At 45.6% G+C, this 68,409-nt stretch overlaps 5 protein-coding genes, 1 long non-coding RNA gene and 1 other non-coding gene across 41 annotated transcripts in view; 4 read left to right on the forward strand and 3 right to left on the reverse strand.

Moving 5' to 3' along the window:
* Positions 1–4,515, forward strand: part of CHD3 (chromodomain helicase DNA binding protein 3) — a 35,641-nt gene extending 31,126 nt beyond the window's left edge. For 10 of the 19 annotated variants that reach the window (XM_060204331.1, XM_060204333.1, XM_060204337.1 and 7 more), the window contains 5 exons: positions 1–129; positions 725–966; positions 2,014–2,177; positions 2,427–2,553; positions 3,284–4,515. The exon at positions 1–129 is cut by the window's left edge and continues 4 nt beyond it. In XM_060204331.1, the coding sequence (XP_060060314.1) occupies positions 1–129; positions 725–966; positions 2,014–2,177; positions 2,427–2,553; positions 3,284–3,524 (903 nt within the window). In that variant the 3' untranslated portion in view covers positions 3,525–4,515. The remainder of the gene's footprint in view (positions 130–724; positions 967–2,013; positions 2,178–2,426; positions 2,554–3,283) is intronic. The other 9 variants (XM_060204340.1, XM_060204341.1, XM_060204343.1 and 6 more) reach the window with 2 other exon arrangements.
* The window catches only part of RNF227 (ring finger protein 227), a 53,822-nt gene extending 46,571 nt beyond the window's left edge, over positions 1–7,251 (reverse strand). For 5 of the 6 annotated variants that reach the window (XR_009553207.1, XR_009553206.1, XR_009553204.1 and 2 more), the window contains exons 1-2: positions 6,636–7,251; positions 6,443–6,528 (exon numbers count right to left, since the gene is read on the reverse strand). Coding sequence is in view for 1 of the 6 variants with exons in the window: in XM_007522331.3 (XP_007522393.1) it covers positions 6,473–6,528; positions 6,636–7,143 (564 nt within the window). In the remaining 5 variants the exon portion in view is untranslated. Of the gene's footprint in view, positions 1–4,984; positions 6,529–6,635 lie in introns of those variants that run through there. The other variant, XM_007522331.3, reaches the window with a different exon arrangement.
* Positions 7,252–16,871: 9,620 nt separating this feature from the next.
* KCNAB3 (potassium voltage-gated channel subfamily A regulatory beta subunit 3) lies at positions 16,872–23,893 on the reverse strand. Of its 2 annotated transcripts, XM_007522340.3 has the most exons (14): positions 23,242–23,893; positions 21,905–21,948; positions 21,783–21,820; positions 21,460–21,539; positions 19,913–19,957; positions 19,782–19,826; positions 19,559–19,602; positions 19,279–19,365; positions 18,928–19,013; positions 18,678–18,798; positions 18,499–18,593; positions 18,284–18,404; positions 18,039–18,127; positions 16,872–17,801 (listed from the first exon to the last, which is right to left on the reverse strand). In XM_007522340.3, the coding sequence occupies exons 1-14, from the start codon at positions 23,481–23,483 to the stop codon at positions 17,724–17,726; spliced, it is 1,215 nt and encodes a 404-aa protein (XP_007522402.1). In that variant the 5' UTR covers positions 23,484–23,893; the 3' UTR covers positions 16,872–17,723. The 2 variants fall into 2 exon arrangements, with proteins under 2 accessions (XP_007522402.1, XP_060060336.1); XM_060204353.1 differs by lacking the exons at positions 19,782–19,826; positions 19,913–19,957.
* A 449-nt stretch (positions 23,894–24,342) lies between these two features.
* On the reverse strand, positions 24,343–26,246 carry TRAPPC1 (trafficking protein particle complex subunit 1). Its single transcript, XM_007522347.3, has 5 exons — positions 26,169–26,246; positions 25,960–26,058; positions 25,719–25,789; positions 25,281–25,419; positions 24,343–24,723 (listed from the first exon to the last, which is right to left on the reverse strand). The coding sequence occupies exons 2-5, from the start codon at positions 26,056–26,058 to the stop codon at positions 24,595–24,597; spliced, it is 438 nt and encodes a 145-aa protein (XP_007522409.1). The 5' UTR covers positions 26,169–26,246; the 3' UTR covers positions 24,343–24,594.
* Positions 26,247–26,437: 191 nt separating this feature from the next.
* On the forward strand, positions 26,438–56,660 carry CNTROB (centrobin, centriole duplication and spindle assembly protein). Of its 10 annotated transcripts, none has more exons than XM_060204355.1 (21): positions 26,438–26,610; positions 27,017–27,503; positions 28,667–28,751; positions 28,970–29,051; positions 29,520–29,676; positions 31,386–31,502; positions 31,719–31,835; positions 32,808–32,906; positions 33,589–33,825; positions 34,683–34,829; positions 42,415–42,548; positions 43,315–43,440; positions 43,662–43,824; positions 47,319–47,577; positions 49,321–49,475; positions 50,242–50,305; positions 50,479–50,649; positions 50,807–50,939; positions 51,680–51,752; positions 52,872–55,558; positions 55,640–56,660. In XM_060204355.1, the coding sequence occupies exons 2-20, from the start codon at positions 27,237–27,239 to the stop codon at positions 52,995–52,997; spliced, it is 2,712 nt and encodes a 903-aa protein (XP_060060338.1). In that variant the 5' UTR covers positions 26,438–26,610; positions 27,017–27,236; the 3' UTR covers positions 52,998–55,558; positions 55,640–56,660. The 10 variants fall into 10 exon arrangements, with proteins under 10 accessions (XP_060060338.1, XP_060060340.1, XP_060060337.1 ...); XM_060204357.1 differs by having other exon boundaries at positions 27,188–27,503; XM_060204356.1 differs by having other exon boundaries at positions 26,471–26,533.
* On the forward strand, positions 48,902–49,060 carry LOC132542149 (U1 spliceosomal RNA). Its single transcript, XR_009553276.1, has one exon. It is a non-coding gene; the product is annotated as a U1 spliceosomal RNA (small nuclear RNA).
* Positions 56,661–67,185: 10,525 nt separating the features above from the next.
* The window catches only part of LOC132541750 (uncharacterized), a 9,762-nt gene continuing 8,538 nt past the window's right edge, over positions 67,186–68,409 (forward strand). Inside the window, exon 1 of one of the 2 annotated variants that reach the window (XR_009552846.1) lies at positions 67,186–68,100. This is a non-coding gene — a long non-coding RNA (uncharacterized LOC132541750). The remainder of the gene's footprint in view (positions 68,101–68,409) is intronic. The other variant, XR_009552848.1, reaches the window with a different exon arrangement.

Consider the following 68,409-nt stretch of genomic DNA (forward strand, 5'->3'; position numbering starts at 1 on the left):
GGCTATGCACGGTGGCAGGACATCCAGAATGATGCTCAGTTTGCCATTATCAACGAGCCATTTAAAACTGAAGCCAATAAAGGGAACTTTTTGGAGATGAAAAATAAATTCCTGGCCCGGAGATTCAAGGTAAGGATGAGGGAAAGAAGGAACAAAGCTGAAGAGGGGGTTAGGTCAAAAGTGGAACCAAACCCAGTTGGAATGAATGTTGGTAAGGTTAACACCTGGTTGAGTCAAGACCAGAATGCACCTGGGTAAGCACACATAGTGTGAAAAGCAAGGACAGGCACAACATCCTGTTTCGAGTCCCTGGCTCCTCACCTGCAGAGAGGTCACTTCACTAGCAGTGAAGCAGGTCGTCAGGTGTCTCTCTTTTCCCCTCTCTGTCTTAACCTCCCCTCCCAATTTCTCTCTGTCCTATCCAACAACAATAGCAATGGGGGAAAAAAATGGCCGCCAGGAGCAGTGGATTTGTAGTGTAGTGCAGGCACCAAGCTCTGTCAATAATCCTGGGGGCAAAAAACAAACAACAAAAACCCAGAGTGTAACCTCGTGTTTTAAACTGGCCTACTTAGGGGTGTGATGCTGGGGTTGTGGCAGTATTGGTGTGGAAATGGGCGTCTGCAAGCCAGCAGTGAGGGCAGTGTGGGGCTCCAGTATTGTCTAGGCCTCCACCCCTGGACTACTGCTGGCATCTCGCTGCATTCACTGCTCCTGCCCTTAGCTCCTGGAGCAGGCGCTGGTGATTGAGGAGCAGCTTCGGCGGGCGGCCTACCTGAACCTATCACAGGAACCGGCGCACCCCGCCATGGCCCTCCACGCCCGCTTTGCCGAGGCCGAGTGCCTGGCCGAGAGCCACCAGCACCTCTCCAAGGAGTCGCTGGCGGGGAACAAGCCGGCCAACGCTGTCCTGCACAAGGGTAAGGGCCGCGGCGGCCCCGCGCGGGGGAGGGCCCACAACGCTGCGTAAGTCTTCACCCCGCACCCCTCAAAATCTTCCCATCCCTGTGACCCCTTTACCCTGTGAACCACCCCCCTCTGACCTCAAACCCATGTCTAACCCAGCTGGCTAGCTGTAGCCTCTAGGACTTGTGCAGCCAACCCTTATCCATGCTTGGTAGTTTTCACATCAGTGCCCAACAGAGGAACCTTCCCCTCCAAACTCCACAAGACTGTGTACACGTACAGTGGAACTTCGTCACTGACCAACATGCCTGCCATATTGCCAAAAGTGCCTTCTCCAGGGCTCTGGCCTATGTACAGTCCACAAAGGTCCTTACCTTGAGCCACACCGATCATATCCACTCACATTTCATTCACTTCTTGAGGCAGAAACTATCGGCACCCCACCCTCTGAACCTACCCCGTGAAACTTTCCTTTCACCTTCGACCCTTCCTCCCAACTCCTCCCATTCCTCCTACCTTGACGATAACAGATTCAATTCAAAGCCCTCTAACCAGCTAATCCTACTGATGTAGAGACTAATACCTGGCCCCGCTGATTCCTGTTCTAATTCCTTGAATTTATAAATGTTGACCCTCTAATCTCCCTCTCCCTTCCCCTTAGAATTTAAAACCGTAATTCCTTAAATCTTTGACACCACTTACCCACCACCTCCCATGCCTCCTGACAGTATCCTCCCCATCACCCCAGCCTGAAAAACCACTCTTCCAGTATGGGATGTTCTGACAACTCCCCACCCCCATGTCTTCCAATGTCCTCCCCACTGCCCTTCTCTCCATACCCCCTTTCCTTTCTCTTTTCCCTCCATCTGTCCTCTGTGGTAATGTGGTCTCTTTGCCTCATTGTCTGACACATCCCTTTTTTGTCCCTGAGTCACTCTCCTTTTTCTACTTCTGTCATTTTCTTGGTCTCTGGTTCTTTGATGCCTGTGTCCTTCTCTTTTTTTCTGACTATATCTGTCCGTGTGACTATTCATCTCCGTTCCTGGCTCCATCTCGCCCTTTCCCTGTCTTTCTCTTGCCTTTCTTTATCCGTGGCCCGGGCCCCAGTTCTGAACCAGCTGGAGGAGTTGCTGAGCGACATGAAGGCGGATGTGACCCGCCTGCCAGCCACGCTGTCCCGAATACCCCCCATCGCAGCCCGCCTTCAGATGTCCGAGCGCAGCATCCTCAGCCGGCTGGCCAGCAAGGGCACGGAGCCTCACCCCACACCGGTAACCCTCTTTCCCCTCCCAACTCCAGTTCTCCCTGTCAGAACTCCTGCACACATAGAGACATTGCCATCAGAATCCCTACAGTGTGAAATACAGCTTGCTGGAACATATTCATCACCCTTGAATTTCCTTGCCTGTATGTTAGACCCCTTTAACCCCGGAGTCTGACCCATAATGTTTCTTCTGCAGCTTCTTCCCTCTTAGAGATAATGGCCCACCCATCTAATTTCCACCTACTCTCTGTTCCAGGCCTTCCCCCCGGGTCCCTACGCCACGCCTCCGGGGTACGGGGTAGCCTTCAGCACCGCACCCATAGGGGCCCTGGCCGCCGCAGGTGCCAATTACAGCCAGATGCCTGCAGGGTCCTTCATCACAGGTCAGCTGGTGACTTTCTGCTCCCTACTTTCCCAATTTGCCTTTTCCAAGCTGCATCCATGTTCAGCTACCCTTTCATTGCTCCAGTCTAGTTCACCTTCTTGGAAGTATCCAGTGTTTTATGGGGGAAGTTATTCTTGGCTTTGCTTTTACAGTCCCTTTCTTAATTCCTCTCCCATTCCCGTCAAAACCTCATCCAAGGTTTCAGTGGCTCTTACTTTGTCTATCTGTTACACCAGGAAAAGAGAATATGAAATCTGGAAGGGAGGGTGGGATAGTGAGACATATGACATCTTGTGCCACAGGGGGAATTTTTATTTTATTTTATTTTATTCTTACCAGAGCATACTCAGTTCTGGTTTGTGGTGGTGTTGGGGGGACTGAACCTGGAACTTTGAAGCCTCAGGCCTGAGTCTCTTTGCATAACCATTATACTATCTCCCTCACTATTTTATTTTATTCTTACCAGAGCACTGCTCAGTTCTCGTTTATGGTGGTGCTGGGGTTTGAACCTGGGGCTTCAGAGCCTCAGGAATGAATCTTTCTGCATAATAACCACTATGGTACTTCTTGGCCCACTTGGGGGAATCTTAGGGAGAGGAATTGATTCTGATCTTCCACCCCTACCCTGGAAAATTGGAAGTAGCATAAAGTTAGAGTATTTTATTGTTCAGGAGCAATGAAGGGGATTGAAATAGGGATTAATCCTTCCTTACCCCTTCCCCACACAGCCGCCACCAACGGCCCTCCAGTGCTGGTGAAGAAGGAGAAGGAAATGGTGGGGGCATTGGTGTCAGACGGGCTGGATCGGAAGGAACCCCGAGCCGGGGAGGTGATCTGTATAGACGACTGACCGGATCCCAGACCTGCCCTTCTCCCAGGGTCCGTCCCCGAGGCCGACCCTCAGCTCAGGCTGTGGCCCCTGCTGCCAGCCCTCCACCTTCCCCACCCCTGGGGTCGCCACTGGGCTAGGAGCCCTTTGTCCCTCAACAGCTCCTCTCTTCAAGAAAGGCCCCTTGTCTTTCTCCATTCCCATGCACTTTTCCCACCACACTGTGAAAACTGCTGGATGGGTAGGTGGTTAGCAGGGTCTTCCAAGTACCTTTATCCCCGACTGCCACACATAACACAGCTTCACAGTAAGTGGTTGTGGGGAGGAGACAGGTGGACCCTCCCCAGTCTTTATTCCTGCAATATAAGCTCCATCGCCTGCAGAAGTGGGGTGTTAGCTTTGTTTGATCTGTAGAAACTCTGGTGGGGAAAAGCTTTGAAGAGAAGAGGGAGACTTTAGAGAGGGGTGACAATGAACCCCGGGCTCCTGGGAGGGAGGGAGGGGCGACTGCATGTTTCCTTCCCTTAACTCTCCCCAAATGAAGGGTTGGAGCAGTTAGAAGGGAGGGAGTCAGTTGCCACTCACTGACTGGGTCACTTCCTGTGTACCAGCATCTTGTTTTGGGAATCATGCCCCTCCCTAAGGTCCAAGGACCACCCCAACAAAGAGTATGGTTCAGTGATACTCCCTGAAGCCAAAGAGGAGCTCCCTCCCCTAATCTATCCTTGGGACCCAGGTAACTTAGAAAGGATGGGGGAGAGCACAACAGGCCAGATGGGGAAACCCTCGCTCTGGGGTGCAGGTTCTTGACGGACTTCTATACTCCTTCCTAAAGGCCTTGATATGGACTAAATTTGAGTGGGTTGGGCAGGAGGCCTGTTCAGGGGACTACCTTGCCTTTGGGGCAAGACTAAACAGTAGAGGGTAGGCTGAGGAAATTGGGCACATCTTCCTTCAGAGGGGCCGGGGAGAGTGGCAGTTTGCATGGCGAACCCCCCACTTATCTTCGCTGCCCCTTCACTTTCTTGCTGCCCCCTTCCCAGTCTCTTTTCATACCCACTCCTAATCTGTTCCAGTCCCTTCTTCTGTATCAGGTTTATTGGTTGTACATATAAATTATACTTTCCTTTCTCTGTGTTGTTGTTTTTGAGTGGGGAGTCCTGTAGGGGGGAGGAGTGTTGCTTTGTACCATTTCATATTATCCATCTTTTTCTCTTTTAAAAAATGTTGTAACTTTTTTCTCATTTTTTTATTTCTTGGATCATCAACCAAAACTCCAGGGCTTTTTTTCCAACCCCGGTGTGATCAAGCAGAAGCAGTGCCGTGTCTGACAAGATTCAGAACTGCTTTCTATTCACCCAGTCCATTTTGATTATTAGCCTTTTCACCCTCGAGTTGCTTAGTTCCCCTAAGAGTCAATAGAAGTCACTGCAGCAACACCGCAGGGGGAAGGAGTTAACGCAGGAATCATACCTGCATAGTCTGCCAAAAATCTGAACTGCCAGACACTTCCTTGACATGCATTGTCCACTAGCGGAGCTGCTCAGCAGTTGAGAGAAACCAGACACTTGGTTCTTGAGGCTATCATAGTAAAAGTATATATAAGTCCAAAAAACATTTATTGAACACTGTATGTTAACATTGTTAACCTTGGAGATACAACAGTGATATGTCAAGTCATTGTTCTCATGGAATTTATCTAGTAAAGGACACACACATCAGGAAAAAAAAAAAAAAAAGCCAAACACAAAACACTGCAGCAGAGCACTATAAAGGGAGGGACTACACTAAGTATAATGCTGAGAAATGCCTCCACAAGAGGAAGTAGTTAAGTCAACATTGAAGGACAGGAAGATGTTAAACTATGCTTACAAAAATTGAACTTTTTACTCTAAGTTTCATGTTTTCAACTCAGGAAAATGCAACATAATATTTACTGAGCAACAATTCACTTTAGAACCTTCAGTAAACGTGTATCATTTATACCAATAGTTTTAATATTCACTCAAAGATGGTGATGTCCTACAGTGTAGGATCTGGAACAATGCACATATCATCTGGAATTCTTGTTAAAATGAAGACTTTAATTCAGTTATCCTGAAGTCATGAAATTCTACACTTCCAACAAGCTCCCAGCAATGCTGTCCTTGACTATAGTAACTGTATTGTCATAAATTATAAGATCGTCCCTTTAATCTTATTTTCTTTATAGGTAACTTGTATAAATAACACAAAATATTAAAAAATTAAATAGAGCCCCTATCAGACATATAAGTGATGTCCAATCAGGGGATACAAGTATAAAATTGTGCGATTATCTATTTCAACAGTGACTGCTTCCTTGTGGCTATAAAAAGCACAGATAGTATAAAAAGGTAACTATGATGCCTTTATCAAATGGCTTCCTTCTATCCATGATCACATCTCGTGATGAATACACCTTGGACTTTCTGACACCTGCCCTATCAGGTTGAAGGGTGGTTCTAAAATGCAGCTGGAATCCTAACTTCCTGCAGAGAGGCATCTCAATAATTTCAAGCACACAATACTGGGAGTGGGAAAACAGTCAATGTACCAACACTGAAGGGATTAAAAAAAAAACAGCTCCTTTACATGCTGGAAAGTGGTATTAACATGTCACAAGAAACCAGCCTCTTCTCTCCCATCAGTTTACAAAATATATATATATATATATTTTTCAAGCCATTGAACACAGAATTGCTATAACTGGGACCTGTTGCTCCCACACAGCCGAGCTGTCCTGGACAAAAGCCAAAGTCACAGCAAAGGAAACCGTCTGTCGTCTTCCCACGGGAATGTACACTGTGCTGTCAATCACCCCCGGGCTCCTCCATCCTGAACTCGCAAGGCTGGCACAGTCGGCAGTCGCCGGGGGCGAGTTCGTCTAGAAGCCTCCCCACCTCGGCATCCACAACCTCCCCGGGCGCCCCCTCGGGCCCTCGGCGCCTCGCCCTCCGCAGGGCCTCTGCGGGACCTACGGGGGCAGTTCGGGCGTCACCCCAGGTACTCAAGCACTCCCCGAGAATGCAGCTCCCACCTTCCTTCTGCCGCAGCTTCGCAATTCCTGTTACAGCGTACAGCGAGTCATGTGGGCAAAGTCCTTGATCTCCGGGCAGTACAGCACTGGTGGAAAGAAGCAGGGTTAGTGGCAACGGCAGGGAGCAACCCGGCGCCCGCGTTCCGGGGAGGCCCCCACCCGTCCGCGGAACCTCCAGGGGGCGGGCCCTCACCGTTGCTAGGCAGCGGGCGCCGCCAGCGGCGCGCGGGCGCCAGAACCCTGAACCAGAGCCGCCGGAGCGCGCGCCAGCCAGCGCTCCTAGGCCCCGCCCCCTCCTCGCTCTCCTCTTCCTCGTCGTCAGCACGGCCGGTTCCCCTGGTCCGGCTACTCGCCTCGTCCGGGTCGCAGTCGGCCAACTTCTTTTTCTCCAACCGCGACCACAAGTCCGGATCGACAGCGACCTCCGTGACCCCGCCGCGCGGGAGAGGGGTGGGCGCGCGGCAGAACGGGCACGTGACGATGCGACGCAGGCGCACCACGCGGGCAGCCGCTCCACCGCCGTCGCCGCGCGCCGCCAGCTCGCGCAGGCAGGCGGTGCAGAGCGTGTGGCCGCAGCGGGCGCGCGCCGTCCCGGGCAGGCGGCGGGGTGCTCGGCCCTCAAGGTTGAAGGGCCGGTAGCAGATGTTGCAGTCCAGCTCCCCCAGCTCGGGGACAGACGGCACCCTCGTCAGGAGCTGCATGGTGCCTAGTGCAGTTGGCTCAGTGAACAGAATCTTCTGACCCTCCTCCCAATAGCGAGGGCCTGGTCCTGGGGCCGGCGCCGCCGCCTCTTGCCCCTTTTAATACTGAGGCCTGCCCCTAGCAGCGTCACGCCGAGCTCGGGCCTCTCCCTTGGGCGGTATGCGTGGGGGCGGTGGAGGCATGGGAGCCGGGAATGCTGGCGATGACAACGAGGGGGAAGCAGCCCCTGTGTGCTGTGTGCTGTGTGCTGGGGCTGGGGCTGGGGCTGGGGCTGGGGCTGGGGCTGGGGCTGGGGCTGGGGCCCGTGAATGGCACACCACCCCATGTGATCTCCCTGCTAGCCTTCAGCCCCTACCCCAAGCGCACTTGCCTTTAATTCTGTGTGCAAATCCTCAGCCTCAGGCAGGCCAGGCAGGCGAGAGAGAGTTGCACTCTCCTGCGCCTGCTAATTCAGTTGTACACACTTGCACAACTACATCCAGATTTTCCGGACCGGTGACATTGCCCGGTTGTGCCCGATCTTTAGTAGCTAGCCTCGATATTTGGATGGGTGGATGGATATCCCTCAGTTCCTCCTGTGGTCTTGTCACGCTAGCCCCCCAATTTTCATTCTCCCCAGACTCCATTGTCGATGACATCCCAACCTAGATGTCTAAGGAGAGACCTAGATTCCAGGTCTATGACCTGAGGAATGCTGGGAATCCTTCCCTTCCGGAGTAGTTAGGTCGGGACACCCACACAGCGTGATGGTCCCAGCAAAACAGTCAAGCACGAATTCTGACTCAGGGGGCTGACTCCCCCCCACAGGTAAACAGGACATGGTACTCACAGCTCACATTCCCTCGTGCTGCCACACCTGCTGCCCAGATGCCTCCTCACCATCCTCTTCTGGGCCCGTGGTCCAGGTTTTTGTTGTGCAGGGTCATAGCACAGACTCTAGCTAGAGCCAGCTGGCTGGAGTTCAAATCTTAGCCTCCACCACTTACTAGTTGTGACACTTTGAGCAGGTTTACTGCACTTCTCAGGGCCTTAGTTTGCTCATCTATTAAATGTGGATAATAGAACTGAGTGAGTTTACAAATGCAAGAAGTTTGGAAGGATGTCTAGCACACTATAAATACCAAGTAAGTAACAGCTATTTTTATTGGCCTGAGCACTTAGCCTATATATTATGTTTACTTAAACTTCTCAGTGCCCAATATTTCCAACACTTATCTCTCTTGGTCAGTCAAGATTGGCTTCTCTACATCCACGTTGTAACAGATACTAATTGTTCGGCTTTTTTTATTTATTTTTTTTTGTCTCCTTTTTCACTAAGTTGTTAAGAACGAGGGTAATCTTTTCTGATTTAAAAAAAAAATCATTCCCTTTATTCCCTTTTGTTGCCCTTGTTGTTTTATTGTTGTAGTTGTTGTTGTTGTTATTGATGCCATCGTTGGATAGGACAGAGAAATGGAGAGAGGAGGGGGAGAGAAAGATAGACACCTGCAGACCTGCTTCACTGTCCTGCAGGTGGGGATCTGGGGACTCAATCGGGATCCTTACGCCAATCCTTGCGCTGATTTTTTTTTTAAAGATAAAATTGTTGTTTTTTAAAAGATATCTTCATTGTCACTTGATGATAAGCTACCTGCTTACCCCAAGGATGCTTCCATAATTCAGAATTTTTTCTTTTTAAAATTTTTTTATATTTATTTATTTATTTCCCCTTTTGTTGCCCTTGTTTTTTTTATTGTTGTTGTAGTTATTATTGTTGTTATTGATATCATCGTTGTTGGATAGGACAGAGAGAAATGGAGAGAGAAGGGGAAGACAGAAAGGGAGAGAGAAAGAGAAATGGAGAGAGAAGGGGAAGACAGAGAGGAGGAGAGAAAGATAGACACCTGCAGACCTGCTTCACCACTGCAGGTGGGGAGCTGGGGCCTCTAACCGGGATCTTTATGCCGGTCCTTGCGCTTTGGGCCACATGCGCTTAACCCGCTGGGCTACCGTCAGACTCTCAATTCAGAATTTTCTTTGGGGGCTTAGAAGAACCTTAACTGGGAGGGCACTTGCTTTGCCTTGCATTGGCAACCTAAGTTCAAGCCCTAGTGTGTCATGTATGTGAGTGCAGCAAACAGCACTGGGGAAAACTGGTGTGGTGTCTCTCCCTCCCCTATATGAAAAAGTCAGCCCAGAGCTGTGAAACCTTGGCAGTGACCCCTAGAAAAATTTTGGAACTTCTCACTATCTTTAGTTGGTGACAAATCTTTTTTCTTTAAGATTAAAAAAATATTTTATTTATTTTAGTGGAAGATAAAGAGAGAAAAATACACAGAAGCCAGAGTACTGCTCAGCTCTGGTTATGGTAGTAGTGAGAACTGAACCTAAGACTTCAGAGCCTAAGGCATGAAACTCTTGCATATCATTATGCAGTCTCCCCTGCCCTTGTTTTTTTTTTTTTTTTTTTCACTTATTTATTAATGAGGAAGATAGGAGGAGAGAGAAAGAACCAGACATCACTCTGGCACATGTGCTGCCGGGGATCAAACTCAGGACCTCATGCTTGAGAGCCCAAAGCTTTATCACTGCGCCACCTCCCGGATCACCTGCCCTTGTTTTTAATATTTATTCATTTATTTTTGATAGAGACAGAAGTCAAGAGGAGAGGGGGAGATAAAGAGGAAGAGAAAAAGAGAGACAACTGCAGCACTCTTCCAATCATTTGTACAACTTTCCTCATGCAGGTGGGGGTCAGGGGTTTGAACCCAGGCCCTTGCACATGGTTATAGGTGCACTCAACCAGGTACGCCACCACCCAGCCCCTCTTTATTTTTTTACTTATTAATGAAAGGAAGGGGGAGACAATTAGAGCATCACCCTGACATATGTGATACCAGGGATAGAACTCAGGACTTTATGATTTCAAATCCCATGCTTTATCCACTGTACCACCTCCTGGCTGCCTGATAAATCTTATTATATTTTATTATTATTTAAATATTCATTTATTTAGTTATGGGGGAGGAGGAGGGAAAGAGAAAACCAGAGCAACAGTCTGCTGCTATGCTTGGGCTTGAACTCAGCACCTCATGCTCCAGAGTCCAATGCTTTATCCATTGTGCCACTGCCTAGGCAGTGAAAAAAAAAAATCACATGGCCTGGGAGTTGGCGAAGTAGATAAAGCATTGGACTCTCAAGAATGAAGTCCTGAGTTCCATCCCTGGTAGCACATGTACCAGAGTGATACCTGTTTTTTTTTTTTTTTCTCTTTCTCCTTTCTCATAAATAAGTATTAAAAATATATTTAAAAAAAGAAAAAAATCACTGGTTTATTTTATGGGAGAGACAGAGAGAGAGAACCAAAAACTGCTCTGGTATATGCAGTTCTTGGGCTCAAACCCAGGGCCTCAAAAAGGCAAGCTCTGTACTATATGACTGAGCCGTCTCCCTGGCCAGTGGTCACTCTTTTAGTTTCTTTCCTTTCCTTTGCTCCTCCTCCTCTTCCTCCTTCTTTTTTTGTCACCAAGGTTATTGTTGAGGCTTGGTGCCTATACAATGAGTCCGCTGATCCTGGAGGCTATTTATTTCTTTTTGTTTTACTATTGTTTGAGAGGACAGATAGTGCAAGGAGAGAGTGAGTTGGGGAGGAGAGAGAGGAGCACCTGTAGCATTGATTCATTGCTCATGAAGCTTCCACCCTTCAGGTGAGGACTGGGGCTTGAACTTGGGTCCTTGTACATAGTAATATGTGCTCTCAACCAGGTACACCACCACCTTCCCCCTCAATATTCAATATTTTAAGATAAATTGGATTATTATAAAAGTCTTTCAAACTGTTTGCCAACCAAAGAGTCTACACGCCAGACCTGCGTATCCAGTTGCTTGCTTGACTTTCTTTTTTGCTTATCCTCAAGAACCCAAACTGATGATCTCCCTGTCCAAAGTTACCATCTGTCCCAGTGTTTGAAGTTTATTTACCCAACGCCATATAGGCGTCATCTACCCTAGGTCCCTCCCTTGTTTACTGACTTGTCATCAACCCCAGTTCATCTTACTTCCTAGACACAATTCTAATCCACCTACTTAGTTGTCCACAGTCAGTACACCACTCTAGGCCAGGCTGCCGTCACTGCTAGCTCTGACACTGGTAGGAACTTCTTCTACCACATCCTCAGTCATTCTGACGAGGCATTCCGCAGGCTTCTCTCCACACTGCTTACAGCGGTCTTTCCAAATTTCAAATGCATCAGTGTAGAGGTTTCCCAGGGGTAGAAAAAACAGATTCAGATCTGTGAGTCTCCAAATTCATTCCCTGGCTCTGGATATACTGGAGTGAGGCTCTGCTCTCTTTTTGCTGTAGCTCATAAAAATAAATTTAAAGGGAAGGGTGGTGATGTATCCTGTAGAGTGCATTTGCTGCCATGTGCCAAGCACCAGGGTGCGCGATCCCCAGTTGCAGGACACTTCCTGAGCAGTGATGCAGTGCTTTACGTATCTCTCTTTCTCCCATCCTCTTCTTTCTCACTTTCTCTCTTTTTTCTTCAAAAAGAAAGAAGTAAAGGAAGGAGAAGCAGAAGATCACATGGAGTGGTGGGTTCATTGTATAAGCACTGAACCTCAGTATAATCCTGGTTGATATATATAGTTTAAAAAAAGGGGGGTGGGGGGAGTCAGGTGGGTTAAGCGCAGGTGGTGCAGCAGGTTAAGCGCAGCGGGTTAAGTGCAGGTGGTGCAAAGCACAAGGACCAGCGTAAGGATCGCAGTTCGAGCCCTGGCTACCCACTTGCAGGGGAGTCGCTTCACAAGTGGTGAATGAAGTGGGTCTGCAGGTGTCTGTCTTTCTCTCCCCCTCTCTGTCTTCCCCTCCTCTCTCCATTTCTCTCTGTCCTATCCAACAATGACAATAATAACTACAACATAAAAAAACAAGGGCAACAAAAGGGAATAAATAGATTTAAAAATTAATATTTAAAAAAGGTGGGGTAGATAGCAAAATAGTTATGCAAAGAAAATCTTATGCATGAGGCTCCAGAGGCCCAAGTTCAATCCCCCACACCACCATAAGCTAGAGCTGAGCTGTGATCAGGTAAAAAAAAAAAAAAAAAAATCAAACCTAATCGTATCCTGCCTTCCACTTCTGTTTTAAACCTTTTAATGTGATGATGATAGATAGCCCCAAATTTCTATGCACTTGTGACTTTGCTACTTCTCCCATAAAGAACTGGGAGTCTGGGTGGAGGGGGGGGCTCGGTTACATAGTGGTCACGCAAACAGACTCTCATGCCTGAGGCTTCAAAGTCCCTGATTCTATCCCCTGCACCGTCATAAACTAGAGTTGAACAGTGCTCTGGTACAAAGAAGGAGAAGAATAAGAAGGGGGAAAAAAAGAGAGTAGAAGAGAAAAGAAAAGAAGTGGTCCAGAAGGTGGCACAGTAGATAAAGCATTGGACTCTCAAGCAGGAGGTCCCAAGTTCAGTCCCTGGCAGCAGATATACCAGAGTGATGTCTGGTTCTTTTTCTCTCTCATTCTATCTTTATCATTAATAAATAAATAAAATCTTTTTAAGAAAAGAAAAAGAAGAATTGTAAGTCTAAAGGCTGGGTGGTGGCACACTTGGTTGAGACCACCCGTTACAATACACAAGGACCTGGGTTCAAGTCCTCAGTTCCCACCTGCAGGAGGAAAGTTTCAAAAGCAGTAACACAAAGCTGCAGGTGTCTTTCTCTTTCTATCTTCCCTTTTGCTATCAATCTATCTCTGTTTCTATCTAATAAATGAATAAAATAGTAAAAAAAAAAAACAACTGGCGCATCTAGTGACATGATACAGTGGACAAAAGTTGGGGTCTCCAACATGAGGTCCTGGCTTCAATCTCTGGCATCACATCTGCCAGAGTGATGCTCTGGTTCTCTCCTTCTATCTCTCATAGATAAGTAAGTAAGTTTTGGGGGCCAGCAGTGGTGTACCCAGTTAGCACACATATTACCACGCACAAGAATTGGGATTCAAGGCCCTACTCCCCACCTGTGTGTGTGTGTGTGGGGTGTCACAAGCAGTGAAGCAGGTGTTTATCTTTCTCCCTCTTTTTAAAATTTATTTTCAAAAAACTTTTAAAAACATTTTTATTATTATTAGATAGACAGAGAGAAATTGAGAGGGGAGGGGAGATAGAGAGGGAGAGAGACTGACACCTGCAGCCCTATTTCACCATTCGTGAAGCTTTCCTCCTGCAGCTGGGGACTAGGGGCTTGAACCAAGGTCCTTGCTCACTGTGACGTGTACACATAACCAGGTGCACCACAACCTGGCCCCTCTTTCTCCCTCTCTGTCTTCCCTCCCCCTCAATTTCTTTCTGTCTTATCAAATAAAATAGAAGGAAGAATAAAAAAAAGGAAGAGTAAAGGAAAACAGATCACAGGGAGCGGTAGACTTATAATGCCGACACCAAGCCCCAGCGAGAACCCTGGTGAATAATAATCAAATGAATATTTATTTTTAAATCCAGCTTTATCTTTTTTAAATTCATTTTTAATGTTTTATTTATTTTATTTTTGAGAGAGATGCAGAGAGAGAGAGAGACACCAGAGCACTGCTTAGCTCTGGCTTATGGTGGTACAAGGGGATTGAACTAGGATCTTTTGGAGCCTCAGTCATGAGAGTCTGTTTGCATAGCCATTATGCTATCTCCTCTTGCCCATAAATAAGACTTTAAAAACTGTATCTATTTAAAAGTATTTTATTTATTTGATAGAAATATTTGACAGTATTTAATAGAAATAGAAATTGATAGGGAGAGAGACATCTGCAGGACTGCTTCGTCACTTGTGAAACTTCCTCCCTGCAGGTGGGGAATGGGGGCTTGAAGCTGGATCCTTACATGTTGTAACATGCATGCTCTACCAGGCGCTCCACTGCCCAGCCCCCAGCAAATACTTTTTTAAATTAAAAAATAGGGTAAGTGGTATTTGAGGTATGATAGTGAAGGAAGGTTTCTCATAAGGCATTTCTAAACTGTCTCCGAAGCTCATTGAATGTATGTATGCATTAGATACAGAGAGAAATCAATAGGGAAGAGGGAAATAAAGAGGAAGAGAGAAAACAAGACACCTGCACCCGTGCTTCACTGCTCGAGAAGTTCCCCCTTGCAGGTGGGGACCAGGACTCCAGGTCCTTGTGCATGATGACATGTGAGCTCAACTGGGTGTGTCATGGCCTGGCCCCTGAAGGTAATGTTAGGGGGAGTGTTTTGATTCTTCGTTTTGTTTTGAGCAGTTAGAGGAGGCACCAAAGTAAGAGCATTTAACAAATAGCACGTTAGATTATTTTTGCACTTATTTGAGGAAAGGACTATTTTGAACTTATAGATTAATGTATGTTTGCTACAGAATAGTTCATCATCGTCTAGTCATATATTTGACCTCTTAGCTTCCTCCACAATCTCCCAAAGTGAATGAGAGCAAGAGGAGTAGATGTTAAGTATTCATTAGTTGATCTGATTGGCTGCTAATCCAGTAAATGGCAAACTGCTGACTTTGCTGTTTTGGAAATAGCTTTTATTCTGTTCTCCCAGCTTCAGGATCAAAGAAGGGCGGGAATGGGGAGAAGGGAGATGATGCGGCTATATTTTAAGAAAAGCGCAGCTCATCCTTCTCTGCCTTCTGTGTGTTCTTTAATGGCTGTATCTTTACACCCACATGTGTCCCAGGGAAATTAGTATTTTGGAGAAGAATAAGAGACAATATTTGACACACCTCTATTTAAATTTCCACTTCTGTCATCCTCATTCCTTCTACATGGCTTTCTTTTAAAATTATAACTCCTGGGAGTCGGGCGGTAGCACAGCGGGTTAAGCATATGTGGAGCAAAGTGCAAGGACCGGTGAGGATCCCGGTTTGAGCCTCTGGCTTCCCACCTGCAGGGGAGTCACTTCACAAACGGTGAAGCAGGTCTTCAGGTGTCTATCTTTCTCTCCCCCTCTCTGTCTTCCCCTCCTCTCTCTATTTCTCTCTGTCCTATCCAACAATGATGACATCAATAACAACAGCAGTAATAACTACAACAACAACAACAAAAAAAACAAGGGCAACAAAAGGTAATAAATATTAAAAAATTATAACTCCTTTAAAATTACAGCTGGTGTAGTGGATCAGCAATAGAGCATAGGACTTGCAGGCATGAGGTGTCAAGTTTGATTCCCAGCACCAAATATATCAGAGTAATGCTCTGGTTCATTTTCTGTCTCACAATTGTTTTTTTGCCACCATATTATCACTGAGGCCAGGTGTTTGCATGACAAACCCAGCATGATGAACCCCCCCACTTCCAGTAGACTTAAAAATTTTTTTTAATATTTATTCATTTTCCCTTTTTGTTGGCCTTGTTGTTTTATATTGTTGTACTTATTATTGTTATTGTTATTGATGTCTTCATTGTTGGATAGGACAGAGAAATGGAGAGAGGAGGGGAAGACAGAGAGGGGGACAGAAAGACACCTGCAGACCTGCTTCACCGCCTGTGAAGTGACTCCCCTACAGGTGGGGAGCCGGGAGCTTGAACCAGTATCCTTACAAGGGTCCTTGTGCTTTGTGCCACCTGTGCTTAACCGCTGCGCTACAGCCCGACTCCCGACTTTTTTTTTTCAGAGAAATTAAAAGGGGAGGGGAAGAGAGAAGGAGAGACACATGACACATGTTTAACTCCATCACTGCTCACGAAGCTTCTCCCCATCTCTCCTATAAATGGGGACGGGGGTGGGGGGCCTAAGCCCAGGCTCTTGTGGATGATAACGTGCGCTCAGCTAGATACACCACCACTTAGCCTCTAAATTTTTTGTTATAGCCTTTAAATTAACTTTAATGATAATATTAATAATAACAACTCCTTGCCTTCTCTCTGTTCACTTTTTTTTCCTTTTTTTTTCTTTCTTTTTTTGTATTTATTTATTTATTTATTTATTTTAACCAAAGCACTGCTCAGCTCTGGCTTCTGGTAGTGCAGGGGATTGAACATGGGACTTTGGAACTATCTACCCCTGCCCTGTTTTCTTTATCTTATGTTATTTTATTTTTGTCACCAGGGTTATCACTGGGACTTGGTGCCTGCATGCGAATGTACCCCTTCCGTTGGTCATTTTTTCCTTTTCCTTTGATAAGACAGAGAAAATTGAGAGGGGTGGGGAAATAGAGATAGAGATAAAGAGAGATACCTGCCGTACTTGCTTCACGTCACGTGAAGCTTCCCTCCTGCAGATGAGAACCAGAGACTTGAACCAAGGTCTTTGTGCATAGCAACATGCGTGCTCAATTGGCTGCACTACCTCCGGGCCCCCTCTCTGTTATCATTTTAACTATAAACCAGTTTTCACTTTAGCTGTCCATCACCATATCCCAAAGCCTCAACCTCAAAGCAGTCCCTTCCATTCAGTCACAAGAAAACCTCCCAGGTAGTTTCTTGGTATATGTGTGGGTATCACACAAAAGGGAAATGAGAAGGCAAGATGTGGCTGCTGTGACTTTAAAAGCAAAACTAGGGCAAGCGTATCAGATGAGCAACTCAACTATGAAGGCACAGGAACATGGCGAATGAAGGAAGAACACTTGGGGTTTCTCACACCTGCTGGTTGAGAGCGGGGTCACTAAGGTACTTGAGTACTGGCACCTTCTAGTGGCTGGGAGCGAGGGACCATGATATTCCAGAATGAGATGAGACCCTGGGTCCCAACCCCAAGACTTCAGACACAGTGAGTGAGGATCAAGCTGAGATTTTATTTACAGTTCCCTTGGAAGTCTTACAGAATAGGGCCCATCATTATTGCTTTAAGATTATTGCCGGGAGGAAGAATGCAGTCCTCCACTGCCAGATAGGAAGTTGTGTTCAAGGCTCAAAAGTCCGTTCTAGACCTTTTTATGCCACTCCTTTATCGCTGTCAGGATCCAATGGCTGTTACTAAGTCCTGCAAAGCTTAATCAACTTCGTTGTCCAAGGACCACTTTGCCAGGTCATGTTATATATCTACATCAGAGTTTCCTCTAGCAGTAGCAAAATAATTGACTATTAATTCTAGGCCTACATTTAAGCCCTTCTCCAACTTCCTGGCTGGGAGGCAGGGTACTGGTTTTCCAAATATTATTTACTTCTGGCCAGGACCAGCCTGGCTTTGACAACTGAGAAGTCCATTTCCTTGTCCCAGATAACACTGGGCTGTTATAACCTGATGACATTTTAAGGTACTCAGCATGTTTCATCATCTTTTTTAATCCTGGGTCTTAGCGATTGAGGGAGGAGAGAATCGGGGCGATCAAGTGGCAAAGTGAGGACGGCCCAGTAGCTCATGCCCTGGATTAGCAAGAAGGCCTGGGAGGATCGCAACAGGGGCTGCGGACTACTTTCCCTCTCAAGCCCCACTGCAGGAGAATATGGCTTTGTTCATGCTTATCGCTACTCCAAGCCCGGACTCGTTAGTGGGCGGGGCCTCCCAGGCTCTGGACTTTTCGGAAGGATCCGGGCTCGGTGGGAGGGAGGCTGTTGCAGGAAAGCGGCTGTTGGTTTACCATGGGCTTCGGCGGCTATGAGTTTGGCTCCCTGCGCCCTGACGGACTATTTCTTGGAATGCGGTTTGTTCCCCAGGAGCCCATCTATCTCCATTACCGTCTGTGGGGTCAACTGGCTCAGCACCTGGAGGACAAGAGGGGGTAGAAATGCAGTGCAGGCTGGGTTACTGAAGAACTTGGGGCTCCAGGATGGGGGACCCCCACAGTGGTGCCAAGTGTCTGAGTTGTGTCCCTTTCTCTTTGTTACTATAGGACCGGACCTTGTTGTAGATGACCTGGTAGGTCCATTCTGGGTTGGACCCAGAGGACTAAGCTGGCCAAGGGCACAGAGATGGCTTCACCCTCTGAGTCTCCAGCTCACCTGTAGGGCGCCCAAATGTTCTACCAGTTGCTCTGTGCTCGACACTCCGAGCAAGACTGAGCTGACACCATCACTGCGGAGACACCAGGCTGGAGACAGTAAAAGAGAGAACTGACTGAGAGAACAGTGAGCACAGAGACTTCGGAAATGTGTGTCTGTGGGGAAGAAGATCCTCCCAGGGAGTTGAGTCTTAGGTTTGGAAGCATCTTGGGAGGAGGCAGGTTCCAGAACTGGCAGTGTCTCACCAATAGCAAGCTGGGCTACAGTGCAGCCCAGCCGGTGAGCCATGGGGAGAAGGTCCATGACTTTGGCTTGCTGCTTCTTGCTGTCCTCACTCTGCACTTTGTCCTTGAGCCACTGGTAGCCCTGGATGCCAAGGAGAATCAACAAAAGTCTCAATTTCCAGACCTCCAGCACTTCAGACTGCCCAGTCCTGCCACACCAATCCCCCAGATCTCACCTTCATGGCGGCCCTGCAGGTTTCTGGGGTTCGCCCATCATACTTGCTAGTGATCAGGCCACAAGCCACAGGGGACCAGGTGACTGAGCCAACACCTAAGAGGAAGAGGATTGGCTGTGGGGAAGAGGTCTAGGTGAGGGTGAGGCAGAGGGAAAGGTAGGGGTGAGCAGGCTTCAAACCAATCTTGTGGTAGAGCTCTGGCAGCTGCATCTCCACCTTCTCTCTCTGAAACAGATGGTGCTCAGCTTGTTCACAGACTGGAGGAATCAGATTGAACTGCCTGGCCATGGAGTAGGCCTCCTGGGTTGGGGTGGGGAAGAGATGGGGTCACACAACACTCCCTCTATGTTCTTCTGTTCCCTTCCCCCAGCAGAGCATTCAAAGTGGCCATGTGAAAAATGGCAGGAGGAAGTAGAGTGGCAGACTCACCATGATTTCTGCAGCTCCCCATTGGGATGTTCCCCAGTATAGGGCCAGGCCCTGGTTGATGACATAGGTCATGGCTCGCACAATCTCTAGGTACATGGGAGACAGACAGCCTGTTAGATCCCTGGAGTCCAGATCTGCTGACTTCTGCCCGCCCCACAAAGATCCCAGGCATCTATCTCTGGAATCAGCAGGGTTGGGATCTGTCTTTAGCCTCCCTCCCTGTCCAAGTCCTGGGATCTGAGCCTTCACCATGTAGCCTGGGAGGCTTTCTGAGCGGGGGCTGACTTCCTCTTGAGGGCTGGAGGAAGGACTCATTTTAAAGGACTGTCAGAGCTGAGGAGCTGCTTTTACCTTCCATAGGACTGTTTGGGTCTGAGCGATTTGCAAAGACGATGTCCACATATCCCAGCTGGAGGCGTTCCAGGGATCCTCGCAAACCTGGAACAAGGATGGAAAGAGGACAGAGAGCACTCCAGCTTCAGTTTTCTAAGAATTCAGTCCTTACCTCCTTGCCAGGCCACCGAAATCCCAGCGACCCTATTCTAAGCCTCCAACTCGGAACTTTAGAGAAGGTTCCCAACTCCTCTGGTTTCCATAGCAGCCACTCAGGCTCAGGACCCCTTTTGCTCACCCTCAATGATATGTTTGCGGCTCAAGCCTCGTTCAGTTTCTGCCCTGTAAGGAAAGTAAGAAATGAGGTGTTACAAAGATCTGAGACCAGAGCTGGCCTGCTGCCATGAGAAATGGGCACAGGTCTCACAGGCAGGCCGCAGGCCTGAGGTGTAAGGGTAGTTGTGCCCACCCCATGTGCTTTCACACATTCTCTGGAGATCTATAGTGGGGCTGCTACTTACTGTCCTCCCCAAAAAATCTTGGTGGTGATGACATAGCTTGATCTCCTGGAAAAAGAGGGATGGGGTAACCAGCAAGAAGGATTTTAGATGACTATGTCCCCATTCCCTCCACCCCCCCAAAACAAACTTACCTCCAACCTTTGTTTTTTAGGATGTTGCCTAGGGTTCTTTCAGCACTGAAAGAAATACAATGCAGAAACTCTGACAACAGCCTATGTGGATCAGTTTCTTCCCATCTTTACCTTCCACTAATATACTTTTGTTTTTTTAAAGATATCTTTTTCTTAAATATTTATTTATTTATTTATTTTCTCTTTTGTTGCCCTTGTTGTTTTTCATTGTTGTTGTAGTTATTGTTGTTATTGATGTTGTTGCTGTTAGGACAGAGAGAAATGGAGAGAAGGGGAAGACATAGAGGGGGAGAGAAAGACAGACACCTTCAGACCTGCTTCACCGCCTGTGAAGGGACTCCCCTGCAGGAGGGGAGCCGGGGGCTTGAACCAGGATCCTTACTCAGGTCTTTGCGTTTTGCACCACGTGCGCTTAACCCGCTGTGCTACCGCCCGACTCCGTAATTTACTTTCTTTTAGAGTAGAGCATAAATCAGTCCTCCACTGGGCTGGCAGTCTCATTCAAATAAGGAGGGGGCAGTCTTCCCAGAACTAGGGGTATAGTTGTATAGTTTAATTATCAGTTGTGCAACAACTATTCCTGATGCTAAAGGTATAGAATGGGATGAGAGGAGAGGACAGACCAGCCTTGTCTGGTCATATATATTGTCTTCTCCTACCTGCCCCCCCCACCCCGCTTTGAATTTATACAATATTCCAGTACTCAACTTGAATTCTACCTAATTTTATGGAATATATTTTCTGGCTGTCACAGTTTATAATCAGTCCTCATCAGTTTCTTTTTAGCTTTTACTGCCAATGTAATTCTCTGGCACTTAATTATGAGCTTATGTGTGACAGATTTAAATTGTTGTGGATGGTGGACTGTTACTAAAATATTTTCCTGTTAATCTTTTATATCTCCCCCCACTTTTTTTTATCTGTTTAGCCACTTAAACTATGAACTCTTTAAAGGCATGTTAATGTCATCTCACAAGCAGGGACTGTTCCGTGGTAGGCTCTGTGTAGCTAACACGAGGAAGAGCAAGGCAAGTTTCACGGGAGAAAGAACTTTCCAGTAAACCAGCTATTGACGCACTGTGTGTCAGAGAGCAGCATCGCATGCTTTGGAAACTGGGAGGGATTGTGACTAACTTTAGTGAGCTGGCTAAAAGCTCCTTGGAGGAGCTGAATTTTAAGGCCAAGTCTTGAGAGACAAGGAACAGAAGAGTTTACCAGATGTAGAAGAGGTGGGGTTAGGCCATCATAGGCTTTGGCTAATTCCAGTGTGAAGCCATGGGTGTAAGACTGTGTGATATAGTTGAAAATCCTCACATAGTTCCACATAGCTGACACCCAAGATATATCTGTTGGATTTAATTTATTTTGAATTCACCATATGCTAAGCTATTACTGAGACTACCATCCCCACAATGCTTTGGGCCCCACTGACTGAAAGGTCAGAACATAGTGTTCACAGGATTCCCAGGATTCTCTGGAGGAAAAACAAGAAACCCTGTTCTCTCAGCCTTCCAAATATAACTCAGCTCTTCCTCCCCAGTCCTTACTTTCCTGCTGCATACACTTCAGCTGTGTCGAACAGGTTTACGCCATGCTCATAAGCTACTGTCAGCACATCTTCTGCTGTCTAGGGAGGTGAGAGAAAAAGTTGAAGGTCAGCCACTGGCCCCTCAGTTACCTCCCCTCACTGCCTGCTAGCCCACTTAGTCTGGGTTTCCATATTCTTTCCCCTTCTCCACCCTCCAGCCATAAATCCACCACGCTCTGTGCTTGTTGTCTAAATCTCTATTCAACTCCATTCCCCCGTCACCCCCCCCACTCCTGGTTCCCTTGGACCCCATCATCCTGTTTGTAGATCCATCACTTATACCTCATCCGAGATTTGAGAACCAAATGTGACCCAGGTACCTGCAAGAGAAAAGCCAGGCAAGCCATGGAAGGCAAATCATGAAAGAGCACCCACTCCCTTAATTTCTATCCTTTCTAACTCACCCAGGCCAAGACAGGATACCCGAAGACCAGACTTTCCTAGGTTCCTTCAGGATACAGGAGCAGCAGGAAGGGGTGAAGCTTCCATTAGGGACATATATGACCAGCCCCAGGCTCCTCTCCTTCAAGACTGAGAAGCTCTCAGGGTGTCTCAGACCAAAGAAAATAGATCCAGTGGGTCTAGAGAAATGGGCAGTGCTATGCCCATACCTTAGGTGAGTACATAAATTACTTCCTCTGGAGTCACTGTCTAGTGTCTTTGTTCCCTCCTATCATTGAAGATGTGCTGCCTGCTTTGTGTTTCTTCTGGGTAGGGTCTTGTCTGTGTTTGAGTCACCTCTGGAATGTGTGGAGTCGAGAGTAATGTGACTGGCCAATTCTGGTAAGTTTGGGAGAGGAGACGCTCAAAGTATTATGCTAAAGGGCAGACACCAGGGTCACAGGGGTAAAACAATTCAAGCTCAGGCACTCGGGCAGGTACAGCTTCTTGGACAGGATAGGGAGATAGGTCTTCAACAAAGACAGGTAGGAAGCCTGGGTGCAGGCTATGACAGGAAACGCCAATGCCCCTCTTCCCTTCTCCACTGCCACTGCCCCTCTGGTTTATGAAGTCTGTTTCTGACTCAGAGCCCCTCCTCCCCAGGGCTTTCACCTAGGTAGTCAAACTTGGCTTCCCAATCAAGGCTGCCACATAAAGGGGACTGACTTCCTTGGGTGGCAAAGCTAGGTCTGAACAGACACCCGTGCCCAGTTCCTAGTAGCCCCTTCCTACTCAGCTACTCTGAACTCTGAGAATCCAGTGACTGTCTGAGATAAAGTCGATTATATTTCATTCCACCTATTCCACTGGGCCCTGTCCCTCAGCATGGGGTTGAGATTTTTGGTACATCTTTCTAAGGGTCCAACTTCCTATCCCACTACAAAAGAGATGATGAGACTTGGCCCTTGGGGCAGGTGAGGGCAGTATCTGGGTCAGGCACCCTGAGCCACCAGAGTGAGAAACCATTTCCTTCCTAGGACACCATTCCAAGGGCACTCCATTTGGGGGGGTGGGGGGGTGGAGGGAAGGTTGCAGCCCTCGGATCCATGCATCCCTGTCCTTCTTAGAGGTAAGGAGGGGAGCTTGGGCATATCTCCAGTCAACCTTGGTAGAATTAATTCAGTTATAGTCAGAGATATCAAGAAGAGAACCAAGTCAGGGAGTGTGAGGGAAACAAGATGTGGAATGAGCTGGAACCTTCTTTGTCAAGTTTGAGGGGGGTCCTGGCCACATCCCAGGAAGCCTCAGAGGTCAAGAAAGGGAGCAGTAGGTGGGGTGGGCTACCCAGCCACCCCCATACCTGTATTTCATGCCAGTGCCTCGGCCGGTGCTCTCTCGGAGGGCCCCAGCAGGTGCTGGGGGTCGGGGTACCAGGGCGGCCCGGGTCTTGGGACCGGACCCTCCTCCCCCCGGTGGGTTCCCATGTCCCCCGCCGACCGGCCCGCCGTTACCGCCCCCGGGGCCCGGCCGGGGTCCACACAGACGGTCCTCACTGCTCCGGCTGCGAAGGTTCTGCTCTGTACACGCGATAGACACCTGCATGCCAGGCGGCCGGGGAAGAGGAGGGGGCTTCGAGGGGGCGGGAGGCGGAGGGAGGGAAGCCCGAGGACCGGCTCCGGGGGGCGTAGTGGCGGGAGCCCGGGGAGAGCGGGGAGGGCGCACGGGCTGCGGCGGGAGCCGCCAGGCAGGATCGGCCCGCGGGGGCGAACTGCTGGAGGTCGCGGGGTTTGCGGCGGGAGGGGAGAAACGAGTGGGGCGCGGGGAGTGGAGGTATTCGGATGCCCGGGCACTGGCGCGGGGAGGAAGAGGGGGGTGTGGGTGAAGGTAAAGGTCGAGGGCGACCCTCGGAGGGTCGGGACCCAGGGCCGAGGGGGCGGCAGAGAGATGCCACTTCTGCCCGAACCGCAGCGGGACCGCTAGGCTCCCAGCCGCGTCGGCAGCGGCCCAGCTCATCTACATACAGGCGCCGCCCCCTCATCTGCATCAGGCCGCCCGCCTCCCAGCCAGACCCGCCGTCATCTGCAGAAGCCAAGTTGCCTGCGAGCTGGGGAACCCAGCCCAGAGGCTGAAGGTTGAGATGGGGGGCGGGCGGTATTTCGCACCTTCACCCATCTAGGTTGGTAGATGACTGTCCTCCAGCCCAGTGGTTCTCAATGGGGGACGACTTTCCAAAAACGTTTTTTGTTTATAGAGATTGGGAAGGAGGTGAGACTAGCATCTAGTGTGTGTAGGTAGTCCTGGACAAGCAGCCCAGTACAGAGCCCCCAGACATGGAACCATCTAGCCTCAAATGTCAATAGCAGTGCTGTTTTGAGAAGCCTCTTTGCAGGCTCCGGATGTGGCCACCTTGCCTTGAGGGAGGCTGGACCCTGACCCACCACTCGAACCAAAACACTCAGGCTGCAGAAGGTGACAAAAAGTTTATTTTGTATTTCTTGCAGTTAGGTAGGGGATAAAACTGGAGAGAGGGTCTGGTTTGGAGGTGTAGGGACTCCTGTTGGCTTCTTGTGACAGAGCACCTGGGTTGGTTTAGGGTTGTGGCTCTGAAAGGGCTCCTGGGGGCGTTAGGGGGCTGGCAGTGGAGTCCTACAGTGGTTTAGGCAGGCCCCCAGGCAGACAGGAGTTCCTTGAGGGGTGAGGTAAGGTGCTTCCGTCAGCCAGCCCGGGCAGAGAAGAAAGGCAGAGAGCGGATGTAGGAGTCCAGCCGGGAGCGGAAGAGCTCACTTTGCACAGTTTGGCCCAGTGGACACAGTGGGTTCTTCACAACCAGCTCCACATACAGCTATAGAGAGCACGAGTGTTAGAGCCAGGCTTTGGACACTTCCTCCTTTCAACCCCAAAGCTAGTATATCCTCAGGGGAGTGTGATACACAAGGACCAAAGAGTGGGAGCTAGGTGGTGAGGCACTGAGATAAGCACACATAGTACCAAGCATGCAAAGATCCCATCTGGAGCCCACGGCTCCTCACCTGCAATGGGGGTCGCTTCACAAGCGGTGAAGGTCTGCAGGTGTCTCTCTGTCTCTCTCCCTCTCTGTTTTCCTCTCCACTCCCAATTTCCTTCTGTCCTATCAATAATAAAAAAGAAAAATGGCCACCAGGAGCAGTGGATTCATAGTGCTGGTAGCGATAACCCTGGAGGCAATCAATAAGTAACAAGGATCAAAGAGTTTGAGGCAACTCTTCCTAAAGAGAAGCTGAAGTTTAAGTACTTAAAGTACCATGTGGAAACTGTGGCTTCAATATAGTTGAGTTAGGGCTGAGAAGTGGAAAGGATCCTGGAGCTCTAGTGGTCAGGACTGTTGGGCTTTGTAAGAAGGGCCCCAGAACTGGCACTAACCGCACTGTAGATGTGGTGGAGCACATCTCGGATAGGTCCCACGCCCAAGTCAGTATTCATGACAACCTTGATCCCCGTGGGCGTTTCATAGTAATGGAGTTTGTAACGGCTAGTTTGGAATGACAGGAAGCCATCTTTCCTGTAGAGATGAGGATGATGTTAAGGAATCTGTCTCAAAGAGATACTTTGGATACCCTCTAGGCTGGCACCTTCTCAATTTGGTCCTTGCTTCCTGTCCCCCCCCCCCAACTTTCTACCTTTAGATCTTCCCCCACTCTACCAGTTCCTGTCACTTCCAACTCTGGACTCCACCCCTCCGTCCAACTCTCCTTCCTCTTCCTGAGGACAATGTTCCCTCCACATCAGAAAGTGCCCCACCACCCCAAATCCCCAAGGTTAGCCCATCTTCCCTCAATACCGCCCTCAGACTCTGCATACATGTCTAGTGGGGACATCTTGCTGACAAACGAACGGATAGAGAAGAGCATCCCATACATCAGCTTGTACTCCTGGAGGGAGAGGGGCAGAGTTAGCTCTCAGTTATTGAAGGAGGCGGCATACGCGTGGATAAGAACCGAATTTTGGAGAGAAAAGGGCTAGGAAGGGGGAGGGAACTGGACCGGCCTATGTGCGTTTGGAGATTTGAGGTCACCCGGGTTGCGTGGGGCCCTCTTGTCACCTCCTCCTTAGGGATCCCCGCTTGCTTCTTGCGATGCCACTCGCTGTAATGCAGACACACTCCATTTCGGTCGAACAGATACAAATTGTGGACAGTCATCTGCAGGGGAGAGGGTGTGAACCTCGCTTCGGGACCGCGCACAGTCCGTGGACACCAGTTCACGATCCCGAGTCCCTACAATCAGGCAGGGACCTTTCCCCAGGACTCACCGGAACTGCTATCGCAGCTTGTCACTGGATACTTCCGGTTTCAGTGGCAGTGCGGCCCCACAGAATCCTCCTACAGTAGAGGCGGGGCAATAACTCCGCCCCAATAAACCGTCTCAACCAATCCGTAGCCTCCAGATTCGCGCGCACGCGCGACAGGCTGAGGATATGTGTGTGTGTGTGTGTGTACGTATGTGTGGCTCGGGCTCAGAAACTATAGGCGCCGGGACCAGTGATGATTGCGTCATTGAGGCGTGCGAGGCGGGGCTGCTGGCTGTGGGCGGGAGACTGCCAACGGTTTGGAGTGCAGGGAAAGGAACCTGAGCGAGGAAGATGTCCTAGTCTTCCTGGATCGGCAGCACTGGAGGGTAGAGGATATCAGGCGAGACTCCAGGGCGCCACAACTTTTAGGGGACACCTGAGGGCATGATTGAGCGCTCACCAGGTTTCTTTAGGGACAGGAGGGAGGGAAGGATTCTAGGGAGCCTAGTTATGGCTTAGTTGCCAGCAGTAGAGGGAAGTGTAGAAGAGTTTGACCCTGTGCAGAATGTGTGCAGTGAGTGGAGAGGTGTGAGGCAGCGGAGAGTGTGAGCTTCCTCCCCGTGGAGCCAGTTGAGGGGCAAGTGAAACTACTGGAAGGAAAGTAGTTCCATGTTGGATTTGGGTGGATCCATTTCAATCTGCATGTTCTGGGTGTAATTTCGGAGCTCAGTTTGACCAGAGATATAGCCTTTACCGAAGCTGATCTGCAACGTTCTGGTCTCCAGAGCAACTGCAGTGGTGCTGTTGCCCACAGTAGGTCTTCTGTCCTCACTCCTCCCTGCTGCATCCTCTTTTTCCACCATTCCCAGGACCAACAGAAAGAAATACTTCAGCCCATGGCCTCTGAAATTGGTGGAAACCTGTCCTCTAACCAGAAAAGCTCCGTCCTCATTTTCATCAAGGCTCCTTGTTTAGCAGTTTTCCTCCTTTATTCCCAAATTTTCTTCTCCTGCGTTTTTTCCTGGGCTCTCCGAAAGCAGAGCAGGAGATCCTATCTCTGCAGCCTCCATAGTCTGCCCTGTGCTCGTGATGACCTCAGCTGCCAGCCCCAGTTCACCTCTCCGCGCAGAGGATCTCCTGAGTGATTCATCTGAAGCCCCTGGACTGAACCAAGTGTCCTCCGAGGTCACCTCTCAGCTCTATGCTTCTTTGCATCTGAGTCGTCAGGCAGAGGCCACAGCCCGAGCCCAGCTGTACTTACCTGCCACCTCCCCACCTCACGAGGTGTTAGATGGCTTGGCTCAGGAGCTCAGTCACAGCTTGTCCGTTGGACTGGAAAACAATTCGAAGAAAAAGGTGAGGGAGATTTGCCTTGGGACCCTTTAGGGCCTTGGAACTGAGGGTGATTAAATCTCCTTAGATCTGACCTCCTATTTGTTGGATTTCACATTCCTTTTGATTATAGGCAGCCATGCTTCTTCCTAGAAGAAATGATGTCTATGAGTGAGAAATTGTCCTGAAACAACATATTGGAAAAGTTGTGTAACGTCCTAGTGGTGTGTGTGTGTGTGTGTGTGTGTGTGTATGGTTTTGTTTTGGTTGGAAACACCTGCATTGAGTGAGAGCTTCCTGTGCTTTGACTGACTGGGGTTTGGGCACTGTGCATTGGGAATGAGGATAAGGTCTTCTCATCCCAAGAGGGAAGTAGGGATTTGAGAATAGCAGCAAAATAAGTTAAGATTCTGCCAGCTCAAAACTGATTTGATTGTATGGTTCAAAAATTGACATGTAAATCATGAAGGCACAGTTAAAATCGTTAAAATACCACTGACACATGTTGCAGAGAAGGTGGTATAGTGTGCTTGCTGTCATGGCCATGACTCGAGTTCCAGTCCTGTTCCCACCCCACTGAGCTGTGGTATCTTTCTCTCTTTCTTTTTTTTTTTTAATATGTATTTTTAAATTTGCCTCCCCCCCTTTTGCTGCCCTTGTTGTTTTATTGTTGTTGTTATTGTTGTTGTTTTTCTCTCTATTTTTGTCTCTGTATTTCTATCTGAAAAACTTGGTCTGGAACAGTGAAGCCTCTGTGACAAAAAACAAACAAACAAAAACTAACTAACATACACAGTCTTTAGAATGGGATATGTACTTGCTAGTTGGCGAGAATCCTACCCTCTTTATCCTGCTTACCTTAATTAATTTGTACTACCTGTTTGATCTCTGTAGAAATTCAATTTTTTTCAGTTTATTCCTTTTGAGGAGTATTTTTGAGATGATAGAGCAAAGCAGCATTTATCACCCATGGATTTCTCTTTGTTATCTGATGTGATACCAGGAATTTACTGCAGAGCCACCTTCTGAATCCCGAGTTTCTAACCTGTTTTGGGCCAGTTCTAGTCTTCTTTCTTTTAAACATGCTAGCTAGGAAAGTCTTGGGTTTTAGGGTACTGAACCCAGCAACAGGTAGACTATAGATTATACAGGTTACATCTGTTTGTTTTTGTTTTTGTTTTTTCTAGGATGGCTGCAAGCATATCTTTGAGATGGAGAGTGTTCGGGGTCAACTCCAGAGTATGCTCCAAACTTCACGTGATACAGCTTATCGTGAGTAGACCTCCTTACTTTATAAAATAAAACCTAGATTTAAGCTTGGGAGAGAGAAAGTAGAGAGAGGAAGCAGCAGGAAGAGGAGGAAAGCAGACCTCTGAGGTAAGAGATTTGGGCTGGGTAGAAAAGAAGACCTTTGATTTTATCTGTTTCAAATGTCCTCTGTTCCTCTCCTTACCTGACCCTACCTGTGGGGTCCCTCTGACTACCTGTAGGGGATCACCTCACTCCAGGTGCTGGCTCAGAGAGACGGGAAGAGGACTCCTTTGACAGTGACAGCACAGCTACCTTGCTTAAGTGAGTTGTTTTGGGGGGGGGGGTTTCCTAGTTAATTGCTTGCTTTTATTGAAAGCCAGGTTCCTTAGTTCTTCATTGCTTATTTTATCTTAGGATGCTTGTCAGTTAACGTCTAATTTTCAGCCAAAAAGTGAATTTCGTTCATTCTTTATCTCTTAGCTTTTATCCTTTTTTCCCTTGAAAACATGGACATCTGCTCCCTAATATCTGGCTTTCTTCCAAACTCTTGTTAGCTTGTTTTTGCTGAAATTTACTGTAGTGGCTATGGTATAGAGGAGGTTCTGTGGAATAAGTCACAGAACTTATTTGCTCGCTATGACCTTGCCAGTCACTACCTAGCTTTGTGACTTTTGCCAAGTCTCTTGCCCTTTCTGAAATTCAATTTCTTTACTTGTAAATTATCACAGTTGAACTAGTGAATCTCAAAGAACATTCCTAACGCTAATGTTCTCTACTTGATTTATTCAGCACCCGGCCTCTACAGGACTTATCTCCATCCAGCTCAGCCCAAGCCCTGGAGGAGTTGTTTCCCCGCTATACTAGCCTTCGCCCAGGGCCTCCACTCAACCCCCCAGATTTTCAGGGGCTGAGAGATGCACTGGATTCAGAGCATACTCGTCGCAAGGTAAGATACAGAGACTTCCTCTGAAAGTAGCAAAGATTAGGGGCCGGGTGGTGGTGCCCCTGGTTGAGTGCACATGTTACAGTGCACAAGGACCTGGTTTCGAGCCCCTGGTCCCCATCTACAGGGGAAAGCTTCATGAGTGGTGGAACAGTGTTACAGGTGTCTCTCCCTCTCTATTGCCTGCTCCCTTCTTGATTTATGGCTATCTCTATCCAATAAATAAATAAAGATGATAATAAAAAAGGAAGTAGTGAAGATTAGAAGTAGAGCAGAGTAGGGTGGCGGGAGATAGCATAATGGATATATAAGAATATTCTCCTGCCTGAGCCTCTGAGGTTCCAGGCTCAGTTCCATGTAAACTGCTCGGCTTTGGCTTCTGGTTCAAGCTGGGATTTTGCTTAGGTAATGTATTTAAAATACCACACTTGTGGAACTTTGATTCTAGAGGAGAGAAATAAACAAGGTAGGCTATAATATATATGAAGAAAATGACCGAGTGAGCTGAAAGAAAACCTGGAGAGGAGGTGTGGTGTTTTAAATAGGCTCATCAAAGATGGCAACTGTGAGGAATCATCAAAGCCAAGCTCCCAGCTCGTACTCTCAGTCTTTTTAAGCAGCATTTTGCCCACTTTCTTTTCTTTTTTCTCTATTTTATTTGATAGAATGGAGAAATTGGGGGGGGGGTGGTAGAGAAGGAGAAAGAAACCTGCAGACCTGCTTCATCACTTGGGAAGCATCCCTCATATAGGTGAAGAGCGAGGGCTCAAAGCCGGACCCTTGCACATAGTAATACATGCACTTAACTGGGTGCTCCCTATCTCTTTTTTAAAGTTTTTTTTTTAATTAATAATTATTGGGGGGGGGAAGTTCCAGAGATTGAATATAAGACTTCATACACACGAGACATGTGATATACCTTATACCAAGAGCTAAAAATTCAGCCTTTTCTTTTTTTTTTTCCCCCCCTTTTTTTTCTGTTAGATTTAATTAGCTTGTTCATTTTGTCATTGTTGGGGCTTCACCCAATTTATTTATTTATGAGAGAAGGGAAGAGAAAGAACCAAAGCATCACTCTGACATATGCAATGCAAGGGGCCGAACTTGGTATCACATGATTGTAAGTCAAACCTGCTACCAGCTGTGTGACCTTCCAGACTGTGTCTCTTCCTCTGTTTTAAGCTTCCTGGATATGAATGAAAGACTCTCTCTATATAGGTTTAATTGGGGCGTCCAACAAGCTTCTTAAAGGAGGAATAACTTAGCATACTGCACCGCTGCCAAATTGCTTTTGGGGACTTTTGTTTTTCTTCTTCTTTTTTAATATTTTATTTCTTTATTAATGAGGAAGATAGGGAGGAGAGAAAGAACCAGACATCCCTCTGGTACATGTGCTGCCAGGGATTGAACTCAGGACCTCCTGCTTGAGAGTCTAGTGCTGTATCTACTGTGCCACCTCCTGGACCACCTTTTGGGAATTTTTCTCAGGAGATCTATGAAAGGGAAAAGCCTAGGAGCGAACATCCTATTCCCAGAGAAGGTAGAGGAAGTTTTTTTTTGAGGTTTGAACTTCAGGATTCCTGCTCCAGAATTCCTGATTCTGGATCTCTAAACTTAATCTGTTTTTGAGGTCCTGCCTGCTTCTCTCTGGAGGAGGTGAAATGTTTTAAACTAGGAATGACAACATGCAGACTCCTCACTCTTCTCCCCAGCATTGTGAGCGCCATATCCAGAGCCTGCAGACCCGAGTGTTAGAGCTACAACAACAGTTAGCCGTGGCTGTAACTGCTGACCGCAAGAAAGATCTCATGATTGAACAACTGGACAAGGTACCAGGACAGAGGGATGGAATTTGATGGGGTAGGGAGAGGGCACTAAGGAGCAACAGATAGGTGGCCACTAAATGTTTCTTTGTTCATGCTAGAGGCTGGGGTAATGGGTAGGTTTACTGACAACTGGGAAAAGGTGAGTCTTGACCTTGCCCCTGTGGGCAAAAAGAGACTAAGAAGTTATTTTAAGATCCCATCTGATGTTCCTCTGCTGAGACCCTGGCCCGAGTGGTGGAAGGCTGGAACCGGCACGAAGCTGAGCGGACAGAGGTGCTTCGGGGACTCCAGGAAGAACGCCAGGCTGCTGAACTCACTAGAAGCAAACAGCAGGAGGTAGGCAATCTGGATCACATGGCACTAGAACCTAGGTCACGGATTGCTAGATGGAAGGGGAATTCCTGGCAGATTGATCTCAATCTTGTACGAACTGTCCTATAAAACTTCTTTTGTGGGAGTCGGGTGGTAACACAGCGGGTTAAGCGCAGGTGGCACAAAGTACAAGAACCAGCATAAGGATCCCGGTTCGAGCCCTAGGCTTCCCACCTGCAGGGAAGTCGCTTCACAAGTGGTGAAGCAGGTCTGTAGGTGTCTATCTTTCTCTCCCCCTCTCTGTCTTCCCTTCCTCTCTCCATTTCTCTCTGTCCTATCCAACAACAAGGACATCAACAGCAACAACAATAATAGCTACAACAATAAAACAAGGGCAACAAAAGGGAATAAGTAAATAAATAAATAAATATTTTTTAAAAAACCTTCTTTCTTGGGGGTTGGGTGGTACCGCAGTGGGTTAAGTGCACATGGTGCGCGAAGCCCAAAGATTGGCGTAAGGATCCAGTTTCAAGCTCCAGCTCCCCACCTGCAGGGTGTCGCTTCACAAGCAGTGAAGCAGGTCTGCAGGTGTCTGTCTTTCTCTCCCCATCTCTGTCTTCCCCTCCTCTCTCCATTTCTCTCTGTCCTATCCAATAATAACGACATCAGTAACAACAATAATAACCACAACAACCAACAAGGGCAACAAAAGGGGGAAAAAAAAAGTCTCTAGAGGCAGTGGATTCATGGTACAGACACTGGGCCCCAGCAATAACCCTGGAGGAGGCAAAAAACAAACAAACAAACAAAAACAAAACTTCTTTCGTATTCTTCTCCCTTGACTTATTTCTGCTGTTTATTTAACTTTCATCCCAGCTTTTCCTATTATATATCATTTTTTCTTTGATTTCCAATTCATTTCATCATTTCTTGCATCGGTCATGTTTTTTGAAGTATAACATACAGTTCCTCCGTCTTGTGTTCTCTTCCCAAAAGACAGTAACTCACCTGGAGCAAAGCCTTTCTGAGGCCATGGAGGCCCTGAATCGTGAGCAGGAAAGTGCCAGACTACAGCGACGGGAGAGAGAGGCACTGGTGAGAATGCTAGGCTGGCTTCATTCAACTGGAGACTGTGAATTACTTACAGAGAGAACTGTGGGTTGTTTGGTGGATTATAAGAGCTTATAATTTTGAGATGCATCGGGGCAGTGTTTTCCAGTACGTTCCTTAGAACCTTAGTTCTGCTCGGTGCTTCAAAGAGAAAAAAGTCCTGCCTTTATGTAAGTTTGGGAGACTGCAAATTTTACCCTCATTGCAATCATCTGGGGAATTATTTTAAAATACTGATTTCTGGGACCTGTCTCCAGAGGTTTTCATTCAGTAGAGATAAAGTGGGAACATAATTTTTAGTAATTTTAGTCAAGTTTGGGACTACATCCTGCACTAGGGAATAGCAACAACAGTAAGCACAAAACACAGGTTGAGACTCAAAGGTTTTTTTTTTTTTAATTGATGAAATGATAAGATGATTACTCTATGAGTTAGGAGCCAGACTTGCTGCAACTTGATAGTAGTTGTGGTTTTTCTCTTTCTTTCTCAGGCACGTCAAGGCTTTGTGCTTATGTGATTACACCACTCCCAGCAGACTCCTTTTCTTTTTTAATTTAGTATAGGGACTTTTCATTGTCATAATTCTTATTAGGTACAAGGTGAGAAGGGTAGGTTTCTGGCGTCTTGACGTTATGTTAAGGATCTTGGTTTTCTCCTGGGACTATAGGAAGAAGAAAGGCAAGCTCTGACTCTGAGCTTGGAGCTAGAACAGCGGAGGGCCCGGGCCTTGCAGGAAGAACGGGATGAGGCTCAGGCTGGGCGACTCACTGAGCACCGGCAGTTAGAAACCCTCCAGGCAACCCTAGAAGAAGAACGGAAGACCTGGACCCAGCAAGAACAACAGCTCAAGGAGCATTACCAGGCACTGCAGGAGGAGAGCCAGGCACAGCTGGAAAGGGAGAAGGTGAAAGAGGCAAATAGAAGGCAAACTAATTCAGCAAGATGGGATGTTAGAATATGAGCTGGGGGGACTGGGATGGAGAGTGAGTAACTGTGTAAGAGTCGGGACTGAGAGTGTAGGGCCAGCAGATCAAATCCACGGAAGACCATAGAGTGAGGGCTAGAGAGCTAGCTCACCGTGTAAGCCTCCTACACTTCCCTCTGGGACCTAGGTGTGAGCTCTAACCCTACACAGGAAGCTTGGATGTTGTAGTGCCCCCCCATCCCCCCTCCTACACCCACCTGAATGAAAAAAGTGATATGAAGAAGTGAAGCGGCACATGTGGGAGTCTCAGGCTACATACATACACACGTGCACGTGCGCACACACACAGTTAATCAATCAGTCAGTCAGTCAATCAAAGAGTGACATTAAATAGTGATGAGACTGAGAGGGAATGTCGGGGTTTTAAGGTACTGTTGGGGGTGGGCGGGGATGAATTGGAGAATAAAAGCCACCGGGAGACTGGAAGTGAGCTATGTGCTTAATCCAATTTCCCTTTCTTTCTTTTCTTTTCTTTTTTTTTTAAATTTATAGTTGTTTATTTATTCCCTTTTGTTGCCCTTGTTGAAGTTATTGTTGTTGTTATTGATGTTACCGTCGTTGGATAGGACAGAGAGAAATGGAGAGAGGAGGGGAAGACAGAGGGGGAGAGAAAGACAGACACCTGCAGACCTGCTTCACCGCCTGTGAAGTGACTCCCCTGCAGGTGGGGAGCTGGGGGGCTTGAACCAGGATCCTTATGCCGGTCCTTGTGCTTTGCGCCACATGTGCTTAACCCGCTGCGCTACCGCCCAACTCCCCCAATTTCCCTTTCTTAGGGGAACACCCAGAGGGAAGCCCAGGTGGCCCGGGAGGCCAAGCAGCAGCTGACATTGGTGCAGTCTGAGATACGACGGCTGGAAGAAGAGCTGGATACAGCTCGGAGGGAGAGAGATGCCCTGCAACTGGAGATGAGCTTGGTGCAGGTCAGTAGGAAGAAGGTTCTTGACTAGGAGATGTTAAGTTTGAAGTAGAGTGACTTTTCAGGAGAATACTTCCATTTCTTCTTCTTCTTCCTCTTTTTTTTAATACTTCCATTTCTAATAAGCATTTTTATCTTTATAGGTTTCTGTTTTTTGTGTATAAATATATACTAAGGGTGAATCAATGAGCAAGTTAGTATGAGAGACTTTCTTCCCCCATATTGATGAGTGACTTAAGAAAATGCCTTGAGGAGGACCTAGTGGGTCTGAATTGTTATGTGGAAAAGTAGGGAATGTTACGCATGTACAAACTATTCAGCTGTAAACCGTTAGTCCCCCAATAAAGAAATTTAAAAAGGGACCAGATGGTGGCACACTTGGTTGAGCGCACATGTTACAGTGCGCAAGAACCCAGGTTCAAGTGCCTGGTCGCCACCTGCAAGGGGAAAGCTTTATGAGTGGTGAAGCAATGCTGAATGTATATCTGTCTGTCTGTCTGTCTGTCTGTCTATCTATCATCTTCTCCTTCCTCTCAATTTCTGGTTGCCTCATCCAATAAATAAATAAAGATAATAAAAACAATAATAATAATTAAAAAAAGAACAAAACAAATGCCTGATTTCTACGTCAGTGAGTCCAGAGTTTTAAGAAAGTATACACTCCTTTTACTTTTTACCTAGCCCATTTGACTGAGCACATGGAAAATAATGTATCTTGAAGAGTGAAGGGTAAAGGCATTAGTAAGCAGTTCCATAGTGATTTATAAATTACTCTAAAGCTCCCCTCAACTGGTGCTAAATGTGTGGGTGCACATATGTCTTTGGGACTCACATGGGTATTATTCTGATTTTAATTCAGTAAGCCTATTAAGCAGCCCTTATATGTAAGCTCTGTATAGGAATAGATTTGGGGCTTTTGTCTAGAACATGCATTTTTGAAGTAGTGTGGTAAACACAGTAAGTGAAAAGAGCTACTCGTTGCTCAGATGTTATCTTCACGTTTCCCTAACCACACTGAATAAAGTCTGCAAACTTGCTGACAATTCCTGTTCCCATTCTTGCTTAATTTTTCTCCTGATATAAGACATTTAAAATCTTGTTTATTATCTTTAAAGTCCCCAAGGAGGAGAATTTTTTTTAATTAAAATTTTTTTTCATTATTTATTTTCCCTTTTGTTGCCCTTTTGTTTTATTGTTGTTGGATAGGACAGAGAGAAATGGAGAGAGGAAGGGAAGACAGAGAGGGGGAGAGAAAGACAGACACCTGCAGACCTGCTTCACCGCCTGTGAAGCGACTCCCCTGCAGGTGGGGAGTTGGAGGTTGGAACTGGGATTCTTACACCGGTCCTTGCGCTTTGCACCACATGAGCTTAACCTGCTGTGCTACACTGTCCGACTCCCAGGAGGAGAATTTTTATCCGTTCATTGTGGAGTCCCAGAATAGTACCTGACTCTGTTTCTTCATTGTCCTATTTTTAGAAGTGGGATGTCAAAGTCTCTGTTGTTGTAGAACTATTTCTTCCTTCAGTTATGTTGATTTTGCTTCATACATGCATCTTGGGTCTCTGTTAGGCACATGTGATTATAAATATTTTATCTTCAAGTAATAGCCTCCTTTGGCTTAAAATGTATTTCATCTGATGATAATATAGTTTCCCCCAACCCAGTTTTCTCTTAGCTATGATTTGCGTGCTTTGTTTTTTTTCCTATCCTTTTACTTAGAACCTTTGTGTCTAAAGTCTCTTGTAGATAGCATTCAGAGGGATCATAGTTTGTTGTTTATTTTAATACATTTGACCAACTTCTGCCTTTAATTGGAAAGTCTGCCAATTTACATTTGAAGCCATTATTTATAAGGAAGGACTGAACTTTGCCATTTACCTTTTTATTTTATGTGTGTCGTATATATTTTTGTTCCTCAGTTTGTCTATTCTTGGGTGTTTGGTTGATAGTTTTTTTTTTTTTTTTTGTGCATACCATTTGAGTCTTCTCTCTTTTCTTGTATATTTTTAAAGTTTTTTTTTTTTAATGTTTACCTTGGTTACAATTAGCCTCTTAAACTAAAACTAGCCTACATTGCCTAATAAACTTTGGTCCAGCCCAGCAGTATATAATTCTTAACAACCCAGGAGGTAGCATAGTAGATAAAACAGTGAATTCTTTTTTTTGTCTCCAGGGTTATTGCTGGGGCTCGGGGCCTGCACTACAAATCCACGGTTCCTGGAGGCTGTTTTTTTCCTTTTGTTGTCCTTGTTTACCATTGTTATTATATCATTGTTATTGGGTAGGACAGAGAGAAGTTGAGAGAGGAGGGAGGGGAAGACAGGGAGGGGGAGAGAAAGACACCTGCAGACCTGCTTCACCACCTGTGAAGTGACTCCCCTGCAGGTGGGGAGCCGGGGTTCGAACCCAGATTTCTTTTTTTTTTTTTAATGTTCAATTTTTTCTTTTTAACTTACTCATTTCTTTTTTCTTTATAATTTATTTCTTTATTGGGGAATTAATGTTTTACATTCAACAGTAAATACAATAGTTTGTACATGCATAACATTCCCCAGATTCCCATTTAACAATACAACCCCCACTATGTCATTCATCATCCTTCATGGACCTGTATTCTCCCCACCCACCCACCCCAGAGTCTTTTACTTTGGTGCAATACGCCAATTCCATTTCAGGTTCGACTTGTGTTTTCGTTTCTGATCTTGTTTTTCAACTTCTGCCTGAGAGTGAGATCATCCCATATTCATCCTTCTGTTTTTGACTTATTTCACTCAACATGATTTTTTCAAGGTCCATCCAAGATCGGCTGAAAACGGTGAAGTCACCATTTTTTACAGCTGAGTAGTATTCCATTGTGTATATAGACCACAACTTGCTCAGCCACTCATCTGTTGTTGGACACCTGGGTTGCTTCCAGGTTTTCGCTATTACAAATTGTGCTGCCAAGAACGTATGTGTACACAGATCTTTTTGGATGGATGTGTTGGGTTCCTTAGGATATATCCCCAGGAGAGGAATTGCAGGGTCATAGGGTAGGTCCATTTCTAGCCTTCTGAGAGTTCTCCAGACTGTTCTCCACAGAGGTTGGCCCAATTGACATTCCCACCAGCAGTGCAGGAGGGTTCCTTTGATCCCACACCATCTCCAGCATTTGCTGCTGTTACCTTTTCTGATGTGTGACATTCTCACAGGAGTGAAGTGATATCTCATTGTTGTCTTGATTTGCATTTCTCTGACAATCAGAGACTTGGAGCATTTTTTCATGTGTTTCTCAGCCTTTTGGATCTCTTCTGTGGTGAATATTTTGTCCAAGTCCTCCCCCCATTTTTGGATGGGGTTATTTGTTGTCTTGTTGTTGAGTCTGGCAAGCTCTTTATATATGTTGGTTATTAAACTCTTATCTGATGTATGGCATGTAAAGATCTTCTCCCATTCTGTGAGGGGTCTCTTGGTTTGGGTAGTGGTTTCTTTTGCTGTGAAGAAGTTTTTTAGTTTGATGTAGTCCCATAGGTTTATACTTGCCTTAGTCTTCTTTGTAATTGGATTCGTTTCATTGAAAATGTCTTTAAAATTTATGCAGAAAAAAGTTCTGCCAATATTTTCCTCTAAGTATTTGATAGTTTGTGGTCTAACATCCAAGTCCTTGATCCACTTGGAATTTACTTTTGTATTTGGTGAAATACAGTGATTCAGTTTCATTCTTCTGCATGTTTCAACCCATTGTTTCCAACACCATCTGTTGAATGAACCCAGATTTCTACGCTGGTCGGTCCTTGCGCTTTGCGCCATGTACACTTACCACCTATGTTACCACCCAGCCCCCAAACAGTGAATTCTTAAGTCTGAGTTCCCAAGTTGGAGCCCCAGAGTGCTACTCAGGTTGTTTTTCTTTCTTTTTTTTTTATTTAAAAATTTTTTTTATTATCTTTTTTTAATAGATAGAGACAGCCAAAAATCAAGAGGGAAAGGGGTGATAGGGGGAGAGACAGAGAGACACCTGCAGCCCTACTTCACCACTTGTAAAGCTTTCCCCCGGCAGGTGGGGACCAGGGGCTCAAACCTGGGTTCTTGCGCATTGTAATACATGCGCTTAACCAGGTGCACCACCACCCAGCCCCTGTTTTTATTTCTAATAACTAAATATGAATCTTTTTAAAAGATAGTTTACAACTCTATTCCTCCATGTTTCTGTTCTTCTCCATTCATATTGTTCTTGTCACAAGTGTATACTGTTTTATCCTTTTCTTTTTTTGCCTTTCCTTTTTTTTACTTTAATTTTTTATTTATAAAAAGGAAACATTACATGGTCCGGGAGGTGGCGTAGTGGATAAAGCAGCGGACTCTCAAGCATGAGGTCCTGAGTTCAATCCCCGGCAGCACATGTACCAGAGTGATGTCTGGCTCTTTCTCTCTCCTCCTATGTTTCTCATTAATAAATAAATAAAACCTTTAAGAAAAAAAAAAAAAAAGGAAACATTGACTAAACTATAGGATAAGAGGGGTACAACTTCACACAATTCCTACCACCAGAATGCTGTATCTCATCCCCTCCCCTGATAGCTTTCCTATTCTTAACCCTCTGGGAGTATGAACCCAAGGTCATTGTGGGATGCAGAAGGTGGAAGGTCTGGCTTCTGTAATTACTTCCCCACTGAACATGGGCGTTGACAGGTCAATCCATACTCCCAGCCTGTCTTTCTCTTTCCCTAGTGGGGTGGGGCTCTGGGGAAGCGGAGCTCCAGGACACATTGGTGGGGTTGTCTGTCCAGGGAAGTCTAGTCTCATCCTGCTAACATCTGGAACCTGGTGGCTGAAAAGAGAGTTAACATACAAAGCCAAACAAATTGTTGAGCAGTCATGGACCTAAAGGCTGGAATAGTGCAGATGAAAAGTTGGGGGCCCTCCATTTTGTAGATAGCTAGTAGGCCTATTTTTTTTTAGTTATATTCCAAAGGGCCTGTGGCTGTACTAGTGTTTTTTGTTTTTTTTTTGCCTGAGCCTGAAATCTGATATGCAGGTAGATCCTAATTATTGTCTGGGGAGGTGATGTTATGGCTGGCAGAAGGACCAGAAAGCTGGATCAGGGAAGAGAGTAGCTCCCGAATATTGGAAAGGTGTATAAATATTGTTGACTATAAACCCCATCGATTTGATGTGATCTGGGGCCCATATTCAGCTTAGGAGCCTATGTGACCTCTGCATTCCTATAGATAGGAGCTCACATTCTGTGGTCATAAGTAGGAACGTTCCAAGCTGCCCCAATATCAGGACCCATCAGGTGTAGCATAGAGTGCATTGTCCAGCCTCCCTTCGGAGGATGGAACATTCTCTACCTTGTTGATCCAAGTTGAGGGCAAGGTCCTATGAGAGCCCACAAAGGGGTCTATTGTGTTGTTCCTGATAGGAATGACCGATAACAATGGAGAGAGGGATTTATTTGAGGTCTAGGCCCATCATGTTTGTTTGGGAATCTCAGGACTCCCCGAATAGGGCCCCAGCTCCTTTTTTTTTTTTTTTTTAAGGTATTTTTTAACCTTAATTAATTAAGGTTAAAAAATTAATTCATTGGCTAGAGACAGCCAACAATTGAGAGGATAGGGGAAGATAGAGAGGGAGAGACACCTGCAGCCCTGCTTCACCACTTGCAAAGCTTTCCCCCTGTAGGTGGTGACTGGGGACTTGAACCTGGGTCCTTGGACATTGTAACATGTGCACTCCACCAGGTAAACCATCACCTGGCCCCAAGACTTATTTATTAATGAGAGAGAGGGACAGAGCGTCACTGGCAAATGCAATGCTGAGGCTCAAACTTGGGACCTCATGCTTGAGAGTCCAGTGCTTTATTCACTGTGCTACCTCCTGGGGCTTACCTTTTATATTATTTTTAATGATTTAATTAATTAATTAATTAATGGAAGAGAAAGTGCCAATAAAACTGGCACATGTGATGTTGGGGACCAAACTTGGAACCTTCTGCTTGAAAGCTCAGTGGTTTATTGACCATACCAACTACAGGGCCCCAATATCTCCATTTTTTTTTTCTACCATGGTTATTGCTGGGGTTCAGGGCCTGCATTACAACTCCGCTGCTCCTAGCAGTTATTTTTTTCCTTACTTTCTGATAGAGATAGAGAAAAACAGGGAGAGAAGGGGAAGGAAAGGGGAAGAGAGAGACAGAGACAGACCTGCAGCATTGCTCCACTGTTTATGAAGTTTCTCCCCCTGAAGGGGGGACTGATTTCTTGTACTTGGGTCCTTACATGGTAACTTGTGTGCTCTAGCAGGTGTTGCAACTACCTGACTGACCCCTCTTCAAATATTTTAAAAATATCTATTTATTTATTGGATAGAGAAATTGAGAGGGGAGTGGGAAGATAGGGAAGGAGAGAGAAAGAGAGACACTTGGGGAGACGGGCTGTAGCGCAGCGGGTTAAGCGCAGGTGGCACAAAGCACAAGGACCGGCATAAGGATCCCGGTTCGAACCCCGGCTCCTCACCTGTAGGGGAGTCGCTTCACAAGTGGTGAAGCAGGTCTGCAGGTGTCTATCTTTCTCTCCTCCTCTCTGTCTTCCCCTCCTCTCTCCATTTCTCTCTGTCCTATCCAACAACGACAACAACAATAATAACTACAACAATAAAACAACAAGGGCAACAAAAGTGAATAAATAAATAAAATAAATATTTAAAAAAAAAAGAAAGAGAGACACTTACAGCATTACTTTACTGCTTCTGAACTTCCCCCCTGGGAACTGGGGGGCTTGAACCTGGGTCCTCGCACATGGTAGTATGTGTGCCCTACCAGGTGAGCCACTGACCGGCCCCCAAATATTTTCCAATATCTTGCTTTTTCTCTCAGTTCTGGAACTTGCTTAATGTATATGCTGTTATGTTTGATGATGTTCCACAAGTTCCTTAGGTGCTGTTCATTTTTCTCCTTTTTTTTGTGCTTATCAGACTGGACAATTTCAGTTGCCTTATCTTCAAGTTTCATGAAATTTCTTTGTCTTGATCAAAACTGCCATGGAGCTCTCATAGTGTTTTTTTTTTTTTTTTTTTTTGCCTCCAGTGTTATTGCTGGGGCTCGGTGCCTGCACTACTAATCCATTGCTCCTGGAGGCTCCCCCCCTTTTGTTACCCTTGTTGTTTTATCATTGTTGTGGTTATTATTGTTGTCATTCAAAGAGAAGTTGAGAGAGAAGAGAAAGACAGAGAGGGGGAGAGAAAGATAGACACCTGCAGACCTGCTTCACTGCTTGCGAAGTGACCCCCCTGCAGGTGGGGAACCAGGGGCTCAAACTGGGATCCTTAGGCTGGTTCTTGCGCTTGGCGCCATGTGCGTTTAACCCACTGTGCTACTGCTCAACCCCCTCATAGTGAAATTTTAAAGAAAAGGAACTCTTTCACTCCTTGTGGAGAAATTCTTGTTCTTTATCACTTAGGCACCTGGAGGAGGATACTGAATGTCCATCATGTTTATTATTTTTAAAAAAATTATTTGTATTAGTGATTTAAGAATGGTTTATAAGATGTGGATCTTTTTGTTGACCTTATATCCTCCACTGTCCCCTATCTCCCTTTGTATCCAGGCCCGGTATGAAAGCCAGAGGATCCAGATGGAATCAGAGCTGGCTGTTCAGCTGGAGCAGAGGGTGACAGAGCGGCTGGCACAGGCGCAGGAGAGCAGTCTGCGGCAGGCAGCCTCCCTGAGGGAACATCACAGGTACTGGGACTATTGGCAGCTGCTTCTGCAGCCACAGGAGGTATACTTACTGCCCTGCCTTAGCCACTCCAGTCCCTATTCTTTTGAGCACAGTGGAATCTCTCAGCCAGGACCCAAGTCTGTTGTGGGAGAGCTGCCTTCAGGTGCACTTAGAGAGTGAGAAGTACCTTTGAATTTTCATCTCATAGGGAGTAACCCATAACCATTTTTGTGCAGGAATATCTGTTTCCCAGTTTCCTTACTCTTCATGCTGACCGTTGACCTGCACGATCTCCAGGGCTGCCCTGTGGGGTTGGCCCTCCCTCCCTCCCTCCCTCCCTCCCCAGTCTCAGTGCTCAGTCCCACTCCTCTAACAGCCTTTTTTCTGCAAATGCTTTATTCTCTCTTTCTCTTTCTCTTTATTCTTCCTCCCTCCCTCTCTTCCTTTCTTTTCATTTTTACCACTGCTCAGCTTGGGATTCTGAAGATGCTGGGGATTGAACCTGGGACTATTGAGCCTCAGGCATGATAGTCTGTTGCATTAACTAATGGTAGTATCTCCCTGGCTCTGAAAACTCTTCTTAAATAAATCACTTTTCTATCAGTCCTCTCACACTTCACTTCTGGGGGACTCATAATAAAACCACTTCATCCTTATCCATTTGCTGAACCCACTGTCCATGGTCAGTCTGGATGCCTAATTCCCACAAGGACACGTTCAGACCTCTTCTCACTTTATTACTCCTATCTCCAGTCCAATCCTCTTTTCTTACCTGTGTCCTCTTAGGAAGCAACTACAAGACCTAAATGGACAGCACCAGCAGGAACTGGCTGCACAGTTGGCTCAGTTCAAGGTGGAAATGGCAGAACGAGAGGAGAGGCAGCAGCAGGTGGCTCAGGATTATGAGCTCAGGTACTGGTTCCTGGAGTGTCTTTCAGACCCGAGTTCCTTTTCCTGTGGGAAGAGCCCAAACAGCATGCTGAAGAGCTATGCTTTCCACAGCTCTGTTCTCTTCTAAGTTGTCCCCAGATTTTTCCAGAATTTTAGATTCCACTCTCTTCTATTTTGTCTCCTTTTATTCTGCAAGTCTGATTTCACAAAGGCCCCATGTCTCTCGCCTCTCTTTTCCTCAGACTGGCTCGGGAGCACGCAAGAGTGCAAGAGCTGCAGAGTGGCCACCAGCAGCTGGAGGAGCATCGGGTAGAACTGGTGGAGCGGCTCCAGGCTATGCTGCATGCGCACTGGGAGGAGGCAAGCCAGCTGCTCAGCACCACCACCCTGCCTCCCAACCCCCCGGTAGGCACTGCCCCTTGAGCTGAGCTGCTTGGAACAGGGCTTGGACCCTTTCTTTGGAAACTTAGCTCTTTCCCAAGGGCAGTCCAGAGTTCAGATCCTGGGACCTCATTAGGAAAAAAAAAATGTGTGGGCTTTCCCCCCAAAAGCAAGAAGTCTATTTATAAAAACAACTTCCCTCTATGCTCAAACTTTAGCCAGATTAGCCCCATTGCATTGAGCCCCATTCCTTCTCCCAGCCCAAGAGGTGACAAGTGATACCCGATATTAATTTTGCTGAATGACAGATAGCTGAATTAATTATGACAAGGTTAAAAATTGTACTAAGTTCTGCCATAGAATAGAATGTGGTCTCTCACCACTATTTTTTTTTCCATATAGTTCACTTCCCACCACCAGAGTACCATATCCCATCCCCTCCGTTGGAAAGTTCCCTATTCATTATCCCTTTGTGGGTATGGACCAAAGATCTTTATGGGGTGCAGGAGGTGAGAGTTCTGGCTTCTGTAATTGTTTCTCTGCTGGACATGGGCATTGATAGTTCGATCCATATCCCGAGCCTGCTTCTATCTTTCCCTAGTTGGGGGGTAAAGGCTCTGGGGAGGTGAGGTTTCAGGACACGTTGGTGAGGTTGTCTTCCCAGGGAAGTCAGGTTGGTATAGTAGCATCTGTAACTTGGTGGCTGAAAAGTATTAAGGTATAAAGAAGAACAAATTGTTTGATATTCAGGAAACAAAAGGTAAGACTAGAGCAGCTGAGATTTGGGGTCTCCATGTTGGAAGAAGCTAGGAAAAAAAATAGGAAGTTTATTTTAGGTATATTCCAAGGGGCCCATGACTTTAGTAGTTTTTGCCTGAGCCTGACATACAAGTGAGCTGAAAATGTTGTCTAGGAAGATGGTGTCAGAGTTGGGAATAGGACTAGAAAGCTGGATGAGGACAGAGAGTAGCTCCCAAATATTGGAAAAATATATAAATACTGATAACTATAACCCCATCAATCTGACCAACTATCCATGTCTGTCCATACTTAGCACAGGAACCTGTACAGGCCTCTGCATCCCCGCTGGTATGAGCTCACATTCCACAGTCATAGCCAGGAACTTCTAGGCAGCACTCATTTCAGGACTAGTCTTCCTTGAGTGGCAGAGTATGTTGACCCAGCCTTCAGAGAGTGGGGCAGTTTCTACCATTGCTCTACATTGAGGGCAACGTCCTATAGAGGTTCACAAGAGGGTTTATGATGTTCCTGATGGAGATGACCAGTGATGGTGGAGAGAGGGATCTATTAGAGGTCTAGGCCCATCATATCAGTGTGGGAATCCCAGGATTCCCTGACTAGGGCCTCGATGATGGGGCCTCACCCCTATTCTTATGTTTGCCCTCCTTATGTTAACATGCCCTACCTACCTACTTCCTTCTTTCAATTATGACATTTTTCTTCTTTTCTTTTCTTCTTCTTATTTTTTTATATTTATTTATTTTCTCTTTGTTGCCCTTGTTGTAGTTATTATTGTTGTTGTTGATGTCGTCGTTGTTAGGACAGAGAGAAATGGAGAGAGGAGGGGAAGACAGAGGCAGGAGAGAAAGAGAGACACCTGCAGACCTGCTTCACCGCCTGTGAAGCAACTCCCCTGCAGGGCTCGAACTGGAATCCTTATGCCGGTCCTTGCACTCTTACTATATTTTTACCAGAGCACTACTGAGCTCTGGCTTATGGTGGTGTGGGGTATAGAACCTAGGACTTTGGAGCCTCAGGCATGAAAGTCTCTTTGCATACCATTATGCTACCTACCCCCACCCACATTTTTCTTATTAGCTATAATATTTTGTGTAATATGTAATAATATGCACATGGTTAAAATAAAGAAATCTGGAAGTCGGGCATAGTGCAGCAGGTTAAGCACAGGTGGTGCAAAGTGCAAGGACTGGTGTAAGGAGGCCAGTTCAAGCCCCTGGCTCCCCACCTGCAGGGGAGTAGCTTCACAGGTGGTGAAGCAGGTCTGCAGGTGTCTGTCTTTCTTTCCCTTTCTCTGTCTTCCCCATCTCTCTCCATTTCTCTCTGTCCTATCCAACAACAATGACATTAATCATAACTACAACAATAATAACTATAACAACAAGGGCAACAAAAGGGAAAATAAATAAATATAAAAAAAAGAAATCCAAAGTTCATGAAGATATAGAGTAGAAAGTAATTATCTTTCTTTTAAAATATTTATTTATTTATTCCCTTTTGTTGCCCTTGTTGTTTTTATTGTTGTAGTTATTGATGTTGTCGTTGTTGGATAGGACAGAGAGAAATGGAGAAAGGAGGGGAAGACAGAGGGGGGAGAGAAAGATAGATACCTGCAAACCTGCTTCACTGCTTGTGAAGTGACTCCCCTGCAGGTGGGGAGTCGGGGTTCGAACCGGGATCCTTATGCTGATCCTCACGCTTTGCACCACATGTGCTTAACCCACTGCACTACTGCCCGACTCCCAGTAATTGTCTTTCTAACTCTGTACCTTAGCCTCCTAGTTCTCCCTAGAAGCAACCGCTGTTACTGGTACGCTATATATCCCCACCATGTTTGCTTTCTATATCGTTCGTATAACTTTTTTATTTAACCCAGTGCTTATTAGTGGATCTTGAAATTGTTTTCTATACTGCTGCAATAAATGTCATTAGGACATCTTAGTGCAAGTGTATCTGTAAAATTTTATAGATAAAACTTTAAGATCAAAAATAAGTATTTTTATGGGCCAGGGAGGAGACTCAGCCAATGGAATACATGCCTTCTGTACCTGGAGCCCTGGGCCTGATTCTCAGCACCATGTGAAAGCATCAAGACAGACAGGCACAACTCTTTGAAGTGATGTTTTGATATCTGTCCCATGAAAATATATAAAACGGAATATTGTAGCCATGGTGACTTAGTGTTGGAACACATGTGTGAGCTCCTCAGTCCATTTTCCATCATTACATTAATAGAAATAGTAATAATACACATTTAAACATTTTATAGAACTTTATGGTAGATATCACAAAAATCATCTCTTAAGGAAGTTCTATGATTTTGTGACCTTAGTAAGATTGCTTGTCTCTTTAAATGCACTGTACTTGGGACCAGGCGGTGATACACCTGGTTGAGCAAACACATTACCATGTACAAGGATACAAGTTCAAGCCTCTAGTCTCCACCTGCAAAGGGGAAGCTTCATGAGCAGTGGGACAGTGCTGCAGTTGCCTCTCTTTCTCACTCCCTCTTTATCTCCTCTATTCCCTCTCAATTTATTTCTGTCTCTAGCCAATAAATAAAAAAATATATATGAATAAACAAATGCACTGGATTTTGATCCTTCTTTCTGTCTCTCTTATGTTCAGGTTCCTACCACCAACCCCTCTAGCCCTGGGCTCTCAATTTATTTCTGTCTCTAGCCAATAAATAAAAAAATATATATGAATAAACAAATGCACTGGATTTTGATCCTTCTTTCTGTCTCTCTTATGTTCAGGTTCCTACCACCAACCCCTCTAGCCCTGGGCCTCAGGAAGCAGGGAAAGGGGAGAGGAGGGTGTGGAACATACCTCCAGTGGCTGTGGCCTTGAAGCCTGTGTTACAGCAGAGCCGAGACGTAAGGGATGAGGACCCTGGAGTGCCGCATGTTCTCTGCAGCTCCTCCTCAGATCTTAGCCTCCTGTTGGGTCCTACTTTCCAGAGCCAGCATTCCTTCCAGCCCCTGGAGCCAAAGCCAGATCTCCCTCCATCCTCAGGTAACTGGGAACAGAAGTCACTGGTGGGGGTGGGCAGCTAGCGGTAGCGCAGCGAGTTACGCGTACGTGGACCAGAGTAAGGAGGCCAGTTCAAGCCCCTGACTCCCCCACCTGCAGGGGGTTGCTTCATGGGTGGTGAAGCAGGTCTGCAGGGGTCTCTCCCCCACTCTGTCTTCCTCTCCTCCCTCGACTTCTTTCTGTCCTATCCAACAACAACAACAAAATGGAGAAATGGCCTCCAGGAGCAGTGGATTTATAGTGTAGGCACCGAGCCCCAGCGATAACCCTGGACGCAAAAAAAAAAGTCACTGTGGCTCCCATGCACTAATTAATTCTCTCTTATCTGGCCTCTTTGCTGTCTGTAAGTTGAACGTTTAATGTCTCAGGTGTCTTAGTGGACATAAGTTGTGAGGAACAGAAGTCACTCAAGTTGTTTTACATAAAGGTAGTAAAAAGGGACCAGGCACAGTGCACTGGGTTAAGCACACATAGTACAGAGCATAAGGACCCACACAGGGATCCCAGTTTGAGCCCTTGGCTCCCCACCTGTGGGGGGGAGGGGTCACTTCGCAAGTGGTAAAACAGGTGTGCAGGTGACTGTCTTCCTCTTTCCCTCTCTATCTTGCCCTTCTCTTCTCAATTGCTCTCTGTCCTACCCAATAAAATAGGGGGAAAAAAAGACCTCTAGGAATAGTGGGTTTATAGCGCAGGCACTGAGCTCTAGCAATAACCCTGGAAGCAAAAAGATAGATAGATAGAGATAGATAGATAGATAGATAGATAGATAGATAGATAGAGATAGAGATAGATAGATAGATAGATATGGGGAGGGAGGGAGGAAAGGGAAGAAATAAAGGTAATAAAAGGTTATAGAAATGTGCTGTCGATGAACTTAAAAAATAGAACTGGAGTTGGGATCGGGTTAGCTATTATCAGGCACTATCACTTAGTATTTCTCCTTTCTGTGAACCACATGGGCTCTGAACTTCTGTCTCTCTGCACATCTATCTGCTCCTTTCTCTTAGATGAGTGCTGTCTCCCACCCCCACCCCCCCCAGGCTCTTTTTCTCATAACTATGGTTATACATGGTTTTGGCCACCTGTGAAACTGACGTCAGCCATGGGGCCAGAGAATCTCTTTTTTAGGTCCAGGTTAAAGAGAAGTGAGCTGAAGGGCTAGTAACCATCCTCTGAGTTGACTGACTTAGGTGTGGTTGACTGTGACTTGTGTGAATGGGTGTGATGTGTATATAGTGTAACATGACAACCCATATGAAATTAAGGATATGAGAAAAACTATACTGCAATTTAAAATATAGGGATTGAATATACCTGGCAGAGGAGATACCATGATCATGAAGGTGGTTTTCCCAGGGCGAGGCTTAACCCTTGCAGTCTGGGTTTTCCTTTTATTTTCCCCAGATGTGGAAGACTGGACTGCATAATCTGTGGTAGTGGGGGACTGTGTTGGCACTCTCCCCTGACAGTAACAACAACAGTAATAAAGTGAAACACAGGGATTGAACAGAGAGCCTCACGCATACAAGGTAGTGGATGTTCTGCCACTTAGCCCCCTACCTTCGTGGTCTCCATGCAGCTGTTTTAAATGTCCACTTTCACCTTATGGCTATGATGCTGTTCTTATATATTTAATAGACTCCTTTCTTCCAGGCATTTGATGAGTTGGTTTGTGGAAGGACTCTCTTCTCCTAGAACTCACACATATCCTATTTCTCTTTACAGCTGGGGCCTTCTCTGGGGTTGGGGCCTTCCATTCTGACCACAGAGCAGAACGGCCTTTCCCTGAGGAAGATCCTGGGTCTGATGGGGATGGCTTCCTAAAGCAAGGGTTGCGGCCCCCTTCTCAGTTGGAGGGCCTCAAGAACTTTTTGCACCAGGTAAGGGAGGGTCCACCTTACTTTCTCCTTTCCTTTCCTTTCCTTTCCTTTCCTTTCCTTTCCTTTCCTTTCCTTTCCTTTCCTTTCCTTTCCTTTCCTTTCCTTTCTTTCCTCTCCTCCTTTTTTTTTTTTCTCCCTAGAGTACTGCTCAGCTCTGGCTTATGGGTGGTATGGAGGATTGAACCTGGGCCTCTGGAGGCTCCGGCATGAGAGTGTCTTTGCATAACCATTATGCTATCTCCCTGTCCTCTTCTTCTCTTCTTTATTTCTTCTTTCCTCTCTAGAACTCTAGCTTCATCCCCCCTTTAGGACATATATATATATATATTCCCTTTTGTTGCCCTTGTTGTTTTTTTATTGTTGTAGTTATAATTATTGTTGTTGATGATGTCATCGTTGTTGTTGGATAGGACAGAGAGAAATGGTGAGAGGAGGGGAAGACAGAGAGGGGGAGAGAAAGACAGACACCTGTAGCCCTGCTTCACCGCTTGTGAAGTGACTCCCCTGTGGGTAGGGAGCTGGGGTTTGAACCGGGATCCTTATGCTGGTCCTTGTGCTTGGCACCACCTGCGCTTAACCCGCTGCACTACTGCCTGACTCCCTAATATTTTTGTCTCAACTTCTTATTCTCCCAATCTGTCTTATTCCTTTTCTGCAACTTGGGAAGCCAGTCTTAGCTCTTACTTCCCTAGCCCCTCCTTCCCTCAGATACCGAGGTCTCTTTCTTTATTAATTCTCAGGGAACCTTACTGTCTTGTTCCCACAGCTGCTGGAGGCAGTACCCCAGAACAGTGAGAACCCCTCAGCTGACCTGCTGCCCACTAAGTCTGGTGAGTGCCAACTCTAAGGAAAGTTGGGTTTGAGCCTGGAAAAGATGGAAGGTAGCCATCAAATGAATTTTTAGGAACCATTAAAAGTGAGAATGCCTCTCATGAAGGCTAGTTGGTAGAACTTTGTATCTCTTTGGCCTACTTCCTGATCCTTGGATCTCTGCTTTTAATAGGTCCCTTGACTGTACCATCTTGGGAGGAAACTCCTCAAGTTCCACGCCTTCCTCCCCCTGTCCATAAAACCAAAGTGCCTTTAGCCATGGCATCTAGTCTTTTCCGGGTCCATGAGCTGCCCTCAACCCATTCACAGAGCAGTGGGCTTAGGGGTAGCTCTCCAGAAAGAGGTAAGCTGGTGATGGTTTGCCATGGAGATTAAGAGGGAAGGTCTTGGGTGTGAAGCCAGTATCTTGAACTAAAGACTCTTCTAGATTCCAAAGGAAGTGGCATGAGAGATGGTGAAAGGCGCACCAGGGTGATGGCCATTACCGATATGTCTCTCAGGTAGAGATGGACTTGCATCTCCAAGACAGCTTATGGAAGTATCTCAGCTCTTACGACTGTACCAGGCTCGTGGCTGGGGAGCACTTCCTGCTGAGGATCTCCTGCTGTACCTGAAGAGACTGGATCACAGTGGGTAGGTGCCCGGGAGGGAAGTGGGGAGGCTTAGGCAGATGGAATCTTTATTGCGGACTGGGAAGCACATAAGGCAGGAAAGAGTGAGGGGCCGGGGTGGTGGCGCACCTGGGTGAGCGACATGTTACAGTGTGAAAGGACCCGGGTTCAAGCCTCTGGCCCCTACCTGCAGGGGGAAAGCTTTGCAAGTGGTGAAGCAGGGCTGCAGGTGTCTCTCTATCTCTTCCTTCCCTCTCAATTTCTGGCTGTTTCTATCCAATAAGTAAAAGATAATAAAAAAAAATTTTTTTAAAAGATAGGCAAGAGTGGAGAGTGTGTGCTGCTCACTGAGCAGCGTCCTTTATCGCTATCTGTGGAAGAAAGTAGAGATGTAGATCAATAAGTCTCTTTATCTCACTCTTCCCTCCTTTTTTTTTTTTTTTCTCATTTCTGCCTTTCCATTGGTTTTTTTCTCCCTTTTCTTCTAAAAAAAAAAAAATGCTGTGTCTTTCTACTTTAGATTTTTCTCTTTATCCTGCAGCTCAGAACTTAGAATCCTAGGCTTTGACCACCTAGTGTAGTGAAGTGTTTGATGCTACTCCCACTTCCTCCTATTTATCCCAAGTCTGCTCAAATAGAAGTGGAGAGTAGTTTTTCCACCGTGTTGGAGAGAGTAAGAGGGACAGGTAATATTAACACACTGTTATTAGTACTAACATAGTAATAATGGATAACACTATTATTACTTGGTTCATATGACAGGACTGAGAGCCAAGGGGAGAATGTCCCCAGAAGGAGCACAGAATCTCGCATGGGTGACATCCCCAGGAAGGAGGTAAAGAAAAGTAGGGCAAGTACAGTGGGGCAGAAGGACTCTTACTTAACTTCCTGCACCTCTGCACACCCTGGCTGGGCCTTCTCTCTTTTTTATTTTCTTTTATTATTTTTTAAATTTTATTTATTTACTTATTTATCCCTTCTTGTTGCCCTTATTTTATTGTTGATGTCGTCGTTGTTGGACAGGATAGAGAGAAATGGAGAGAGGAGGGGAAGATAGAAGGGGAGAAAAAGAGAGACACCTGTAGACCTGCTTCACCACCTATGAAGTGACTCCCCTGCAGGTGGGGAGTCAGGGGCTCGAACCAGGATCCTTAGGCTGGTCCTTGCGCTTTGTGCCACCTGCACTTAACCCGCTGCGCTACCGCCTGACTCCCCTCTCTTTTTTATTTTTTATTAACTATTTATTTATTGGATAGAGACAGCCAGAAATTAGGAGGAATGGAGAGAGAGGGAGAGAGACAGACACCTGCAGCCCTGCTTTACCGCTCAGGAAACTTTCTCCCTGCAGGTGGGGACTGGGAGCTTGAACCCTGGTCCTTGCACATTATAACATATGCACTCAACCCAGTGCGCCACCACCCAGCCCCTGCTGGCCCTTCTTTTTTGTCCAGCCCTTCCAATTGCATATTCTGTGAATTCCTCCGCCCTCTCTATGCACAGTGCCTTTCCACAGTGGGGTGGGGTTGGGAAATTAAGGATGGGTACGTGTTGATTCCCCCTCCCCCCAAGAGTGCTGCTCAGCTCTGGCTTCTGGTGATGCAGGGATTGAACCTGGGACTTTGTAGCTTCAGGCATGAGAGTCTCTTTTCATAACTATTATGTTATCTCCCCTGCCCAATGCTGTCTTCCCTGCCCATGATTTGTCGTCTAATTCCTTTTTTCAAAATCTATAGTTTTATTAATTGTGTAATAGTAATTTATAAAAATATAAGATAACAGGGGTCTAATTCCAGACCACTCCTCCCACCAGAGTTCTTCCAAGGTCATAAATATATGTTGTTGTTTTCCTTTTTTCAAGTTCATGTGCTTCAGTTCTCTAAACTCCATGGATGAATGAAATCATCCCATAGTTGTCCTTCACTTTTGTTTTCTTCTCTTTTCACTTCATTCTTAGATTCCTTCTCAGGTTCTCCCTCGCCGTCTTGCTACAGTCCCTAAAACAGAAAAGTCTCAAACTCGGAAGAAAAGTGGCCATCCTGCTCCAAGTACCATGAGAAGTCGGGGAGGCATCTGGAGATAAGCCACTTTGCCTTTCTCCTCTTTGTTCTCACTACTATTATTATAATAAATTCCAGTCTGTAGTAGAGTCGTAGGAATTTGGAAAATGAGATTTGACAGGAAACTGCTTTGTAATGAAACCTCATGTGGTTTTATGTTATATATTTCTATTTTGTATTCTCTGGAAAAAGACGTGTTTTGAAAGAAAATGGTCTACAGTTAGCTTTTAGCATTTTTGTGAGCTATGATGCACTATTTCTACTAAGAGTAAAACCTACAGAGTCATAGGTCCTGTTGGTTGTGGACTTACAGATGATGATTACTTTTTTCTTTATATATTTTAGTATATCCCAAATTTCCCAAAATAAGTATGTATTATTTAATTAGAAAAAAACCAAAATTCTAATAAAAATGAAATTTTACATAAGGAATCTGAGAAAAATTTGATTATTGGGAAGATAACTTCCTCTTTCAGAATCAGATTAATTCTTTTAGATTGCACTAGTGGGATTCTGACAGATTCTGCTGTAGTCAGCGTATATATTATGGTTGTAGTCTTCACTTTTATAGCACTAAAATATATACAAGACATCCAAATGTTGGCAAGAAAAAAAGCAGTGATTGTAAGAATTTCCACTCTAATGCCAGAATGAGTTACTAGAGAATAGTACTAGAAAGGAAAATAACATCAGTGTGAAACTAAGAAAAGACTTAATATCATAACACCTGAAAAATGCATAGTATAACTTAAATTAAGCTGTAGACTGACGTGTGGGAACCCACACATAGCTACCCAGCTCTAGAACACAAAACAGGGTGGTGATGATGGCAAACTTGACAGTTTACTAATTCGATGAGGTGGTGACGTCTTTCTATTTGCCCGAGTTGCTTGGTTAGCTTGAAAATAAATTGGGTTGCCAGAAAAGTCATGATGTATTTTTCTTTTCTTTTTTTTCAAAGATTTTATTTATTTATTAATGAGAAAGTTAGGAGGAAAAAACCAGACATCACTCTGGAACAACATGCTGCTGGGAATCAAACTCAGGACCTCATGCTTGAGAGTCTAATGCTTTATCCACTGCATCACCTCCTTGATAACTCATGATACTTTTTTTTTTAGATATATTTTTAACATTTTTATTTTATTTTATTTATTTATTCCCTTTTGTTGCCCTTGTTGTTTTATTGTTGTAGTTATTATTGTTGTTGTCGTTGTTGGATAGGACAGAGAGAAATGGAGAGAGGAGGGGAAGACAGAGAGGAGGAGAGAAAGATAGACACCTGCAGACCTGCTTCACCGCTTGTGAAGTGACTCCCCTGCAGGTGGGGAGCCGGGGTTCGAACCGGGATCCTTATGCCGGTCCTTGTGCTTTGCGCCACCTGCGCTTAACCCACTGCACTACATCCCGACTCCCATCATGATACTTTTTTATGCACAAATGTGTTATAACTTTTCTGACAATCTAATACATGATAGGATATAGACTCACTTGATGATGCATGTTAGTAGATCTTTACATTTTATTTCATCCAACTAAAAGTAACTTTCCAGCTTTTTTTCTTTTTTTTTTTCTTTTTAATATTTTATTTCATTTTTGAGAGAGATGCAGAGAGAGAGACACAGAGAAATACCAAAGGACTACTTAGCTCTGGTTTCTGGTGGTCGTGGGGGATTGAACTTGGGACTTTGGAGCCTCAGGCATGAGAGTCTCTTTGCATAACCATTATGCTATCTCCCCCGCCTTCCAACTTTCCAGTCTTAATGCAGAGGAAGAGGAAAAGGAAAAAAGATAATCACATATGAGTGACTGGGAGCTTGTGCAGTGGGTGGAGCCATGTGCTTGTGTATATGAGCTTCTGAGTTAGAGTGTCAGCATTACATATGCCAGAGTTACATATGCTCTGTTTTTTTTCTCTCTTTCATGTTAATAGATAAATCCTTTTTTTTTTTTTTTTCAATATGCACACATGACCCAGAGATATGTTGGCTCTCTCTGACCTGTGTAGCTTGGTCACCTGTCTCACCCAGGGCTGCTCTTACTGGCAAAGAAAATATAACAATATACAAATTCATGCAAGAGTAATACCAATTTCAACTTTATTTGCTGATTTATTTTTTTACCTCAAGTGCATAAAATGTATTAGACTATGATCTGTAACTCACTTTCATTATTAGTAGGAGACGATTTTATACTATTAACACTTATCTACTCACTTTTTTTTATGAGAGAAGAGAGAGAGAGATGGGGAGACTGGTGGTAGCACAGCAGGTTAAGCACACATGGCGCAAAGCACAAGGACGGCTGTAAGGATCCTGGTTCAAGCCCTGCCAGGCTAGCGTGAGGGGGTGCTTCTTCCTGGGCATGTGCTCTCTGGCTTGGAGAGAACTCGACTGGAGCCAACCTGGGATGCTGCTTACTCAGCGACATGGGAGAGAGAAGAGACCAGGAACTCATGGCAGAGCAGGAATGCAATGCAGCGCCTTTATTGATCAGAGACAACTGCCTTTATATCTTAGAAACCAGAAGTGGCAGATTGGAAAAGGAAATGGCTAGGAGATGGGGTGGAGAAAAGAGTGCGAAGGTAGAAAGCTTCCATAGCAGCTGTTGTGAACATTCTAACCAGTAGGATTAAACAATACCCTGCAGGCAGGGCGGGTCTCAGGCAAAACAATGATTATGTAAATAGACCACAGCATCAAGCAATGGAGCAGGGGGGAGCTGGCATAATGCCCAACAGCCCCCGGCTCCCCACCTGCAGGGGAGTCACTTCACAAGCAGTGAAGCAGGTCTGCAGGTGTCTGTCTTTCTCTCCCCCTCTCTGTCTTCCCCTCCTGTCTCCATTTCTCTCTGTCCTATCCAACTACAACGACATCAGTAACAACAATAGCTACAACCATAAAACAACAAGGGCAACAAAAGGGAAAATAAATATTTTTTAAAAGTGTTAAAAAAGAGAGAGAGGGAGAGAGAAATGAACTCTAGCATATGGTGGTGATGGGAATTGAACTTTCAGTCTCAGATATACCAGTTATGACCAGTGCTCATAAGAGTCTGTCCTATCTCCTAGGACTGGGGGTAAGGATTGACCTACCAATGCCCATGTCCAGTGGACAAGCAATTACAGAAACCAGAACTTCTACCATCTGTTACCCCAAAATTTTTTTGGGCGCATATTTTTTTTTTTGCACAGCAGGAGAGAAACAATGGGGGAAGACGACCAGATGGCTAACTCCCAACTCTGCCAGGACCCAGAGAGAGAAGAGGATAAAGGGGGGAACATTTTGAAAGTAATAGGTGTAGATGTGACTTAGAAAGGAAATGGAAGGACCATTTAAAAAAGGGGAGGAGGGGATAAATATATACAAATATAGGCAGATAGTTACAGAATTAATAGTGGGGCCGGGCGGTAGTGTTCCGGCTTAAGAGCACATAGCGCCAAGCGCAGGGACCAGCGTAAGGATCCAGGTTTGAGCCCCCGGCTCCCCACCTGCAGGGGGGTCGCTTCACAAACGATGAAGGAGGTCTGCAGGTGTCTACCTTTCTCTCCCCTTTCCTGTCTTCCCCTCCTCTCAATTTCTCTCTGTCCTATCCAGCGGCAGCAACAACAACGATAGTGGCCACCAGGTGTGGGCACCTACCCCCAGTGATAATGCTGGAGGCAAAAAGAAAGAAAGAAAAAATAGTTAACCCATATCTACAACCTTGGAAGAACTACTGTAACTTTCCATGGAGGAAATGGGGATACAGAACTGGTGATGGGAACAGTCTGGAATTATACTCCTGTTATCTTACAATTTTGTAAATCAATGTTTTCACTAATAAAAAAATATCTGACCTATTTCCCTGGCTCTTACATCTTATTTTTTAAATCTGGTAAAAGGAAATGTCAAGGGAGGTCGCTTAGTGGGTAAAGTTCAGGACTTGGTATTACTTATGCCAGAATGATACTCAGGTCTCTTTTCTCATGAAATACATAAACCTTCCCCCTGCCAAAAGCTGGTAAGATGAACACTCAGTGTCACCTCATTAACTTTTAGATTCCAACCTATCACCATCAGTCAACATGCCCTACATTTGTCTTGACATGCAGGACTGCCTGGAGAATATTTCCCAGCTCTCCAGAACTAAATCAGAAAAGGGCACAGTGCTGACCTAACCATTTCACAAGCCAATTACATAGTCAGACAAGTTGGATTTTAAAAAATATACTGTGCCCACATTAAAAATCTGTTTCTTCACCAAAGACCACTTAAGAAGCTGGGGGTGAATGAGAAAACCCAGCCAAGTAGCTTCCCACTTTTCCCCTTATGATTATTTTGGGAATATTTCGAGAGGGGAAAAACACCATTTGGGGAACTTTACAAAAGCCCACATGCAGAGGAGGTTGGTGCAGTGTTTAAGATCAGGTTTCACTTGGTGCAGACAGCGTGTGATACGGGGCCGTGTCTCCTGAGAACACCCTCAGCTGCTGTAGTCGAGGGTGGGGGCGGTTGTGGTAGAGGAATTTCACAAACATAATGTTGAGTGGGAAAAGCAGATTGCAGGAGGAATATACAGAGCACTATTTATGCAAAGTTTGAAAACAAGCACAGGATGGTCCACTGTGAAGTACTGGAGCCATGGCAGGGTTAAGAAGTAAATGAGTAGGTAAATGTTAATGGTATAAAACCATCTCCAGGGCCAGGCGGTGGCGCACCTGGTTAAGTGCACACATTACAGTGCTCAGGGACCCAGGTTCAAGCCCCTAGTCCCCACCTGCAGGGGGAAAGCTTCATGAGTGGTGAAGTAGGGCTACATGTGCAAGGCGGCCATTAAGCGCACATGGCGCAAAGCTCAAGGAACAGTGTAAGGATCCTGGTTAGAGCCCCCGGCTCCCCATCTGCAGGGGAGTCGCTTCACAAGTGGTGAAGCAGGTCTGCAGGTGTCCATCTTTCTCTCCCCCTCTCTGTCTTCCCCTCCTCTCTCCATTTCCCTCTGTCCTAACAATGACGACATCAATAACAACAAAAAAACAACAATGGCAACAAAGGGGAAAACAAATAAATATTAAAAAAATGGATTAATCAAATATGTAAATATATTACAAGTTGTAGGAGTCAGGCTTCTCACTCCTAAAGAAAGGACTTAGAAAGAAAATGAATCCTGTTTGAATACTGGGCTAGTATTAAAGCATCCATGTAGATGTACACGGTCTTTGATAGATATGTTTATAAAGAGAAGGAAACATCTATAGGTGGTGGGGCACCTGGCTAAGCGCACACATCATAGTGCATAAGGACGTGGCTTTGACCCGGCTTTGACCTAGCACGTTATGATTGGGCCCTCCTCAATTGCTATCGAACAGGCCATGGCCGGTGCGCCGCTATGTTCCATCGCTGGGGAGCCAGAGACGACCCGAACTGCCCCTGCGGCTCCAGACCGACTATGACCCACATAGTCAACGACTGCCACCTCTCCAGATTCAAAGGAGGTCTCGAAACTTTACATCAGGCTCAACCTGACGCTGTTGACTGGCTACGGAAGAAGGGCAAACGCTAGAAGAAGAAGGACGTGGGTTCAAGCCCCTGGTCCCCACCTGCAGGGGGAAAGCTTCACGAGTGGTGAAGCAGGGCTGCAGGTGTCTCTCTGTCTCTTTCCTTCTCTCTCCCCCTCTCAATTTCTGTCTCTATTCAATAATAAAAATAAATTATATACATAAGAAGTTTTAAAAAGAAGTAAATTTGTGTTTTATGTACACTCACATTTCCCTGCCGGCACCACTGAATGCTCTACCAAGCAAGTTAGCACAAATTGAGAAAAACGCTAAGAAAAAATGCTTTAGACAAAATTATACTGAAAATATGTCAAATTTTGTTGTTAACAAGGGAAAACAATAAGGAAAGAAATATAACAACTCAATGGAAAGTTGCTACTAAGAAATGACAGAAAATACTCTGTTAGCCAGGAGGTGTCAAAGCCTAACTCACCTCCCCGGAGCCCTACACCACTAGGGAAAGATAGATACAGGCTGGGGTCGACCTGCCAACATCCATGTCCAGCAAAGAAGCAATTACAGAAGCCAGACCTTCCACCTTCTGCATCCCATAAAGAATTTTGGTCCAAACTCCCCAAGGGATAGAAATAGGAAAGCTTCCCATGGAGGGGATGGGACGCAGAACTCTGGTGGTGTGTGGGAACTGCGTGTAATGGCACCCCTGTTATCTTACAATCTTGTTAATCATTATTAAGTCACTAATAAATTAAAAAGGACAGCCTAGGGTCCTTATGACATTGAAGTTAAAGAGGACAAGCTTTGTAAAGAAGGAAGTTTAGGGAGCTGGGTAGCGCAGTGGATTAAGCACAGGTGGCACAAAGTGCAAGGACCAGCGTAAAGGATCCCGGTTCAAGCCCCCGGCTCCCCACCTGCAGGGGAGTTGCTTCACAAGTGGTAAAGCAGGTCTGCTTCAGGTGTCTTTGTCTCCCCCTCTCTGTCTTCCCCTCCTCTCTCCATTTCTCTCTGTCCTATCCAACAACAATGACATCAATAATAACTACAACAATAAAAGAACAAGGGCAACAAAAGGGAATAAATAAATAAACAAATAAATAGAAGGAAGTTTAAGGGGGCTGCATGGTACTGCAGAGGGATAAGAGCACATGGCATGAAGCGCAAGTACCAGCACTAGGTTCCTGATTTGAGCCCTTGGTTCCCTACCTGCAGGGAGGTCACTTCACAAGTGGTGAAGCAGGTCTCCAGATGTCTGTCTTTCTCTGCCACCTGCGCTTAACCTGCTGTGCCACTGCCCGACTCCCCAGGGATTGAATCTTATACTATACTGCTGAGCAATGAACCAGGACACAGACTTTTAACTTAAAAATAGTTATTTTGACCTAGCAAAATAGCTAGTGATTGTAATGACATACACCCTCACTAGCAATGTATGGCATATAGCCCCTACTTTTTAAAATTTATTTATTTATTTTCTCTTTTGTTGCCCTTGTTTTATTGTTGTAGTTATGATTATTGTTGTTATTGATGTCTCCATTGTTAGACAGGACAGAGAGAAACGGACAGAGGAGGGGAAGACAGAGAGGGGGAGAGAAAGACAGACACCTGCAGACCTGCTTCACTACCTGTGAAGCGACTCCCCTGCAGGTGGGGAGCCGGGGGCTGGAACCGGGATCCCTACACCAGTCCTTGCACTTTGCACCACCTGCACTTAACCCTCTGCGCTCAATTTGTTATGTTTTCATATTGGAATTTTGTTGGGTAGTATGCCACCTCCCCCTGGCTTCTGCTTAACCGTATGCCTATACAGGGATTTACTGATCCCATTCAAAGCTTTGGTCTATTTACATAAATCACTTTTACATTTACATAAAGCACTCCCTCCAGGGCATTGGTGGTTCAGTGATAGGATTCTCGCCTGTTCCGCCCCCTCCTTGTCACACTCTGATTTTCACCAGTCACTTTTCTCTCCACCCTCTCTACGTCACATCCTGTTTCCACCCTACTTGGAGAGTATAAAAACAGCTGCTCTTCTGATTAAAGACACTTGGAAATTGCTTTCCGGCTCCGAGAGTTCCAGAGTGTATCTCCTGCGGAAGTTAGTGCGGCACGAGTTCCTGATCCCTCTCCCACGCAGCAGCCTGGATCGGCTCCAGTTGAGTTCTCTCCAACCCAGAGAGCACTAGCTCGGGAAGAAGCCCCCCAGGCTCTCCCGGCAGAATTCTGTTTGGCATTGCTACATCTCTCTCTGTTTCCTTTGTCTCTCTCTCTCTCTTTCTCCTTCCCTCCCTCCTTCTCTTCTGCCTCTCTGGCGTTCTCTTTCTCCTTTTTCTTTCTCTCTCTTTCTTCCTTTCTCTCTTTCTCTCTCTCTCTCTCTTTCTTTTTCCTTCATTGGGGCTTCACTGCTCCAGGCTTACTTTTTTCAGATAGTTAGAGAGATAGAGAGAGAGAGAGAGAGAAAGAGAGAGAGAGAGAAACAGCAGCACCAAATCTTTGTACAGTGGTGTCAGGCTGGCACCTGGGTTGCACATACGGCAAAGCAGTACTCCTCCCCCTTCATGATATCAGAGTTTACTTTGATACAGTGGTTCTTTCTCTCTCTCTATATATATTATACTTTATATACATATATATAATAAAATAAACTTAAAACTGTTACTACTGTTTATATTGACTTTTTAGCAACTTGTTTACTTTCTTTAAAAAAAAAAAAAACAAGAACAGCATCAGGGCCAGATGATAGCACGCCTGGTTGAGTGCACACATTACAGTGCACAAGGATCCAGGCTCGAGCCCCTGGTCCCCACTTGCAGGGGGAAAGCTTCACAAATGATGAAGCAGGGCTGCAGGTGTCTCTCAGTCGGTCTCCTGCCCTATCACTCCCTCCCCTCTCAATTTCTCTGTCTCTACTCAATAATAAATACATAATATATATTTTTAAAAAGAACAGCATCAAAAAGAAGTTTATGTGTAATTTCATAGGTCAACAGATTTGCAAAAATCTAGAGAAAATTTTAGCAATCTGAATATAACTTTCAATGGAACACATACTGTTTTCTTTTTCCCCCTCAAGTTTAAATTGTCTGCATAACCAATAACTCTGGGAAAAAATTGTAAAAAGCCATATAATTATTTCCATAAATGCCAAAATGGAATTCTTCATTGAAATTCTTTCTAAAAGGGTTACCTCTTTAACATGACAAAAAGGGTCTGTTGAAAGCCAAAAGTCAAAATTACACTTAATGGAGAAACAAATTATTCCTCTTTGAAACAGCAACAAGACAAGAGTACATTATCAGTACTATTTAACTTAGCTTTAAAACTTCAGACAAAGCTATCAGAGATAAGAAAGATGTACATAAAGAAAAGGAAGAAATAAAGCTATCATGTTTTGCAAATGAAGTGACTTCAAAATTAGAGATAGTAAATGAAGACATCAAAGAAATGAGACATAATACAATTTAATTTTGGAGGATTTTTATCTTTACAATAGTGTGTTCAGTTCCTTGTTATTTTTTCCATTTATCCAATTCTCTTTTATTCTTTAGTAAGATATTACCATTTTTTCCTATAGGTCATACACATTCCTACTACTTTTTTCCACAGGTATGCCCAAGTTTTTATTGTTATTGTGAATAGAATCTTTTTTTGTTCCTGCACTTTCTTTCTTTTCTTTTCCTTCTTTCTTTCTTTCTTTCTTTCTTTCTTTCTTTCTTTCTTTCTTTCTCTTTCTTTCTTTCTGTCTTTCTTTCTGTCTTTCCTCTTTCTTTCTCCCCCTCCCTCCCTCTCTCCCTCCCTCCCTTCCTTCCTTTCTTTTTTCCCCCTTTTGTTGCCCTTGTTGTTTTTCATTGTTGTTGTAGTTATTGCTGTCATAGTTCTTGGATAGGACAGAAAAAAATGGAGAGGGGAGGGGAAGACAGAGAGGGGGAAAGAAAGACAGACACTTGCTGACATGCTTCACTGCTTGTGAAGCGACTCCCCTGCAGGTGGGGAGCGTGGCTCGAACCAAGATCCTTTCGCTGTTCCTTGCGCTTTGTGCCACAGTACACTTAACCCTCTGCGCTACTGCCTGACTCACCCCTTTCTTTTTATTTGCATAGTGTGTTTTTAATTGGGGGGGGAATTAATGGTTTATAGTAGATACAATTATTAGTACATGTGTAAAATTTTTTGGTTTTCGGCAAAACACTGTCACCATCATGCACCAGGATCTGAAAGCCTCCTTGCCCTCCCAGAATACTTAACTTTGGTGCAATACATGAAACCCAGTCCCATTTCTACTTTGTGTTTCATCTTTCTGTTTTTCTCAACTCTGTCTTTGAGTGAGATCATTTCATATTCCTCTTTCTCTTTCTGGCTTATCTCACTTAACAAGATTCCTTCAAGCTCCATCCAAGATGAGATGAAGAAGGTTAATTCACCATTTTTATAAGCTGAATAATTTTTTTCAGTATATATTTTAATTTTAATTTTTAATTTTTTTTTTGCCTCCAGGGTTATTGCTGGGACTCAGTGCTTGCACCATGAATCCACTGCTCCTGGAGGCCATTTTCCCCATTTTGTTGCCCTTGTTGTTACCCTTGTTGTTATTATTATTGTTGTTGTCATTGCTGTTGTTGTTGCTTGGATAGGACAGAAAGAAATTAAGAGAGGAAGGGAGACAGAGAGGGGGAGAGAAAGACACCTGCAGACCTGCTTCACCACCTGTGAAGGGACCCCCCCCCACAGGTGGGGAGCCAGGGGCTCGAACCAGGATCCTTACACCGTTCCTTGCGCTTTGTACCATATGCGCTTAACCTGCTGCACTACTGCCCGACCCCCTATATATATATATTTTTTATATTCTTTTTATTATCTTTATTTATTTGATAGAGACAGCCAGAAATCGAGTGGGGAGGGGAAATAAAGAGCGAGAGAGACAGACACCTGTAGCCCCTGCTTTAGCACTTACGAAGCTTTCCCCTTGCAGGTGGGGACCAGGGGCTCAGACCCAGATCCTTGTGCATTATAACATGATATATATATATATATATATATATATATATATGTGTGTGTGTGTGTGTGTGTGTGTGTATAAATATATACATATATATATTCACATACATTCATACATACATACATACACATCACACCTTTCTCAGTCATTCTTCTCTTGTTGGACACCTTAGTTGCTTCCTGGTTTGTGCTATTACAAATTGTGCTGCTATGAACACAGGTGTATGCAAATCTTCTTAGATGAGTGTGTTTGATTCCTTGGGATATATCCCCAGGAGAGGAATTGCAGGGTCAGAGTGCAGGTCCATTTCTAGTCTTCTGAGAGTTCTCCAGACTGCTCTCCATAGGGGTTGGACCAATTTACATTCCCACCAGCAGTGCAGGAGGGTTCCTTTGCCCCCCACAGCCTCTCCAGCATTTGTTGTTACTATCCTTTCTGATGTATGACATTCTCACAGGAGTGAAGTGGTATCTCATTGTTGCCTTTGTTTGCATTTTTCTGATAATCAATGACTTAGAGCATTTTTTCATATGTCTGTTGGCCTTTTGGATCTCTTCTATGGTGAATATTCTGTTATATCCTCATCCCACATTTGGATGGGGTATTTTCTTTTTCTTTCTTTTTTTTTTTTTCCCAAGTTTGGTGAGCTCTTTATATATTTTGGTTATTAGCTTTTTTGACTTATATATGGTATGTAAAGATCTCCCATTTTGTAGGAGGAGTCTCTTTGGGTGGTGGTTTCTTTTGCTGTGCAGAAACTTCTCATTTTGATGTAGTCACATTGGTTTGTTTTTGTTTTAAAGAAAAACTGTGAAGGTTTTACAGCCTTAACCTAGAGAACTCCAGGCAGAGATGGAGAGGAGATGTATGGCATAGAGAGTCGATCTTTGACTCAATTAGGCTGAATCAATCTTGTCATTGAGTTCCCAAAGAAATTCAATTACAGGTCAAGTGTAGGAAGTCCAGTAATTGTGGCTTAAGCAGTAGAAATGACAAGTAATCAATAGCAGCCTGGGGATGAGGTTGACTTCAAAGCCCTGAATCTATAGTGGGAAGAAAAGGCAGGAGAGTCGGCAAGAGGAAGAGTCTCCTGGAGTCAAACTAGCACTGAGAGTTTTCCCACAAGCCAAGAGGAAGCAGGACAGACAGGGCACAGGAGAGGGTACCGCCTACCTGGCCCTTGTCCTTTTCCAGGGACAAAGGGGCTCATAGGTGGGACCACCATAGGTGGGCTCTGTTCTGAGCCTCCAACACCGGTGTTGACAGCTGAGCACAGCTACACATGGTCAGAAACTGTATCCAGTACAAGATCAAGGGCTAGGTCTGCAAGAAATAAACTGTGGGGAAGAGCAAAAATCACGTTAAGTGACTAGAGATAGTGCCTCATGGAAAGGCCGTCTGGCAACCCCATTTGCAGTTCAAGAGTGACGGGGAAGTACCTGCTCCCTCTAGTGGTGACTTAGATATTGCAAGAAGGCACTTTGAATCAAAATCCTGAAGCTATCTCTAAGAAAATGAGTTTAGAACCTTACAAAGATGAAAATACCAGGCCAGGAGGTAGCGCACCTGGTTAAGCGCTCACATGACAGTGCTCAAGGACCCTCGCTCCCCATCTACAGGAGAATGCCTCAGGAGTGGTGAAGCAGAGCTACAGGTGTCTCTCTGTCTCTCTCCCTTTCTATCTCCTCTCCCCTCTCATTTCTGTTTCTATCCAATAATAAAGAAATAAAAATTGGGGGTCGGGCTGTAGCACAGCGGGATAAGCGCACATGGTACGAAACTCGAGGACCAGCGTAAGGATCCCTTTTCGAGCCCCCGGCTCCCCACCTTCAGGGGAGTCGCTTCACAAGCAGTGAAGCAGGTCTGCAGGTGTCTTTATCTCCCCTTCTCTGTCTTCCCGTCCTCTCTCGATTTCTCTCTGTCCTATCCAATAACGACGATATCAATAACAACAACAATCATAACTACAACAATAAGGGCAACAAAAAGGAAAATAAATAAATAAAATATTTAAAAAAATTAAAAAGGCTAAAAAAAGAAACAAAGGTGAAAATATGCTCAAGAGTTTGTGTGCCAAAAAAAGAAAATGTATTATACTTCTGCAAGACATCAGCATCAGGGAAAGATGGGTAACATGTAACGGTCCTTAGAACTGGCAAAGCCAGAGTGTGGCTGTTCCTGAATGACCCTGCACCTAAGGTGACAGCTGGGGTTTCCTATGGAGCCAAGGGGACCCACCCACAGGAGAAGACGGAGTAGATCACACCTTAGGGAAGGAGGGGGGAGAAGCAGATTTCCAGGCAAGGGGGTGGGAGGCAGTTACATTATTATTATTATTATTTTGATATTTATTTATTATATTTATTCCCTTTTGTTGCCCTTGTTGTTTTATTGTTGTAGTTCTTATTGTTGTCATTGTTGTTGGATAGGACAGAGAGAAATGGAGAGAAGAGGGGAAGACAGAGAGGGGGAGAGAAAGATAGACACCTGCAGACCTGCTTCACCGCCTGTGAAGCGACTCCCCTGCAGGTGGGGAGCCAGGGGCTTGAACCGGGATCCTTACACCAGTCCTTGTGCTTTGTGCCACCTGCACTTAACCCACTGCACTACCACCTAACTCCCTCGAACTGCCTTTTATGGTCTATTCCATGTCTGTGAGCCCAAGCAAGCAAACCGGAAGTATAGAAGCAAAATTTAAAGCAATTAGTTCTTGCAGGTTCAACTACAGGAGATTTTGTAACCCACCACCATATATAACAATGACATTTTCAATTAGCAGGCGCATTTTTTAGGGGATGGAATATTTCACTCCACATATGACGATGTAGTCTGACCTAACTTGTTTTTATACATGCCAATTCTCCTTGTTTTCTACTTCTTATCTACTTTTAATCTGCTTTCTTACCTAATTTTGGTTACATCTCTACTACAAGAAGAGAGAGGGGGAGAGAGAATGCGGGAGCGCAGCACACCATTCTGGTTCTGTGGCGCCTGGGATCTAACCAGCAGGCACAGGCACGCCAACCCAGGGCTCTACTGTTGTTGCGGTGGTCTGGTGTCGGGCTGCACCGCGGAGAAGAGAGCGGATGTCCAGAGCAAAGGGGTACACAAATCTTTATTATAGGATTGGGGGGCCGACCACGGGGGGGGGGGGGGAGCAGGGAGCTCAGAGAGGGAGAGCCGAGAGCCCTGAGAGAACGAGGGGAGGGGTGAGGGGGCTTTTTATTGGCGTGTAGGGCCAGGATTGGTTGAAAGGGGGCACTCTAGGATTTAGCGGGGCATAGAAAAACCTGGGGGCGGAGACTGCATCAGAATAACTCCTCAGCAACACTCTACTACCTGAAATGTTTCCTCTTTTAAAAAAAATTTTAAAAAGTTATTTATTCATGAGAAAGATAAGAGGAGAGAAGGAACCAAACATCACTCTGATACATGTGCTGCCGGGGATCGAACTCAGGACCTCATGCTTAAGATCCAGTGCTTTATCCACTGTGTCACCTCCCGGACCACATAACTGAAATTTTTTCCTTGGCTACCACATTTTAAATGTAAAAGAACCCACTTAAATTTTTAAAATTTATTTTATTAGTAATTTAATAGTAGTTCACAAGATGATAAGATTACGGGGTATACCCACCACCAGAGTTCTGTGCCCGAACCCTTCCATCGATAACCATTATAGTTCTCACAAAGTGAAAAGAACCTGCTTTTAAAAGTGGAAATATCTCGGGAGTCGGGCTGTAGCGCAGCGGGTTAAGCGCAGGTGGTGCAAAGCACAAGGACCGGCATAAGGATCCTGGTTCGAACCCCAGCTCCCCACCTGCAGGGGAGTCACTTCACAGGCGGTGAAGCAGGTCTGCAGGTGTCTATCTTTCTCTCCTCCTTTCTGTCTTCCCCTCCTCTCTCCATTTCTCTCTGTCCTATCCAACAACGACAACAACAATAATAACTACAACAATAAAAAAAACAACAAGGGCAACAAAAGGGAATAAATAAATAAATAAATAATTTAAAAAAAGAAAAAGAAAAAAAAGTGGAAATATCTCTAAACAGAACAAACAAAACAGGCCTTTCCTTAAAAAGCAGAGCCCACTGGGCATAGTTTAACTTCCGGAAGACCTAGGACCACCATTATAAATAAATCACCCTGGCCTGTGATCACAGCCGTTCAGGGAGTTCCACAGTTTGACAGTGAGGTCTCTGCACTTGACACCAATGTGCTGCTTTTCATTCCCAGGGCTTGTGCTTGCTTTTTATAGCCTTTCTGTCCTTTCTGTCAGCTGCCATCTGCCTGAACTGACAGTGCCTGGCCTCTGGCGGCCCTCCCTGCCTATCATCTCTCTCTACACAAGCCGTGGTGTTGCAGAGAATGAGAGAATCGTGCAAAATCTCTTCTCAGGGTCTTTCTGCACCTCAGCCTCCAGGAATCCACTCCACTCCCCTTGATCTGTATGCACTGATCCCTTGCTGTGCTGCCATCACAGCTTGCTCAGGGCAAAAGTAAGCTCCCTTCAGTTAAGTCTCCTGTCCTACTCTGGCCCGCCTGCTGCTTTGTTCTTTGCTTCAGGCTCAGCCACGCACTGCTCTGCTCTCCTCTCTCCCAAACATTTATGTTGAGGTCTTTGGCTTTCTGCCCAAGGTAAGCAGACTTCTCTGCACAGATTTAAAAAATCGATCCTGTACCAAGTGATATGTACATATGATTTAAAATGATCATATGTATTAAGATGTCTGAGGTAAAAAAAAAAAAAAAAAACACCCCTTTTTGCTCCCCAGGTCGGTCGGTCCACTGCCTGAAGGAATGTCTCTTTCAGCTGTTGTCTTTCTTTCTTTCCTCACACATGGTAAAGTGTGTATTCTGCTGGTGAGCTATCGCCCAAGCCCCCCTGCTCTTTCTATTATTTTCTACTTTAGGTAGAGTATATCCACCAGCTCCTAGAGAAAGAAG

Source organism: Erinaceus europaeus, chromosome 12 (genome assembly GCF_950295315.1).
Source record: "Erinaceus europaeus chromosome 12, mEriEur2.1, whole genome shotgun sequence".
NCBI lineage: Eukaryota > Metazoa > Chordata > Mammalia > Eulipotyphla > Erinaceidae > Erinaceus > Erinaceus europaeus.

Excerpts from the sequence above, each read along its gene's own strand:
- KCNAB3 (XM_007522340.3), bottom strand. The coding sequence starts at position 23,483 with ATGCAGGTGTCTATCGCGTGTACAGAGCAGAACCTTCGCAGCCGGAGC. Across the intron at positions 21,949-23,241 it reads GGCACTGGCATGAAATACAG|GAACCTAGGAAAGTCTGGTC; the intron begins GTATGGGGGTGG and ends TGTATCCTGAAG. Across the intron at positions 18,128-18,283 it reads TGTAGCCCAGCTTGCTATTG|CCTGGTGTCTCCGCAGTGAT; the intron begins GTGAGACACTGC and ends TACTGTCTCCAG.
- TRAPPC1 (XM_007522347.3), bottom strand. The coding sequence starts at position 26,058 with ATGACTGTCCACAATTTGTATCTGTTCGACCGAAATGGAGTGTGTCTG. Across the intron at positions 25,420-25,718 it reads AAGATGTCCCCACTAGACAT|GAAAGATGGCTTCCTGTCAT; the intron begins GTATGCAGAGTC and ends TCATCTCTACAG. Across the intron at positions 24,724-25,280 it reads TCCACCACATCTACAGTGCG|CTGTATGTGGAGCTGGTTGT; the intron begins GTTAGTGCCAGT and ends TGCTCTCTATAG.
- CNTROB (XM_060204354.1), top strand. The coding sequence starts at position 27,237 with ATGACCTCAGCTGCCAGCCCCAGTTCACCTCTCCGCGCAGAGGATCTC. Across the intron at positions 29,052-29,519 it reads AGCACAGCTACCTTGCTTAA|CACCCGGCCTCTACAGGACT; the intron begins GTGAGTTGTTTT and ends TGATTTATTCAG. Across the intron at positions 31,836-32,807 it reads CTAGAAGCAAACAGCAGGAG|ACAGTAACTCACCTGGAGCA; the intron begins GTAGGCAATCTG and ends TCTTCCCAAAAG.